Source organism: Leptosomus discolor, chromosome 1, assembly GCF_034619465.1.
Source record: "Leptosomus discolor isolate bLepDis1 chromosome 1, bLepDis1.hap2, whole genome shotgun sequence".
Taxonomy (NCBI): Eukaryota; Metazoa; Chordata; class Aves; order Leptosomiformes; family Leptosomidae; genus Leptosomus; species Leptosomus discolor.
Window position 1 is genome coordinate 47,811,259 of NC_141391.1, and position 72,089 is coordinate 47,883,347.

Below are 72,089 nucleotides of genomic sequence, written 5' to 3' on the forward strand. Positions count from 1 at the left end.
AAGGAAAGGAAAGGAAAGGAAAGGAAAGGAAAAAGAAGAGAGCTGCAGCTGCCTGTCCCTTACCGGTGGAGTTGGTAGACATGCTCTTCTTATTGCTTCCGAGCTGGAGTGTAGAGAGGGGTATTTGTGCTCAGGTAGGGTGGGATGCATGGCAAAATGCGGCTGTTTGCTGTTCATGGACATCATCTTGAAGGCTTGGCATGTAAATCCACAAACACTCCTAAAGTCGGGGGAAAAGTGCTCTCCGGGCGCTCTCCTCCCGCCGGGGGAAGCCGCGGACGGCGGCGGGTGGCGGTGGCGGAGCCGGTGGCGGCGGTGCCGCAGCGGACCCTGCCCCCGCCGCCGCCGCTGACGCGGTGGCCGGGGCTGGGATGGGTGGGTGGGTGAGCGGGCGGCGAGGCTCCCTCCGGCCCCCGCCGTCTCACTCCTCTGCCTGCCGCTGCCCGGCGCCGGGCGCGCTGCGCTGCGCTCTGCCCGCACCTGAGCCCCGCATCCCGTGGCTACCGCCGGGCGGGCTCTCGCGAGAGCGCGGCGGCTCCGGCTTTGACAGGCATCAGCTGTCTCCCCCCCTTCCTCCTCCTCCTCCTCCCCCTCCTCCTTTTCCTCCTCCTCCTCCTCCTCCTCCTCCTCCTTTTCCTCCCGCCGCCCCCAGTCCCTGCCTCCCCGCGCCTTGTTGCATCTCCCGCAGCCCTCGCCCGTCTCGCCGGGGCGGCGGCGGCGGGGCCGCTCTTATAGCGAGCGACACCGAGCACCGGGCGGCTGCGGCACCTGTGGCTGCCACACGTGCGCGCTGCGCGGCCGTCAGCGCGGCCCGGGGCGCCTCGACGGGGCGGGGATGGGCGGCGGGGCGCCGAGGCGGCGGGGCGCCCCCGGGGCGGGGCCGGCTGGGGTGCGGGCGGGAGCCCCTTCCCTGCCCTCGGAGAGGCGGCAGGAACCGGCCCAGCCCTCGGCACCGAAGCACAAAGGTGCGCTGCCCCCCGCCGCGGCCGACGGGAGCGGCGAGTCGGCGCTGAGGACCCTCACCGGGGAGAGGGGCGTCCTCCCACCGCACTCCGCTACTTTCGAGAATTACACACCGGCTCCTTGAGAAGAACCAGGGTGGCAGGCGGTTGTTTGAAGCACTCAGAGGCCATTAATTTCCGTATAATTTCGGTCCCCCCCCCCGCCCCGTGTCGATTTGGTGACAAGCATCGCTGTGTCCGGCGCGGCCGGTGACAGCCGCTCTGCCCGCCGGTAGCGTGTGCCCGTCGCGGGCAGCGCCGCCGGGCGAAGGTGTGCCTTCCTTCCCTCCCGGCTTCCCAGCCAGCCTTCCCTCCTCCGTGGGAAAACCCCACTTCCACCGGCGTGGTCTGAAGCAGAAAGCAATCATAAACAGAACATGTTTGTTTTCTTCTTTTCTTTATTTTTATTTCTTTTTTCTTTTCTTTCTCTCTCTTTCTTTCTTTCTTGCTCTCTTGCTCCCCCCCCCCCCCCCCCGTCTTTCTTCATCTCTTTCTCTTTTTCCTTTTTTTTTTATTCCTTCCTTTCTTTCTCTTTCTTCCTCTTTCTTTCTTTCTGTCTCTCTCCCTTTCTCTCTTTTCCTCTCTCTCTCTGCTTTTCTGCCTTTCTTTTTCTTTCTCTCTCTTCCTGCCCTTTCTCTCCTTTCCCCCTATTTGTTTTGCTACCCAGGTACTTTTTATCCAAGAAACGAGTCGATTCCATCTTACACAGCCTGGGGGGAAAAAAAAAAAAAAGGAAAAGTAGTCTGGATAAATTAATTTTTTTCTTTTTCTTTCATTCCTCCCTTCTCTCCTCTTTCTGTCTGTCTTTCTGTCTTTCTGCCTGACTTACTCTTCTCTCTTCTTTCTCTCTCTCCTGTGTTTTATTCTTTGGATACTCTTGCATTTGAATGAAACGGTTAAGGAGTGTCACTAGGGTTAATCACGCACAGTTGCTTTTATGACTGATTCGAGGTTACTGTCCCGTTTTAGAGCAGATTTTTTTTTTTTTTCTTTTAGCTGCTTATGAAGTTGGAGGCAAAACTGTCGGAGGAGTGAATCCGCCACGGTGCCTGCGGGGTTAGTGTGGATCCCTAGGGAACGGCCCCCAGTGAATCCTGTCCCCTGGGGCAAGCCGGAGCCGTCCCTCGGTGACCGACCAGATGCTACCTTGTTTGTTTCAGCAGGGCTGCAGGCAGGCAGGCAGCGGGGAGAGGCAGCGGGTGTTCGGATCAGGGACGTGACAGCCTCGCAGTGCATCGGAATTGCTCTGTTTCTCCTGAACGCCTCTTATTTATGCGCATAAACACAGCCGAAAGGGCACGCAGGCACACACACGCACACATAGCACACACCACAACCCCAGGTAAAGTCCACATTTGTCTTCATAAGCCCTTCCCCAGCTCCCCATCCAGCCCGGGAGGAAGGAGGGAACGACTGCCAATTACTCGTGCGAAGGGGAGCCAGGTCTCCATCCATTACCGCGTCCCCTGGGGTGGCAAATGCAACTTCATCTCTGAGGGGGGTGAACTTGAAACTGAAAGACACTGGTCTGAAGCTGGGTTGGTCTCTCCTTATTTATCGAAATCATTGCATCAGAATAGCCAAATCATACTTTATGTGGATTTCTTTTTTTTTTTTTTTTTTTTTTTTTTTTTTTTTTTTAAAGCCATATAACTTATTCTATCTATTTCTAAGCTACCATGCCTTGTTAAACAGAAAGCCTCCTGGGGAAGGGGTGGAGAGGAGGAGGAAAGTGGGAGAGACACTATCGCTCTTCGCCAAGTTGCTAAGAAGCGACCGGCTCCAGGAGAAAGGCCCGAGCATCCTGCCTTTCCCTGCCAGCAGCGAAAAGCCAGCCAGCGGCACACACCGCGGGGCTCCTCGGCCGATCCCAGCGTGGGAGGGGGGTGGAAAGCCGGGCTCCTTTCCTCGCCCGGTGGAGGGGGGCGAGGGATGCTGTTTCGCCTGGGATGCTTGTGCGTCTCTGCGCAGCCCCCGCTCGCCAGTACTCTGTCAGGCCAAGTTCATCAGGCTTCCCTAAGGAAAACGCTGAGAGCAAGGGAAAACTGTGCAAGCGGCGACAGAGGCTGCCGGGAGGATGGATTTCTAGGCTGAGCGGTGACCTGCCTTCCTTCCCACATGCCACCGGGCTTGCTTGGCCTCTGCGGCCGGGGTCTCTAACCTCCGGGCTGGCAGGGGCTGGAGCGTGTCCACACCAGTGCGGGCAGCCGGGCCCCGGCCCCAACGCACCAGTGGAGAGGGGACAGGCAGCTGGGGCAGGCGTCGGTGGGCGAGACCTTCGCCTCGGCCGGAGGAACATAAGCCCTCTCCAGCACTTTTAAAACGACCCCTTCTGCTCAGGTGCTTCTTTTTTTTTTTTTTTTTTTTTTTTTTTTTTTTCTTTTTCGGCCCAGAAAGGCAGCGAACTCAGCCAGCCTCCCACCTCTGCCCCGAGGTGGAGGACCCCTAGATGTTCTAAGGTTCTTCTGTTCCACCTCCCCGGTGCCTTCTGGAGGCAGGGGTGAGGGTGGGCACGTTGTCTCTGCAACTTGCGATGTGCATCCTGCTGGACTCTCCTCGGTTTGGCAAAGAGGGGGCGAAGTGGTCCCGCCCGGCTGGAGAGACCCCCTTTGCCAGGTGTTCCTCGCTCCTTCACTAAAATCACACCTGGGCGCCACGGCCGAGGCAGCCCGAGGGCCGGGGGTGACTGTGTGCCGGGGCGGGGGGCAACAGCCTCCGGAGCCCGGGGAGGGGTCGCAGCTGCCGGCTCACACCCGGTCCCTCCTGCTGCCCTCGGAGGCAGGAGCTGCTCTGGGGAGTCGCAGCCAACTTTTCCCTCTGTCTGACCTTTCAGCGGTGTGAAGAGGAATGGGGAGGAGAAGGAGAGGATTTTGTTTTCAGGCACCGTTTTGTCTGTCGTTTATCAAGCCCGAGAGGAAAAAACTTTCCTTCGCGGTCCTTGGGACACTCTTTTTTTTTTTTTTTTTTTTTTTTTTGAAGAGGGGAAGCACTAACTTTAAAGCAGTGTTTAAAATTACAATCACTCCTGATGCTGCTCTGACCGCAGCGATCTCTGTGCCTCAGTGTCCCCTCCCCGCTCCTGCTCCCTCTGTCCCACCGAGTGCGGGGGCTGCTGCCCGGGGGGTTCCCCAAGGCTCGCAGGGGACCAGCCCTTCTTGTCACCAGCCCCTCTTGTCACCAGCCCCCGGCGGGCCCGGCAGCCCCCCCATCTCCCCGCCACACGCAGCCGGCTCCCCGGGAAGATGGCTTGAGCCTGGCTCAGCATCGCACGGGCCTGGTAATAGATTTCATCTTAATGTTCGCTGTTATTTCTATTCCTCGTGGGTACGTCCAGCCTCATGAATACTGATGGCAGTAAACTCGCAGGCTTTGAGAAGGGAGTTCATTGGAGATACGACCATGCTGTAGCCCTACTTTTATGGCCCAAAATGCTCAATAAAGGAAAGGAGGCATATATATATATATAACGCATTTACTTGTCTCCCGTAGTTTTCTCCAGCTTCAAATGCAAGAAATAGGCAGATTTCCTTAATTGACTGAACGGCCTATCTCGAGAAAGTAATAAAGTAACCCCTTATTCCCACAGTGAAACGATTTATAAATTAATTACTGTAACCCATTGTATTTGATTTCTCTTTTCAGGATTCCCCAAAGATGAATATACTAAAGCTTGGGATATTAAGTATTAACGCCTGATCATAGTTTGCTAGTTTGTTATATATTCCGGCTAAAAAAATAAGACAAAAAACAAATGTTAATGTGAGTCTTATAGAACCGCTCACTCTAAGCCGTCTGGGCATTTTTATTTCACCAAACGTTAGCTTTACATTTTGGAATCGCGGTATTTGTCCTATCCTGAGTGTCAGTGAGAGCACTAAGGGAAAGCCTACAGTACATGTGTTATTTGGTGAAGTTCACAGAAAGTCAATATCCCATTTAGTGTAAAAGCTCTTTTCCCTTTAGATGATAAAAGTCAACCTCCAGAAGAAAAAACCCCACAACAACCAACCCTTTGGGTGAATGCACAAAAAGTATTTCCATGTCCTAATGAGGACTTTCCTTACATCAGCAAAGACCTGCTAATTACTGATGTACAAGCCGCAATAATTGCTTTTGCAGCCAAAGTGTAGAATGTTGTCATATTAAAAATTGAAACGCTTGATAGTGATTTAAGTCCCAAGGTAGTTCACAACGTCCCCTTTCGGGAAAGGAAGGAGACCGGAGGAGCTAGGCAGAGGTCCAGTGGAAAACACTGCAGGTCCTGTTGCCAGTAAAGTTTTTCGCTCTTTCTTTCAAGCGATGCGGAGGAATTAAGCAGCACACCGAGAAGCCCCTCCAGCAAAACACCTCCCAGACGATGCTCGCTTCCCACACCAGCTCCGTGGGCAAACCCGTTGCTGCTTTTCACCCGCGATAGCTCCCGTCCCAGGACGCCGAATTTCGATGGGGTAGCCGAAAACCGCTGCCTTCCTTCCCTCAGAAAGACCCGGAGAGGGGCTCGGAGGGGGCAGGGGGGCGGTCGTCAGCCAAGTCTCACCGCGCTCCGGAATGCGCTCGGCTGCCAAAACCGGGAGCGGAGCGCTCACCCCCCCGCCCCCGCGAATCAAAACACCTTCCGAGGGGCTGGGAAGTAGTTGCCTTGTCATGTAACACATTGCCCTGATTTATTATAAAATTTTAACGAAATCATGCATATTTTAACAGCCTTTAATCACTGCATGAAAATTTAATTCATGAACTGTAGCGCGTTTAAATAAATGAAGTGTTAATTCATTAGGATTAATTAATTTGTTAAAGGATTGTGTGCAAGGTTAAGGTGGAAGAAAAACTCTTCGTTAGTTTCGCGTCTTAATCACCAGGTTTTGTTAACAGTGAAGGGGGGGAAAAAACCAAACCCGTGACGAGGTTTTGCGCGGGGCGGGGGCGCCCGGGGAAGGGCAGCGCCGGCGGGGAGAAGGGGGGAAACCTCGGCCTCCCCCGGCCTTTTTGTCGCAGGTGGGGTCGGGCGGGCCGGCGGCGGTGCCCGGGCCGATTAATTAACGTCACCCTCGCCGAGCAGGTGGCGGCGGTGCCGGGAGCCCCGGGCGGACGGTGAGGGCGGCAGGCGCGTCCCCCCGGGCAGGGGGTGCGGACTCCGCTCCGCCGTCCTGCCGGCGGCTGGCACTCAGCGCGAACGTTTATCTCCCCAAAATCTGGAGAAAGCTCTAAGCCGGCGGGGGAAAAATTAATAATAATAATAAAAAAATCCCTGACGCTCTTTGCCAGTGAGGTCGGGATGGCCGCGGAGCCACCCAGCCCTGCGGCTGGTCCTCGCTGCTCCGGCCCTCAGGGGTGCTTCAAGGGGAGAGTGACCCGGGAAAGGGACAGGGACCTCTCATCCGTGCCTGGGCTTTGCCCGGCACGTTCTGCCGGCTTGAAAGCGGCACCCGATGACCTGACGAGCATCAGGTGCGAGCAGCAGCTGCCCGACGGATTTTGACACCGGTTTCCTCGAAAAACAGCAGCCAAGCAGCTTGTAAGAGCGTTAGAGAGGAGACAACACTTTCTACTGAGAAAAGCTGAAAAAACCCCAGGAATCCTAAACTTCATCTGTTTTTCAGCTCTGTTTCATTCTCCCCTGCTTATCTCTTGCTATGTTCATGACTGTCGAAGCACATGCAAGCTTTCCCCTGTGCCTGCTGTGCTTTTCCCTCCATCCTTCAGCTAATGAAGATGGCTTTCCAGTTAGAGAAAAGGGACGCTGAGGCGATGTTGGGCCACGAAGACAGGACAGACAGGCCACCTCTTTAGGCCAGGCCTAACAAGCTGGTGGCCTGTCACAGTGGTACCAAACTGCTGCAAGGGGCTAAGGTACAGGAAGGGCCAAGACCTGAATTAGTAGCCAGTGGGAGGTCCATAGGATAACCGTGAAGAGCCATATCACGCTTTTCCTCTCATGCACACCTGGGAGGGCAGAAAGGAGAAGCCTTGGTCTATCCACATGTCAAAAGCGGCAAGGAAGGAGTGTCGACTTCGCGGTTTATGAAACATTTACCATAACCACAGTACAAAGTCTACGTAAAGACTGCTATTCAACCTATGGCTGCTGGGAGTGAGGCAGGACTTTGACGCTATGCAAGAATTAGGATCAGACTTAGTTAACGCCTTTAAATGGCATTATTTGGTGTAGGAAACAGTTGTGAAATGAAGAAGGGGGAGGGAACGGAGATGTGAGTTGGCACATCTTGTATTGCGCATGCAAGCTATGCGTTGTCCCCCTTGCTCCCTGTTTAAAGATTTTTCAAAAAGAAACAATAAAGCACATTCTAAAACAGCCCAAGTCAGTATCTGGTGCTGGCAGGCAGAGCCACTCCAGTAGCCCTTATTCCGGGAAAGCAAGAGCAAGCAGAACAGGGTTCTCAAGAGGTCTTCAGATAATCATGGAGTAGGAACAGGTCACTTGCCTGACTGTGTGTAGGTAAAACTGCCAATAACCAAGGGAAAACCCAACCCTGACATTCTTGCTCTTAGGTTTAATCCAACAGATTCCACTGGCAATGAACTGAGGCTTGTGTTACCAATACTCCTGGAGAGTTCTCCCATGTTAAAACCTGCAAGTTGCCTGGTACTTAGTACAGTAAGTATTATTAGATAAAGTAAAAATTTTATGAGCTATTAAATATTATTAGACATCATAGATCTCATCTCTACATCACTTTGAAACATCTATTGTCTTAATCAAAATTGTAATAGTTAGGTTTTAGATCTTATGTATTCCCGTTCTACATTACTATATAACTAGGTAACTATCATAAAAAATTAACAGCATCGGACTCTCATTTAGGCCCTTTTATTCAGAGAGGGTGGTAAGTGCAGCAAGAGATTATGCAAGCACAGCATCGACAGGATGCATCCTGGACAACTGAAACCCCATGTATGGCCAATGATTTTGCAACTGAAGAAACCTGTCATTACATATAGCTTAAATTTTTGAGCTACCAATCACTCTGTCAAATTTTAAGCCAAAAGGAATACAATCTACCTTAGCCAAATCATTTGCAGAGTTTAAAGTGTGGTAGTAGTTTTAAATGTGTTTGATGAAAAAAAATCAAACCAAAACAACCCCCCAAAACGACAACCAAACCAAACCAAACCTCAGCCAAAAAACCCCAAGACCAAGATAGAAGAATTCAGATCTGTTTCAGTTCTACTACTTATGAAACAAAATGCTCTTTCTTACAGCGCTGGATGCAATCACAATCTGCTCGCTGTACCTGCAGCTGAGCTCCAAGGGTATGAGAGAGCTTGGAGATCAAGTAATTAGGGATAACTATGGAAATCCTCTTGCTACAATGCGGGCAGTTACAGCCCGGAGCCAGGAGGCTGTAGGTGACAATGTATGTGCTCCCACAACTTTTCCAAGGGAAAAGCCAGTACCCGGCCTGAAATGCTTTGCTCTCTGACTCTGCTTGAGAATAAGTTCTGAAGCTTATGACCTTGATCTTCAGCACTTTTTTTCACCTTAGGCTCGGCTCTTCTATCCATTCAAGTTGTACGACAGGTAAAATCAAAACACCCATATTGAAGAGCAAGCCCATAAGCAGTGCTCACGTCCAAAGGACTAGAAAGTAGCATGAGAAAAACACTAACATTTTCCTTTATTCTAGTTTGATTTCAGCTGTATCAGTTGTATCCATGTTTCCATCTCTGAAAATCATTTGTATATCAGAAGTGTATTGGAGTACGAAATGAAGCCCATAAACACACACTCCAAGCCCACAATGAAACAAAATGGCCTTAACGCTTACTTATTGCGTATTTGCGATAGCTTTTCAACACAAGGATGTTTTAAGAAAGTATTAAAGACTTATTTCGAGAAGCTCTTGCCTCTTCTCCCAAAGAGTTAAATCAAGGCAGCCTTTTTTATTAGTAAAACTAGTTAAATCAAGTAGCAGCTCATGCCCAGATGGTTTTGCCAGCTCCCTAATTTCAGAAAAATAGTTAAAATCAAATGACTAGATTCTTCTGTGAAGATTAGAATTCAGGTAGTATTCTGAAAGCAGTATTTGCAAGCACAATGCCATCCTGCCTGTCACCAGGAAAGGGTCCTTGCATGGATGGCTTGAATAATGAGAATAATGATCTTTTTGGTTAAAAAAAGTGCTGTTTCACAAAAAAGAAAAGTACCAGTTCAGAATGAACACCTGCACGAATGCATGCACACATTACAATGCGAAATGTAGTTCTTGTTCAAACCACTCATAGGACTTAACTTTACAAAAGACGAGCCAGTCTATTGAAATTTTCCAAGTGGCTCTCGCTCTTTCCAAAGGGACAAAAGGCAGCGTATGGATTTTTCATATCGCAGGTATTGACGAAGCAAGGACGTCTGTTTGAAAGAAATGCCATCAGAGGCCTATACAGAAAGAAAAACCCGCATCTTGCAATTAAATATGCCCTCAAAAAAACCCCTTAAACACAATAATGCAAAGAAACCAATTTTGCTCTGCTGCTTAATTAGGTCTCCTGCCTGTAGTAGGCCATCACATTGTGTTGACCTGTGCAATACTTTATGGAAGAGTCACCTCCAGAGAGGCCGAAAGCCATTTCCATCAACTGTATCGATGCTGACACTAGAATGGCAATACGTCTAACTAGGAGGAGGAAGGGAGATTTGATCTTTTTTCATGGATAAGCTGACATTTATGTTTCAAAAAACTCAGATATCTATTTTCCAAATTATGAAAACAAAAAGTTTCCCTGTTCTTTTTTTGCTAATTCAATATTTCAGGCAACATCAAGGATTACAGTGCTTATAACATGTTTTATTCAATTCACATAGAAAAGCATGCAGTATTAATGTAAAATGGTACAGTATTAATGTAAAATGTTCAGTGCACATTAGGTAAACAAGTCATTAGCATACAAACCCATTTTTATGGTCTATACAGGCATACTGAACACATTTAGAATAACAATGCTTTTGGGGAACTAAATTAAAAATTGTGCTTAACTTCAAAAAATACAAGCCATGTTTGCAGTGTTAAAGAGGAGATGTTTTCTCACTGAAGTGCTGTAACCCTCAAAAGAAAGAGGCTGCTACCTTACACCCACTAAAAACAAAGAGTTTCAGTACAGTACAGTGCTATGAAACAGTCCAAGCAGCAACATTTCCTCTGGGAGGCAGGTTTTATGGCAGAACTGACATTGTTTTATAGCAATTTCATGAATCCATAGGATATATAGCCAATAGCTGCCTTACACGCACAAAATGTCATCCTTAGGAATGGGAAACGTAACCTTTAAAACAAATTCTCACATAAATGACTGATTTTACAAGACCACTTAAAACTGTCCTGTCCAAGGGAGCCATCAGCTGTGCTCACAACAGGAAGATCATGTAACCTGAAAACTTAAAAAAACCCCCACCCAAAACCCCCAAGTAAACAAAATGCCCAGCCAAAGAAAAGAATCTGGAATGGTGCTTCCCTAGGAAAGAACTTGTAACAGGCAAGGGAACGTTCAGTTTTCACATAGTTGAAAAAGACAGGATCAGATTGCATGGAAGTCATTAAAAATTAAGTTCACCTGTAAATATTAAACATTTGCAGGTTGATGACTTTGAGTCATGTTCGAATTCCAAGCAGAGTCAGTTTTTGGTGGTTTTCGATGGACTAGCACTGGAAAGGCTGCTTTGAATTTTCCTCTTGGTCGACTGACCGACGTTTTTATTTTTCCTTTCAGCTATAAAGGAAGACACCCAAGGAGGATTAAGCTGATTGTGTAGGTCAGATGACATCTTTAAAAAGCAGGAACCGAACTTTTGTTCCTCAAACAACCTTTGTGAGTTACTGAACAGTAAACTCTGGGAAAAGTCTCTCTGAAATAAACAGTTTGGAGGTTTGATATCACTAGCCACTACGTTTTGGCCTGTAAACAATGGAAAGCGGTCATTCATATCCAGCTCAGATGGGGAGAGGATGGAAAACATAGCAGGTTTCCAGCCAGCTCTGTCAACTGCTAGATTGCTCGTCTCTGGACACTTCATACTCTCTTCCTCATTCATCTCTTCCAGTTTCTTCTCAGTTTCATTCAGAAGCTTAGAGCCCTCTGTTGACTTTGAAGAATTATCAAGATCAGAGGACTTGAAATTATAGCATGGACTTTTGCTGTTGTCCGATTCGGACATCATTGAGTCCAACTCAGAAATTTTATCGAGGTAGGCAGCATCCATAGATGCCTCGCTGGAGGTTCTTGTGCGATTCATTTCCGAAGTGCAGAGAGTATGTAACCTTTTAGGTATGCAAGAACTTGTTTTATCACTGGACTTTGCTGACGTCTCATCTGACTGACAAGCTACTGAATTTTGTTCTGATTCATCAAAATCTATGTTCTCAGCAAAATTTGTTGGGCAGGGTCCCCAAAAACCTGATTTTCCTGCAGTAAAACAGTTTAGCTTCTTTTCGCTATTACAGCTGCTTGTGCTGTGTTCTGGAGAATCTTTGCTGCAATCACCTGAAGTGTCACAAAACTCTTCGAATTTCAGTTTTCTCAAGAATGTTGATGGTTTCCTTGCATTTTCTTTTCCATCAGGAGTGTTCAACTGAAGGCGACTGAGAGACAGAAAAGGAGTGCAGGGTGGTGGAAGATCATAAAGTTCTTCATCCTTATATGAGGTACCTTCCTCAATTTTACTCCACTGCTCTTCTAAGCAGGCATCCATATTTGTAGTGTTTTCATCCAGGAGAACCCTATGACATCCTGGAAATAGTTCTTTCTTTGGGGCACACTGGGTATTTGAGCCATTTGAACCATCCTGACTAGAAGAGCTTAAACAAGTTCCACCACTTGTCAGCTGTTCAAGACTGTCAGGACTTTGACTGGTAGTCAAAGCTTTTTTCTCCTCAACTTGGGCTTTCAGACATGTTGTATCTTCACTGCTCTCAGCTCCTTTAGCATCTGTGGAAAGCGCTCTCTCACTAACAGCACTCGCTGTCTGGGTTCCTTCACCTGCATTTTTCAGTTGTAAAAGCTGACACTCCATTTCTTCTATGTATTTATCGCTTCTTTCCAGTGCCTTTTTTAGGCGGTTCATTTCACGTTCACTTTGTTCTACTTTGGACTGAAGTGCGGCTACTGTAAACCTACCAAACCTGCAAGAAGTAAAAAAGAAAGAAAATATTAAGCTGGAAAAAGACATTTTTGTGGTGCTTTGTGAGCTCACTTCAAGAAAGAACAAAGCTATTAAACATTGTGTTAATTTGAAAACAAAAAGTTAGAACTTTTCTCCGCTAGTTATGAAAAAGAAATAATCATCATATATAATGTACAGGTGGAGGTGAATACCTGAAAAGCCAAAATTAAACTATTAGTGGTAGTAAGGCAATAACAAGCAGATTACCCTTCCAGGGGCTGGTTCTATCAATTCAACTCAAATATGCATGAAGAATTATCCCCTAAAACAATGGCAAAGATTTATGATAACATTTGAACAGTGGTCCACATCTTGAAATATTTACATTCAATCATTTTCCTACAGTACAGCAGTGTTTTGCAATACGTTTCTTACACAATGTCACCTTGTCAAATACAAAATGCCAATATGAAATTCAGAAATTGCAATAGTCCTTTGAGGTGGTTTAAATACTTATATAGACCATTTCAATTATGTTCCTGTTAGATATACAGCTTTTCCTTGGCCACTGTGTGGATGTTATGCCCACTTATTTGAGAACAACTTGGTTTTTTGAGCTTTAAAACAGGAACAACCTACTGTCTTCCTCGACTCCGACACAAAAAAAACCTGCCACTGGTGGTTTGTGGAAGCTGCGTGTTCATGGGGCTTCCAGCCCGAGCACATTTTCAACTGCCAAGATAAGGACTTGCCTTCCCCTCACCCTCCACCAGCTTTCAAGACTGACCTTTCCCAGAGGGCAGGTGAAGGTTTCAGCTATCTGCCCTGACTAATTCTAACCTGTCACTGACAGGTGGGCACCAGGGAATTCCCTGCTCCATTCAAGGCTTTCAATTTACAGAAAGAAAAAACAATTAAAGTTCTGGTATTATTAGGAAGGAGGGAAGGACCTGCAGCCACCCTACAACTCTGACACGTAAGGTTTTCTGTCACAAAGAAATGACAATTCTGTATGTGGGCTTACACTAACCTCCGCTTGCCATCTTGCAGCTCCGTATTGCAGCACAAGTTTATATTCGCTCTTCTAGCGCAAACACTGCCTGGAATTTCCACCCTCTTTCTTTGTGCGTCTGTCCCTCCTTTAGCATCTTTCAGAGTCACAGGGCATTCCCATTCCACTTTCCCCACTCCATCCCCTCAGCCCTTCGCAAAATGCTCCCACTGCAACCCTCTTAGACCAGCGAGGTCTGAAAGTGGTCTATCTGCAGCCTGCTACTATGCTGGCAAAACATCCGTGAATCTACACACGCATTTCCAGCAAAGAACTGAGCTGTATTTTGTTCCTTCAGTTCCTGAGCCCAAGGCAGTAGGAAAACTGCTCTGTGCTGACGACTGCAATACAGTTAACTGGGCAGTCGTGGAAAGGAGTAAGGAGCATCACAAGTCCCATAAAAGTTGAGCGCGAGCAAACGGATCTACTGACATATTTCACCACTCAACCACTTCTGCATATTTAAAGGACTTTGAAGATTTTGGTGTAGATGGTTCACTGATGGGGAAGATTCACAACACAGTCTGAGTCAGTTCTTTCACAGAACTGCTTACTCAGTTTTGGTATGTGCCACTCACTGCTTTGTAGGCACGAAATGGCAAGGTAGTAGTTTCACATTTAGAATAGGAGTGTTCACTTAGTAAGATTTTTTTTTTTTCCCCTAAAATAAGATGGCTGGATTGGTACTCTATTGAGCAAGGACCCCTCCACCTCCACATTACCTCTACCTAATTACCTTTGTCTTCATAAAAATGAAGACAGACTATTTTTCATTTGTTTACTTTATGCAACGATTGTTGCAGTTTCTCCATTTCTGGTTGCATGCAAGAGGGAAATTGGAGAAAAGGTGCACAAGACTTCCTCCCTCTCTCCTATAAAACTAGATAAAAGCAGAATCACAGGGAGCTCAGGCATGTTTCAATTATATTACCAGGCGAAGTGGGTTACAATGAAATAAGCATCCTCATATACAACACATTTTGGCTTATCCTCTCCTTCAGTAAAAGGAACTCAGATTTTGGTTTAAAATACCAAAGGAGCTGCTGTAGCCCAGCAGGGCCCAAGCAAGACTCTTCCTGCTTCTTAAGGTGATCCAAAAATATTTATTTTGCCTTTCTCTAACAGATCTGTTCACACAGCCTTACAGGAGCAAACCCTACACTGCTTAATAAAGGATATAAAAATGATGCAAAAATAAAATTCAGCTTAATAGCCAAGTCAGAGATGGGGGAAAACGCTTATGTAAAATAAGCAAGATTTTCTGAGGTCTGCTGTAATAGACATTTTGACATAAAAATTAAACATGTTTACATTTATATGCATACCTGGCAATTCCTTTTTAATGGAAGAACGGTGCAATATGTTTATTTAATGCAAATAGCATTAGTGACAGCCTAAGATTTGCTTATGAGGAAGAAGCACTGTATTCTCAAGTGCAACTTTTATAACAAGTGTCCTCAGGTTAAAAAAAAATACCGTATGCTGTTCAAAGCCAAATAGCATCACTAATATGTTAATTGTTGTAGAGGGATGTGCTTGGGAATTTTGGTTTTCAGAAATGGAACATATGATACGCTGCCCACAAACATTTACCTCTGCAGTTAAGAACCAGAACAGTAGCTGCTTTCTGTTCCTGCTTTGAGACTTGCATGCATTTATATCCTAAATTTTCAAGGACATGGATTTTTATGACAGCCATATTACAATCCACATATTTAAACAAATTTCTCCAGACAGAGAACGACATAGGTGTTTTAGGGACTGATCTGGTGGGTCAGCAAACAGTTTAAAAGACATGCATACTTTAGTTAAAGAAGCCAGAATCCTCCCCATCTCCCCAAACCAAACCACTTTCCTAAGTGATTTCCTCTTCTTCTCCCTTCAGATGCACAGTGAGCTGTGCCATAGACAAAAAGTTACAGTCTGATGATAATAATAATCTAATGCAGTACAGTTGCATGAAAACAAATTAAAGTTTAGCCTGACACTCTAGATATTTTTCCTAAAGTATCTGAACCATTTCACACTTGGTAAGAAGCTGACACATTTTTCAGCAGAAGTTAAGGTATTTGGTACATGTGGTAAAGAGCACTTTTCATATCCTCATGCATGGACAAAGTCTCTTCAGTGTTAGGGTCTTGTTCTCTAGTTGTACCACTGAATGAGTTTTGTGTCTCACACTATTTGTTTCAAGTGCATCCTTCCTATAGAAAACTGAAAGCCCAGAGAAACTAGTGGTCACATTTTAGTGACATTTTAGATGGCCTAGGGTCTTTTAAATGACTGCTGGCCTCCAGTTATCACTCTGGAAGGATACAGGTGTCCTATAGGTCCTGTACCACAGCTGCTAGCCCCAGGCAGGTGTACTGGATATGTTGCAGTGTCTGAGGTGACAGTGGATGTCTAGATGAGCACTTTAACCCTGTATTTCAGGACCTTTCCTCAGTCAGAGTCCTTCTTCTTGTCCCAGCATGATTCTAACTTGACATCAACCAGAAAGCTGCAGTCGGCTCTCACCTACACTGAGCCAGAGGAACTAACTTTATAGCTATAATGTTTCGAGTAACCCTCTTTCACATTATTCCACAACTGCTCCCTCAGTTATGTTTGAGTACTCCTGAAGATGTCCACTTCAAAACTGTTTGGGAAGTTTAATAGCCTCTCATTGCAAGAGAACAAATCTTTATTTGTTTCTTTTCTTATCTATCAGTTCTGCAAATTTAGCTTTAAGGTTTTCTTTTCACACATCAGTGACTGTAGCAGATCTGTCTCGTTGAGCCCTTAACTCACACCACCTCCAGTTAAAACCACACAACCTCATACAAACATTTCTCTTTGTGGACAGTAAGCAGCAGCAGGAAATAGCTTTCCTGTATAACCATTTACAGAAGACTGGTGCTGCAAGGATGCCATGAAAGACAACCCTCCAGTTCTAATCACCCGATGGCCCAGGCTTGGGACTGCTCTGCAGCTCAGATACCTGAGCATGATCCATCTGCCAAGGGGAACAAAGGGTGAGAAGTGGGAAATGACCATGTACAGTCAGGGGTTGTCACAGTTTGAGATCAAAGCAATGCCAGAATGCACAACCAGTCCCATCATTTAGATACACGTTTTTCACTTGGGTTCTGCAGTTAGATGGGAAGAAAGAGGTAGGAAATCCAAGAACAACACAGCTGAATGCCCTACTAGTTTCTACAGCCCTTCTGTGATATTATGTACCAGATGCAGCTGGACGAGAACAGGTTCTGCAATCATCCCCTACATCAACATCTTAACAATATCCAGGGTTATATACAATTGCCTTAAAAGCGTGTCGTATTTGTATAGGCATGTTTTAAGAAGAAAAAACAGTTACTGTCAGATGAGGGCCCTTTCCTAGCAAGCAAAAAAAAAAAAAAAAAAAAAAAAAGGAAGAAAAGAAATATTCAAGAAATATACCTCCAGCATGCTGCTCTATTTAAGAGCTGAAGCCAGAAAAAAATGAAGTCCTGGGCATAACAAACTTGGAGGAACAGGGGACTCCTGGACACACTTAAAAACAAACACAGAATTTACAGAAAGTGGAAGAAAGGGCAGGTAGACTGGGAAGAATACAAAGAAGTTGTCTGAGCAGCCAGGGATCAGGGAAGGAAAGCTAAAGCCCAGATAGAATTAAATATGGCTAGGGACATCAAGGGCAACAAGAAAAACTTTTATGGGTACGTCAGTGATAAAAGGAAGACTAGGGAAGCTGTGCACCCTCTCCAGAAGGAAATAGGAGAACTGGTCGCAAGGGACAAGGCTGAGGTTCTCAATGACTTCTTTGTCTCAGTCTTCACCAGCAAGGGCTCTAGCTGCACTGTCCAAGTTGCAGAAGCTGAAGATGGGGACTGGGAGAAGGAAGACCCACCCACTGTAAGTGAAGAGCAGGTTTGTGACTATCTAAAGAACCTGAAGGTGTACGAGTCCAGGGGACCTGATGAGATCCATCCACGGGTCCCGAGAGAACTAGCAGACCAAGTTGCTAGGCCACTTTCCATCGTATTTGAGAAGTCATGGCAGTCTGGTGAAGCGCCCACTGACTGGAAAAAGGGGAAACATCACCCGCATATTCAAAAAGAAAAAAAAAAAAAGGAAGACCCAGGCAACTACAGGCCTGTTAGTCTCACCTCTGTGCCTGGCCAGATCATGGAGCAGATTCTCCTGAAGGCTCTGCTATGGCATATGGAAAATGTGGAGGTGATTGGTGGCAACCAACATGGGTTCACCAAGGGAAAATCCTGCCTGAAGAATCTGGTGGCCTTTTATGATGAAGTAACAGCATCAATTGATAAGGGAAGAGCAACTGATGTCATCTACCTGGACTTCTGCAAAGCTTTTGAAACTGTCTGCATCACATCCTGGTCTCCAAATTAGAGAGACATGGATGTGACAGATGGACCATTCGGTAGATAAGAAATTGACTGAAAGCTCTCACTCAAAAGAGTTGCGATCAATGGCTCGATGTCTGAATAGAGACCAGTGACAAGTGGTGTTCCTCAGGGATCAGTACTGGGACCGGTGCTATTTAACATTTTTGTTGATGACAGGGACAGTGGCATCAAGTGCACCCTCAGCAAGTTGGCTGACGACATCAAGTTGTGTGGTGAGGTTGACACGCTGGAGGGAAGGGATGCCATCCAGAGGGACCTTCACACACTTGAGAGGTAGGCCCAGGCCAACCTCATGACGTTTAACAAGGCCAAGTGTAAGGTCCTGCACCTGGGTCAAGGCAATCCCAAGCACAGATACAGGCTGGGCAATGAGTGGATTGAGAGCTGTCCAGGGGAGAAGGACTTGGGTGTGCTGCTGGATGACAGGATGAACATGAGCCAACAGTGTGCGCTTGCAGCCCAAAAAGCCAAACATATCCTGGGCTGCATCAAAATATGTGCGGCCAGCAGGTCGAGGGAGGTGATTCTGCCCCTCTACTCTGCCCTTGTGAGACCCCGCCTGGAGTATTGCATCCAGCTCTGGAGCCCCCAACACAAGAAAGACATGGAGCCACTGGAGTGAGTCCAGAGAAGGGCTACCAAGATGGTCAGAGGGTTCCACAAGGACAGGCTGAGAGAGTTGGGCTTGTTCAGCCTGGAGAAGAGAAGGCTCCAGGGAGACTATAGGGGCCTTCCAGTACCTGAAGGGGGTCTACAAGAAGGCTGGGGAGGGACTTTTTACAAGGGCCTGCAGTGATAGGATGAGGGGTAATGGCTGGAAGCTGGGAGAGGGTAGGTTTACACTAAATACAAGGAATAAGTTCTTCATCCTGAGGGTAGTGAGACACTGGAACAGGTTGCCTAAGGAAGTTGTGGATGCTCCATCCCTGGAAGGGTTCAAGACCAGGCTGGATGGAGCCTTGAGCAACCTGGTCTAGTGGGAGATGTCCCTGCCATGGCAGGGGCGTTGGAACCAGATGGTCTTAGAGGCCCCTTCCAACCCAAATCATTCTATGATTCTATGAACTACTGCTTTTCATTCTGCAGACCAGGCTGGCTGACAAAAGAAAGCGTACAATGGCTCCTTCTTGAAGCAAACAGTAGAAACACTTGCTATAACTTGTTATTTTACAAGCTTAGAAAATTAGCTATTTTCCATATAAACAAATACTGGGCAGTAATTCCCCTCTATTGCACAGTTCACAGAGTACAAACCAATCTGAAGACAAACGGCCATCCTTATGAAATCTCTCTTGAGCATCAGGGAAAAATCACTTTCTTCAAATCACATGAGTAAGGCTAAGCTTTATTGTTTGAGAGATGATGGTAGAGCAGCAGGATTTGAACAGAACAGCCAAGGTACATTCTTTGAAAAGAGCTTCTCCTTTCACTTAGGGAACTGGGTGAATTTAGACAAATGTGCAAAGCCTATCCAAGCATTTTAACATCTTTCAGTGAAGCAGCACTAGTCTTTCATGTAGGAAAGTGTCGCGGTTTGAGCCTACCCAGCCAGCAACAAAACACCCCGCAGCCCCTCGCTCACCCCTACCCCATCCCCTGCAACCAAAAGGCTCCAGGGTCAAGACAAAGGACAGGGAGGGCTCACTCATCAGTTACGCTCACGGGCAAAAGACAGACTCGACTTGGGGATAACAACATCAACTTCATGAACAACCACCACCATCAAGGATAATGAGAAATACAACCAGGTCTTAAATACAACGCACCTTCCTCCCCCCCTCCCATCTTCCCAGGCTCAGCTCTGCTCCCTCTTCCCCCTCAGCAGCGCAGGGGGCAGGGAATGGGGGTTACAGTCCGTCCGGCACAAGGTGTCTCTGCTGCTCCTTCCTCCTCAGGGAGAGGGGCCCTCACAGCACTCTCCTGCCCCACCGCGGGGTCCCTCTCCCGGCAGACAGCCCTCCACCCACTGCTCCAACGGGAGTCCTTCCCGCGGGGCCGCAGCTCCCCAGAACCGCCCCAGCGCGGGTCCCTCCCGGGGCTGCCGCCCTCCCACCGACGGGCGGCTCCAGCGCGGGCTGCCTCGGAGTCACGGCTGTTTCGGGCCCGGTCCCTGCTCCTCCGGCCTGGGGCCCTCCGCGGGCTGCAGGCCAACCTCTGGGCCACCGCTGGGCTCCAGGGGCTGCAGGGGCTCAGCCGCCACCCCACCATGGGCCACAGGGGAACCTCTGCTCCAGCACACCTCCCCCTCTCCTTCCTCACTGACCTGGGTGTCCACAGGGCTGTTCCTCTGACATCCCCCTCCTCTCCTCTGCTTACCAACAAAGAAACACGAACAAAGAACTTGATCAACAGGTTCTTTCACTCTTAGAGTTATTTGCAGAGGTGCTGACTGGCCTAGCCTTGGCCAGAGGCAGGTCCGAAATTGGAGCTGGGGGAGCTTCTCTAAGCCACTTACAGAAGCTACTCTGTAGCCCCCTCCCCTGCTACCAAAACATCGACAGACACCAAACCACTACAGAAAGCTAGATTATACCCAAAGTTGGTGAACAGCATAAACCAGATTACTTCAGAATTAAAAAAAAAAAAAAAAAAAAAAGATACAAAACACCAGAAAACTAAGGAGTGAGATCTGAACATCCTTACCCATCTGCTTAAGGTTTAGATCTTCACACCTGGAGTGGATGCTTCCTCAGGACTTAATGCTATGACTCAAGAACTCTAAGTTGTTTTGAAGGCTACTAAATAGCATTTTTTCCTATTTACTTTCAAGGCCACACTGCAGCTGGGCTTTGAAGATGGCTACTCCTCTGGGATAGCAAGCTTGTGGGAAGTTGAGAAAGAAGCCCAGTTTTCTATCAAGGAAGATAGGAGTGTTCTTACCCTCTGCACCCTGGACACAGGTTACTAGAAGCCTGTTTGTAGGCTCAGTGAAATGTAGACTGAATTAAATAAACTAGCATAAGCAGAAATATTTGATTTACATAAAAATTGAATGTTGTATAGAACGACCTAAAATGTCAACAGCCTTAGATTTCAATGTGCAGGTACCTGAAGTCACAAATCTAGACAAGATAAACAGTAAAACTTGAGAGGAGAAAAAAAAACCCAAACAACCAAAACAACAACAATAAAACAACTCAGAAAACCAGAGAAAAGAGATAATGCAACAATTTTCTGCATGTTACAGATAGTTTTTCAGACTGGGATTTTAACTGACAGAAGAAATTAAATATTTAGGGAAAAAACTCCTCGGAAGCCTAGAAGTCTAGTTCAAGCTAATTTGAATCTAACCATTCATAAAATACACTATACCCTGGAGTAGATGGACTTGCTAGTTATTTTCCTTCAGGTAAAAAGGAAACATCCCTTTGCCAAAAATGCTTTTAGATCCACTATGCCTTGCCAATAGACCTAACAGTTTTCTATTTTAAAGTAGAGCTGGAAGTAATAGGGCTTTATCATTCTGCAAAACTTAAGTTTTAGAAGTTTTCCTGTTCTGTATCAGGAAAATGTAAGTCACTGAAAATCTCTCAAATGAAAGAGCAAGCAACAGCCACTAAACAATCAGTCTGATTTGCCCAAGAAATGGGAGACTAACACACGTCTTTGGTAAGAATCAGAGCAAGAAACTTACCTCTAACTTGCTTTTCATACCTATGTCCCAACCATATGATGGTATGGTATTCTGGTGAAGGTCTACTCTCAAAAATGTTTCAGGAGATTAAAAAAACCCCAAAACCTAATCGATCAGGATCACCAATTAAAAAAATTATGTAAAAATCCCTGACATGGCTGCAATGTCAATTTTATTCACATATATGACATTTTCCAGCAGGTTTTAATGGATACAAACAAAGAAAAAACAACTCAAGACTACGATAAAAAGAAAGTTTTCTTTTACTGACACCTGAAGAAGAATAATTATATTTTTCCTGTGATGTCAGAGGTAGAATCTGTGTTACAAAGTGATCATTCACCTGCCATCAGTGTTTCCTTTGCTATAAAGCAAAGCCTACTAAAATAATTCTGGTTGCGATATTTAGCCCCAGTGGCGATACTTAGCCCCAGTGGCATTATGCACAAAATGAACTACATTTAGGATAAGGGGACAGAATACTGACAAATCCTTTCAAAAATAATTTGATACAAGGTTTAGTTAGTTACCTAGCCTGTTGTTTAAGCCTGAATCCATACCTGACAACCTGAAGCTAAGAAATAAGTGACAAGTGAAACAATGGTGGTATCTCTTTTAAATTGCACGAGAGCGCCATTCAGAAACTTTTCCCAAAAGCTATCTTCTGAACCATTTGGAATGAAGTACACTGAAAGAGCTGTACTGGCAAATCTGTGTGTACCTGCACAGAAAAGTTTAATTATAGTGACATTGTCAGGCTCTGATGCTTATGTCTTCAATTCTGATTTCATAACCAAGGTAAGAAAACAATTATTGCAATCCCTGTTCAATGTGTGAAGCCTAGCTGAAAGACCTTTCCGATACTATCAAAGTTTGCCTCAGAACTGCAAGAACATTTAAAAAATGTCTTGATGTTAGGTCTGGTCTAAGTATCAGCCAGACTAATGACTACAAGGAAGGGTATGTGAAAGTTAACTTATAAAATCTGCTAACAACACTAAGATGGGAGAGACTTCCTACCACCTGAAGGACATGACTGGAATTCAAAAGAATTGTTTTAGGTTTGACATATGCATCAAACCATCAGCCTGAAGAAAGACAATAAATGGGTAAAGTCCCACACTTTGGAAGGGGACATTAGTGGCACAAATGCAAAATGAGGTAGGAAAGTAACTTTATAAGTAGCTATTTAGCAGAACTGGTACTGGCCATTTGTGCTAGATGTACCAGGAAAAAGGAAGCAACAAAAAGGGTATTGCAAGGTATTGATATAAGATGCTGTAACAAGACACAAGACAGTTTTTATGCTCTACTTAGTGCTACAGAGGCTTCATTTGGAATCTAGTAAACAGTTTTAAGAATTACTGTTTCAGAAAACTACAGACACTGGAGAGCCCTGAGAGTACAGCAAAACCAAGTAAATCGAAGTTTACTTTTTGTCTTAAGTCATACTTATCTAGAAGAATTGGACAAATCCAGTCTAGAAGACATGACTAGGACTGAATGGGTACAGGTAGGGGGAATCAAAATTCCTAAGTTTAAGGTGCAGAAGAGTTTCTTCCAAGATAAATTTTCCTTTGCATATACTTAAGTTCTTGTAGTACACCACCAGCCTCAAAGTAAAAACAAAGTTGAAGATCACAAAAGCAGGGTATAGACACGTGATTGTCTACAGCCCTGAAGTGTTTGAACTGTTCCTGGCCCAGTTTAAGCCTGATTTAACCCATTTGCTCAATTCCCCTAAGCAGTTGTAGAGTTAGCATGGGCCAAACATCATTCCCAACAAGCAGGCAGGATGTGACTATTTGTTCTGGAGATTAAAAAAAAAAAAAAAAGTTTAATAGTAGAGATACAGACATGCTCATCTAGCTGGCATCTGGGTTGCAAAACAAACCTTGACACTGTCCAATTTCTAATAACTTTTGGCTGTATCTGTGCTTCTAAAGAAGAAAGTGACTGGCTATTGTTTTAGGCCACACTGACAAAAGATGGGAAAATAATCAGCTTGCAACAAAGACACCTGCCCCTCTGATATCTAACCTTTCTGACCAACAGGATGATAAAGCAAGCACAAGCTAGAAGGAATGGAAATTCCAGGCACTGGGGAGTTGTACCTGTCATCAGTAAAGTAAAAATCAAGTTTGATGATCTGGTATCTTCTAGGTCTTCTTTTCTGGGCTTTATTTAATTACATCTACCTACTTTTCACGTTTGCCAACCTTGCCAACTCACTCTCAAACCTTATGGGAAAAGACATTCCATGCCATTAAAGCCCTCTCTATTGCCAAGACCTTAAACAGGGCTCTATCTCCTTTATTAGGGGACTTCAGGGCAGAATGTACTTTTACACACTTAACAGCATAGCACAAGGATCATGCATCTTCTTTCCTGTGGCCTTGAATGACAAGTAGTCTGGCAAGCAAGCTCTCTATAAGGATGAATTTCATCTTCCAGCAAGTGGGTTGTGAACTAGAACAAAATCGAGAGAGCTCTCTTCTGCCATTATACAGGTGCTCCCCAACCCCCTTCCTCAAAAGCATGGTATAAACCTTTGGCCAGTGCTGCTCTTCGCGGTAGAAAGCCAATGAAAGAAAGGAACACAACTTTAAAAATACGAGCGCATTGCTTCACCAGGTACTTCCAAGGAGAGTACCTTGGCACACAGCTGTAATCAGTATGGCAAAGTCTCTACTTTTTGAGGTCATTGTTCTGGGCACTTTAACTGTTTAAGACAGAGTATTAACACAGGTGTGAGTTCTGGGAACAATGTTCTCATGATGCAGAGGCTTGATTCTACATATCTCGCCCAGACACAAAGCTATCAGGGACTTTCCTTGAATAGGGAGCCTAAGTCCACAGAACAAACCCTGAAGGCAGCAAAAGGAAGAACAAAACAAAACCCAACACAAACAGCCAGAACATCTGCACTCAGTAACAGACCTTCTGCTTTGACCATATACCAGTTTTAGAAATTTCCCAATAACAAAAATAACTTTACTGTAGAATACAACTAATACAGTCCTTCAATACTGGCCAGATAACACAAGGAATAGCACTTGTAGTCACATCATATTCCTTCACTGTAGACTTGCTGCTATTCTTTTCAGTTGCATTTGTCACCCAAGTCTATGAGGGTAAAAGTTCCAAAGTCCACCTGGACACACATATGCAACACCATGTACACCACCGCAACTTTAACCTAAAGTCCTACAACAGTTAAACAGTCTATAAATAAAATATGGAAGCTTTTAAAATATTCACATACTTTTGGGGTGATCTACTATCAACTTCAGCTTTTAGTCGCAAATTCTCTCTTAAAAGGCTATTGTTTTCCATGCTCAGTTTCTTATTTGCCTAAGGAAAAGAAAAGGAAAAAAAAAATAAGTATACAGTAAACGAGAAATTACTTCTAATATTTATAGGACAAGCTGTTTCTCCTTTTTAAAGAGACAGAACTAGAAATGTGAAGGCAGGAAACAGCCTTCAGACAGGGACACCACTTAAAAATCACCATGGGAAATGGCTTGCAAAACTGAATAGCGAACAGACATTTTTTATTTATATTCCCAAAATACATTGCAAGTGTCCTATCTAGGGAAATAAAGACAGCTATGTTAGTTAGCACAGAAAGTCATTAAGGAGATGTACTAATGGCAATTCCATGTTTTTTTTCCACATGACTAAATACGTTAAGTACATTAACATTACAATGTGCAGGTATCAGCAAAACTAATGTTGAACAGCTTCCCCCATTCCAAATTAGAGTAAGATTGCTTTGGTTTTTTTGGCTTGTTTTTAAAGGATAGTTATCCTGTGGATCTAAATCCATTGTGACAAGCTATTTGCAGTCTTTCTTCACTTTCTTCCAGTGCGTTGTGATTAGGACTCCTGATTCACAATCCTTCTCACTCCTTGAATTGAGGTCAATTCCTTCTTCTCAGTTCAGCATACATCCTTGTTAACAAGATACTTCATAAAAAGAGAAGTTTTCCTGCCACTGTGTTTCAGAACAATGAGTGCCACTAGCCTAACAAGGAGAAAATATTCTTTGTACTTCATAGTCTGCTCAATCTCTGTATGCTGAAAACAGCACCACCAGTCCAGGACTTGTAATTCATAGCCTCAATTAGATGATCCTTCCACTGCATAATAAAAGTATGATCTACAGTTAGATCTGAAGAAGGAGCTATGCAACTGGGCTCAGGAGTGAAATGTACTTTTTCAGAAGCATCAAACAGTGCAAGAAGAGAGGCAGAAAACTCTAAATGCTTATACAAATATCCCCAGCAACCTCTCCAGGTGAGGTTAAGACAGTGCAGGGGTAGCAGAAAAAAAAAAAACAAACAAAAAACCAAACAACCATCCCACCTCCCAACACCACAATAGTCCTAGGGCAGAAAAAGTAAAGAGAGAACTTTGGTAAAGAAGGAATGGTAAAGGTGAGCCCAGGGCTTGGGTGTCAAGTGCCAACTATTTGGTATTGAAAAAATAAAATCACAAAAAACTATTCTGAAGCAATGAGTAAGAATCCAGGACACCTCCGTTCCAAAGGAGCATTAAAGCATTTGACAACGAGACCAAGACCTTTCTTTTCAGCGACACAGTTGCCCCAGCCGCACAATCAAATAGGAAACTGCATGGCTTGCACAGAGTCGATAGGTAGGACACCCGCATGGCAAGGCAGGACTGAACCTCTTTGGTGTCCTTCTTCCAAACTCCTCTACCCTCCAAGTCAGTAATCTGCAAGGGATCCCCACTTGCAGCACAACATCTAGATTAATGAGTTCATGTAACTGCATTATTAATGAGTGTACTTCGTCTAGTATTTCTACTATTTGGTTTGGATCACCACTTCCATACTCGTTACGACTCCACTTAAAGTAATAATGCCTACTTTTGGAGCCTCTGCTCTAGGACATTAAAGGATAAAGGTGGCTGCTATTTCCTGGCTCATTCTGGTTTTAAAAAGTGATGACAACCACATTTTTCTGAGGGACCTTGTCTCTCTGGGAAGCGATGGGTGGCTGAAGCTCCTGAGTCAGGTACTTTAGGGGATAAGAAGATTGTTCATTTCAGACTAAGTGTACATGGGAAAGAGGTCTTGCTGTTCAGACTGGGGTTGGTTAGTGCACACTCAGAAGTGAAACAAGGTCTAAAAGAATAGACGAGTGACTTCAGGTACTTCTGGAATTGAGGAGCTGTTGAGCAGGGAACAGAAAGGGTGTTTGACTCTATGATCTTAAAGGTCTTTTCCAACCTAAATGATTCTATGATCACAGTTTAAGACTTAGTCCCTAAAACCCATCTAAACCTCTATTTGTATCTATCCCTTAACCAAATTCAGAAACTCCAAAAACCTTAAAACTCTTTTCTTGCTAAGGCTGAAGTTATACTGAACCCCACTCCTGCCCCCCTCAGTCCCTGCTATATCCTTCTTTTTACTTAACTAGGAAAAAACTTAAAAACCTTAGTCACCACAAAAACCAGGAGGCAGTACAGTTTAACTTTATGGAAAAAAAAAAAAAATTTAGGCAGACAAGAACTCCTTGCTGCGAATCCCATTTTGCCAACTGCAAGTGACTCTGAAGCTCCTGGGATCTTCTTAGGAGGGCAGAAGATGTGTCCCAGACTGTAAAGCTGAAGTCAGAGTCCAGCTAAACTATTGAAAAAGCTGATTTTGGAAACTCAAGTTTATTCCTTTAAATGTTTATCACACAGTCTAATCAGGGCCAGAATTTGCTTTAGACTACACAGAGGCAAATCTAGAAGTGTCCCATTAACAACAGAACGGCAGGACAGTATAATGTGGGCCTCTGAGTCTGTAGCACGGGAAAACTGTATTAATGCTTACAAAGGGAAAAAAAACGTTCTAAACACACCACACTTCAGTTTTGCAGGAGACAACCCAGGCTTGCTAATAGAAGAAATAAAGACAACATTTTGAATAAATCCAAGTCCAGTTCTTTCCATCTTGCTTTTCAAATTAATCTTGAAATTTCAATCTTCTTCAATGTTTGAGGTGATCCTTCTTGTGCCCACAGGTAGATTCTGCAAGATATTTTTATTTAGATGTATTTTCACATGACTATATCCTGCATCCCTCCTTCTGCAGTATCAGGTTTTCTTTTATATTACATTGAAGATGTACAAAAAAGCCGCAGGTTTCCAGTAAAGGATCTTCTGGTCATAAAATGCTGACACTTGTCTATTTTTGGTCAAAGGGTCAAGTTACTCTGTCTCAGCAAATTGCACCAAAAATATCGGCTAGGAGGGAGGGCAATAGTGCAAAATCTACCTCAGCCAACTGTACTGTGTTTGGCCACTGAATGTTGTAAAATAGATATATTATATAGATTATTGCAAGCCTGAAAAATCTGGTCATCAATACTCGTGACAAGTGCTACTATAATCCAATTATCCAGTCATAGAGTGACAGAGGAGTTGAAGAAGAGTCACATACAAGACTCACTAGAACAAGCAATAACATCTGACACTTGCAAAGACTATATGGAAATACTATGATACACCAACAGCCACCGGAATTCAATTTTTTCCTCTTTCTTCTGGATCTATGAAGTACCCAGAGGTCATGCTAGCTCTCACTCCTGTTTAACTGATACGAAACAGTTAGACTACAAGATAGCTGAAGAAATGTATTTATTACCTCCTTTAGCTTTTCCACATTATCCATCACTTTTTCATATATATCATTGGCAGCTTTCAGCTTTTTGCTCCATTCCTCTGGGGTTTCTGGGCCACTATTACTTGCTTCATTTGCTGACTGGCTAGTTTCCTCATTTTGGCAAGACAAAGCTGATGCCGTAGGATCCAGAAGAGATTTCAGCTGTGTCTGTAAACTGAGATTTTTCCCTCTCAGATCTTCCACTTCTTTTTGCAGGGATTCTATTTCATCCTAAAGGTGTCAGAAATTCACAGGAATTAAAATAATGTGTGAGATTAATTAAATAATCCTGGCAAGTTCCCGCAGCACTTTAGAAACATGGGTTCTGGCAAGCCCAGATGCATGCCTTCACTTACACATATATCTAAGTATGCTTATGTATTGTGCTCTAGGCAGGATTTTAATCAACCTGCACATTCAAGCACAGTGAAGGCTTTAGCGAAGGGAATCCCTTGACTACATAAAGGACCCTGAACAAATTGGCGGGCAGACCAAAAGCTTCAAAGCATTCAGCAACATGAATCTATTATTAGGGCACTCTGTGGGAGGATTTCCTGTATCAAGAGTGTTCTTAAGGTCGTCCTCTGCTGACTCATTTGCCGTTATATGAGAATGTTTCTTTCATATCATTCTGAAACATCACATGTTCAGATGCTGAAACTCTCAAGATTCGAACTGGACAGACGCTGCCTGGAAGAGGCTGCTCCAGCTACACAAAAGTAGCAACATCTCAGGAAAGACTCTCAAAATGCAAAGAACAAAGCTCTTAGCTGTATCAGTCTGAAGCCACAGAGAAGGAAAAAACCTTCAAAAGCCTGTTGTTAAAAGGATAAGAGAAATGATTTATCCTGAAAACATGTCTTCTACACTGTTCACCAACTTAAATACTTGAGTTGCTCAAGGTCAGATTACTAAAGGAGGCCATATATGGCATTTACATAAATCCAAGGCATATTTGCATGAATAATCAAGTGCTTTTTCCCCCAGCAGGAGAATAACCATTTTAAATTTAGTTTTTGCAAGAGATTTATGTTATCCTATGCCTAACTGTGCGATTTTGCAGTTGATTCAATAGAAAGGCAGGAAAACTCCTTTTCCTGACTCCTCCTTTCACAGAGGATGAAAGAATCTGAGCTACAGGCAAGCTTGTCATAAAAGACAGCCCTTACTTCCCCAGTGTTAAGGATATATACAGTGTCCGTTTCCTTTCTCCCATTCTCCTCCCTAAGACAGGTTTCCTTGAAAAATATGTGATGTCTTCACAGGGCTGCTACTAAGGAAACAACAGCTGAGAAAATAAACTAAGCATATTCCTTATTAACCTGTTTTCACCTTGTTCCTAAGATAATATTTTTCCAGCAGGAGAGCAGAGATAAACTTTCAAGCATTTACTCACTTCCAGAAAACAATAAAGCAATAATGATAAAAATTAACCTAAGCCAGAAGGTTACAGTGGGCAGTATTCTTTAAGAAGGGATTTAGTCTCCCTGAGCAACAGGGAATTACTTCAGAAAATGTTTGCATTTGTATCGAAGACAAAACAAAAAGCCCTCAACACCCAACATGCATAAAGAAAATCCTCCCATACCACCTGGGGTGGAATTCCCACAAAACTATAAAATTGGCTGTACTTGGCTACCTGTAGAATAGAAAGAATATCACCACGACTTCAGTGGGACCACTTCAAGCACCAGCAAATGCTCTCTCGTAACCTTAGCAAGAAGGTGGGATTTTAATGCAGCTGAGTTTCACGTAGATCCAGTCTAAATCTTTACTCAAATTAAAAACAACGGGACTCAAAACAAAATGCAGTCGAATGCAGTAATTTAACAGTTGCAGTTCATCTGGAAAGTCACAACACCCCCCATATCCTTACCTCATATTCCTTGTGGAGCAATTCAAGCCTTGTTTTACGTAGGTGTTTTCTGACTGTCGGACTAAATATAGGATCACTTTCACTCGTTCCTCCTAAAGCAGCACAGGATGAAAGAAACACTGCTATTGTTTCTTTTTCAGCCAATTCAATACTAGTAATCCACCTTATAGTGATTTCCATATTACCAACTACAAATACAGCTAACACCGGACCAATCTACTACCATGGCAGATGTAAAGTCCTTTCATTTTCACAACATGTTAAAAAAAAAAAAAAAAAGAGTATCTATTACTGATGTCTAGAAATGAAAATCCCGCCTCACAGCAGGAAGACAACTTTTGAATTTTTCAGCTTTGTATTTTCCTTGACAGAACCCTATCTTATTTAAGGCCACACTATTAAAACAGAGCTAAGCAGGGGTGGGCAGGGAGGGTGGGAAGAATCCAGCATACATTTAATTAGTACAAGATAGTACAAGTTTCTAAAGTGAGATTGTTCAGATACATTCTTCTCTCAGATCCAAATAGCAGAGCTGACATTTTATGTCAAATAAAGATCATGGTATTTCCTAGCTCTGGGGAAGTTTGGATCCTCAATCAGGTGTTGTAACTTTGTCTTATTTCTGTGCTAAGAGACATTTTCTTAAAAATAAAGCAAAAGGGAAGAAATGGTGAACAAAACAAACCAACCAATCAAAAGATAGAAGACCACATACTCATTCAAGATTCTAGATTTAAGTACAGTATTTCTCAGCTAAATGCTATTCTCTTATTAGGTCAACAGGTTGCAATGCATAGGTAGAGTAGTTCAGGCAAGATGCATTTTTTTTTTCATGTAAAGGCACCATCCAACCAAGCTTTAAAAAACAATCATTAGAGCCTGGGGTACTTGCTGCCTTTGAATGATCTAGCCATTAATATACACATCATCTTTGGAATTTTTAACTTGTAGATATTATATATGCTTCTGGAAAGACTGAAAGTCAGATCTTCCTTAGACACTGGTAAAAAAACCACAGAGCAAAAAAATATCCAGACATCTTTAGACTCAAAAGAATTTCCTCCAGCAGTAAATATCAGAAAGTTATTTCAAAGCCTAAAGTTGTCCTTACCTATAATTTCCTTGCAAGGATTTTCAGGTGTGATGGGAATCCTGCAAGCTGGGCACTGATTATTGTTCTTCAGCCACACTTCAATACAAATGGAACAGAAGACATGGTTGTTGACACAGATGACCGGGTGACGGACCTTTTATTATTAAGGAGGGACGAGGGGAAAGAAAAGAAAACAAACAGAAAGACACTATGAATACTTTAAAATTCTTTCAGGTAACAGACTATGAAAATACACTACCCTATCTCTCAGTGCAAGCCTGGTCTTTCAGGAAAGAGATAGTGTCATTTCAAAGGGCTAGCTACGAGTTACCTCTTGACTCACAACACCAAATGCCCCTATTATTGAAGGCACCACAGCTGTAACCATTTTTGCAAAATTAAGGTCCTTGATTCCAAGAGCTCACTAGCAGATAGTGTGGCAGGCACCTTTCCTTCACCCCACAACCTCCAAGAACTGCAAAGCCGGGCATTCCGGTGAAATGCATTTGCCTCCCTACATAGGAGACTAAAAGACTCGCATTAACTGATTTCCAAAAGTGAGGAAATGAGGGACTGCTCTTGGCAACAACCAACATTTTGCCTTGGAAAAGGTGTCACTGAAAGGGGATAGTGTTACAGATTAACTCAAACCTGCACTCTAATCAGCTTCATGGAAATCAGCTTTAAAAAGGATAAGGGCCAAAACCACAGAGCAGAAACATGAACCAGCAATCACTAATTCAAGCCTCCTGCTAGATATGCATTGCTACTAAATAAGTCATTACCCAGGAACGGGGCAGCTAACTGAAGGATTAAATATTCCAATCAGACACAGATCCTTTCAATAAGTTTTCCTTCTCCTTCCAAAACAGCCGGGTAAACACACTTTGAGAAAATATTAATGACAATGCATTATTCTCTCTTAACTACAAACCCTGTTTGAAACTAAGTGTGCATAGAGGGACCAAACACGATATGGAAGAAAAAGACTTTCCCCTATATCTATGCCTTACTGCAGCTTCTCTTACAGCTTACTATAATACACACTCTCAAATCTCTTAACATTAGTATCTGTGTTAGGGGTCTTAGAAATAATTACTTGGTTTTTGTCCACACCTGTCTTTGCCCAAGAAATGTGTTTTGAGACACAGAAGTGTCAGTATCTATTACTTTAGATTATACTGTGTTGCACTTAAAACCCAAGTTCAAGAGAATCTTTTCAACTTTAAAAGAAGTCCTCATAATCCCCCAGATCTTCCTCTTTCATTCTGTTAGTAAAGTAATCAAACTAGAAAGAAAAACCAAAACATTGTCAGGGAGGAGGCGGCAACTGGAAAGGACAGCCCATAACCACTTGGTAAAACAGATTAGAGGTGTCCTGTAGTAATCATACCCATATAGGCAGAGTTGCACAAGTGAAAAACCAAGGGATTCACCACTGAAATATACATGGACCTGAAATAATCTGTCAGCTTCTTCTCCAATTTACTATTTATGTCTCTGTGACATTACAGGATTCACAATATTTTTAAAACCTCCAATATAAGTGTCCTGGGAGCCAAAGGATTTATCTATAGACAAACAGAAACTCGAGTTGCTGAAGGTGTGAACAGAGACAGACTAAGCAATTTCGCTAAGTGTCTGCACACTTTCACCTCTAATTACAGAGGCTTTTTTGTGATTAATGCAAGCATTAACACACCAATGCTTTGGAAATGTTTAAATATTACAATGTCAATTATTTTTTAAAAATATTCTTGTTATTTACTGCTTTTCTTTACCAGAAAAAGAGTTTTCTCCAGCTTTCTCACCAGCAGCTGGAAGAAAAAAAAAACAACCAACTTTTTCTCTAGCCATACTTCTTTCTTACTCAGAATAGTTACATGGATGGCGATGATAGGATATGGAGCAGAATAGCATAAAATAATCCAAACAGGAAAAGACATTTCAGGAGTGCAGGTCTTTCCCCTGGGGAGCAAGAGACCCTCAGTTACCCCAAACCTGACATGGAAGCACACTTCTTGCAAGTGAATGATTACTCCATATCTCTAGCAAAATAGTAAGTCATATTTATCACTCTCCAGGGTACAATGCTTTTGATTTACACACCTTTACAAGTTTCATTTCAGGGTTGAGGTTTATACTTTTGTTGGCTCAGGATCCACACAAAGCAATCCACGCAACAACAGCAGAAGCTGCTATTGATATGTCACACAATGGCTGGGGGTGCCACTGCCTTTCCCTGAGTCCGTGAGCCATCAACCGTGACAAGCCCGGGGGGTGGGGGATCGCAACATACTCATTACTAAAAAGCATTTCACTTGAATTACAACACAGTTTCGGTTCCTTAATCGACTGTAAGTGTCTAGAAAGACTGCAGCTTATTTGAGTAGGCTTGATCATCCAGGTGATTTTCAGCTATTTCCTCATTCCCCACCCCCCACCCCCCCGACGCGAATCCTACGCAGATCAAAATCAAATCCTGTACACATCTATGTCACTTTGAAGGCACTTACGGACCCTCCAGCAGCATTAACGGAGCAGCAGGCACACAGAAGAGCAGGTACACTGATACCAGTGAAAGAATCCCCAGACATCCTAGGGGGTTTCAACACACACAGAATTGTGTGCCCGAGCCCAAGCAAACTGTCAACACCAAAACCAACAGGAGAGACCTTCAGTCATTCTAGGATGAGTAAACCTAACAGCCCGATGCAGATGGCTTTTGATCTGTTCACTAATTAGGAATCAGATACGTTAGAAGATAGTACAGACTGTGTTAAAAGAACATTCAGGTAACAAACATGAAATTTATCCAAGCAATTAACTCTTACTATAAATGGTTATTTGCACATCTTGCCAATATACTTTATGACACTGTTCACACCAACAAAATGGGCTAGCGTTCCCCCCCACCAAGATTTCTGCTTCATTAAAAAAAAATGAGTGGTCGACATTATTGGATGAGTTTCTCTTCAATATCTCTTTTTATCCCTTTATCATTATGCACAGTGAATACTTTCCCTTTTGCAGTCAGTCCTTCGCAAATTTTGCAGAGATAGCAAGAGGTACATTCCTATTGTCGTGTGGGCCTTCTACTCAATTTGAAGCCTATGCTACAAACCACAGAAGTATGAGAATATGTCAACCTTTCATGACACTTTCAGCTCCCTTCTACAAGACAGGACAAAACTGGTAACATTTCTCCCTTAATTTAAACTAAGCAACTTTTTCTCCCTCTAACCTTACTCTTGAAAAGAGCTTTTTCTAGTGAAATTTTTCAATGAGGTTCCAAGCTAGAGACAAAGATATGGCTAAAAAAAAGGACAGCCAAGGCCGTCAACTTTGGCAAAATTTGAACTGCTTCATGCATCTAAAAAGGAAATTCAAATATCTTTATTACAGGTATCACCAGTAGATTCACTTATATAATGTCAATATATTACCTCAGTACAAAATACCACATAAGAAGAGTGTGGAAATCTCTTCCAGTACAAACTCAGGAACAGCAATTCCTGACCAACCTCAGGAAAAAAGTGGAAGTATGAAACAGTGGGTTGAAATAACCCATGGCTTTATAGCAAAATATGAATGAATACCTAATGAATCTATCAAATGTTCAGATTAGAAAGTCACTAGGATCAGATTCAAATAGCAAATACATTTTCAGTTTGATTCGTCTCCTCTTTTTTCAAGAGTATCCACTCTGCATTACATACACAGTCAATTTGTGTTCTCCATTTTCATTAAACATAAACAGAAAAGGAGAGGTAACAGGATCACAGCCCAAGGAGACTTGCTCAGCTTCCACAGAAAAATCAAGAAATTAGTAAACATGGTTGCTAAAAGCATCACTCTCTGTTCAAGTTAAGAGAGTTGAGAAAAGAGAGATGTACGACTACTTTCACTACCAGCGCTACACCTGCTTTATACATCAAAAGTGCCTATTCTTTTGTTATCGCTCCAGCTGAAAAGGTCTTGGGGTAAAGGCCACATGAGGTAGAAAGCAACCGGACAGTAAATACCAGAGTACAAACATAAAAGGCTATTTCTTCCCCTGTAATTAATGACGTGCTGTAAGAGTTTTGTTTTGTTTTGGAGAGCAAGGAAACAAGAAAAAAAATGAGTAGTGGGGAATGAGTGAAGAATTCGAGAAGCAATTAATGACAGCTATGAAATTAGCTCTGGGGCTTTTAGAGAAGACGAGCAAGAGCTCTCTGCTTCCCGAGGGAGAAGAGAAAGGGATTGAGGCAGGGTCGGAAAGAGGAAACGGAAACTTCTCCTCCAGACTGCTTCAGTTTTGCTCAGCACTTTTAAAATCCACTTTTAAATACATCCCCCTCTTTGTTTCACTTGTCCTCTACGACCCAGCACCACGCTCCAATACAAACACACCTATTATTTTAAAACAGATCATCGTACTGATACTGGCATCAAAACCCCACCAAAACCTTCAACCTGGGAGCCACGCACCCACGTTTCACCGCGGGGGAGAGCTCGGGGACGGGGGCCCCGGTCCCCTCTAACAGCCCCGGGAGAGCCCCACCGGGGTGGCGCACGGCTCCCACCATCCCTACGGCGACAACACACCTCGCCCGCAGCCGGGAATGACCCCCCGGTGGGACGCGATCCTCGCCTCGGAAAAGGGACCCCACCACCCCAACTTTCTTCCCAGCGAGGAGCCGCAGCGCCTTCAAAGAGACAAACCCATCGGGGGCAGGGCCTGCGGGCCACAGCGGGCCACCCCGCGCAGCCGCCGGCCGGAGCGGAGCGGGCCGGGCCGGGCCGGGCCGGAACGGGCCGGGCTCCCCCCCCCGCCGTACCCACCACCGGGCCGCCGCCGGGGTGGGGGCGTGAAAGGGCAGCGGCGGCGCTGTTACCTTCCCCAGGCAGATGTGGCAGGTGATGGGCAGCGTGAGGGACAGCGTGACACTCGGCCCATGCTGCGCCATCGCGGAGGCGGCGGCGCGGCGCGGCCCGGTCCCGCCAGCACGGAAGTCCCACAGGCGGGCGGGCAGTAACGGCGGCGGCAGCAGCGGCGGCCCCCCGCCAGCCCCGCTACGGCAAGCCGGCGAGGCCAAGCCGCCGCCCGGCGGAGGGAAGGCGGTGCGCGCTTTTGCGGTGCGCTCCCCTGGAGGGCGGGCGGGAGCCGCGGCCCCGCACGGCTCTGCCCCATGCCGGGTGGCTGCTGCCCCCCTCGCCCTCCCCCCGCGCCGCTGGCCCCCACCGCAGAGGCCCGGCCTCGGGGCAGGTGGGGCTCGCTGTGCACCGGGGCAAGGCCGGGCCAGGCATCGCCGTCCCGCGACCTCGAGGAGGTGGCTTGGGGGACCCGCGGCGTTTTTGGCCTAGGCACGGCCTTCTCGAGGGGAAGCAGCGCCGTAGGGAGCACTTGGTAAAGGGCCCTTGCAGGGGGGAGGCCTAGGCCGTTACAAGGGCTCTCCTTTCCCCTTATAAACATAGCCCTCACTCAGGTTTCATCGAGCTGGCTTAAATAAACTGGCCTGGTTTTTTAATCCTGTTAATTCCCCTGAGTCTTCCTCTGAGCTTTCCCCCATGTCCCTTTTTTTTTCCTACTCCAGAATACGATACAGCAAATGGGAACATGTTCCAGCAGAAAATCCGGGGGCACAGGCCCCCCTTCCCACTGGCTGTAGCAGCCCGTACCCGGCCACGGTCTCATGCCTGGCATCGCCCCTTGACTCCCACGCTGCCCTCCTGCTGCGCAGGCTGCTCGGCCGAAACTTCTTGGCCCAAAGCGTTGCCTGTTGGCTCAGGTGGGATTTTCGCAGCCCACGCGCCTGCAGCTTCGAAGGTCACAAGGAAACGAGGACTGTGATAAGCCCCCAGCCCCTGTGAGTGCTGTGCATGGTGGCACTTGCCTAACGATGCCGGATGGGAGATTCTGACCTGATCCATGGAAACCGAGGGGCCAAATCCACGGACGAAAACTTGTGCCTGCCACCCAGCTAGCACTGACAACTCTCCAAATTGCGGAGCCTTGGTGCTGCGCTTTACGGGCTGCTGGAGAACAGCTGGGAAGCGGTGCTGGCGGGACGGGAGGCTCCTAGGAGTCTGCTCACTTGACCTCAGTCCCCGGATTCCTGTAGTTTCTTGTAAATGTGCCGCAGCATGCTGAAAATTATAGACCTGAGTGATTTAACATTGCACCACATGATAAATGCTTAGAATGCTGAGCAGCTAATTCAAACAAGCGTAAAGTTGTGGATGCAATGATTAACAAGGAAAGTATCTTAGGCTGACATAGCAGAGTTGCACGGATGAATTTCAATTTGATATAGGTAAGCCGCTGCAAATAAAGCGAGCAAACTAATCTGTGGTGACATTCCAGCGTAGACAAGGCCTGGTGGCTTTGATGGTAACGTATCCTTGGGTGGGAAAGGACAGGTTTGAATAAGGTGTGCTTGATAAAAATTGAGTATTCATGTGTTAAAACACACCACTTTTTGGTAAACTTCTGAAAAAATTATTTAATATCAAGTAAAAAAAGAACTAATTAGCAACATAATGGACATACCGTTAATCATCATAAGCTGGAGTGAGTGTACATCCACTGTGAGATGCTTTTAGTCCCAGCATGATTGCCCTGCTGCTTAGGTAGGTAGGTACTCAGAGAATTTTCGCAAGAGAGATGTAAAATTCTTGGGTTTTGAGCTTTAAAGAGAACCACTGGAGCCTGAAATATGTTGAGTGAGTTTATCGTTCAGCCAGCGAACTGCACAGGAATGCAGTCAATCCCTGTTATTTATCTTTCTTAGCTTTATATTGATTTTTATTGAAAAAAATGTGAATAGACAATACAAAGAGCAGAAAGGGTAAATGCATGAAAGAGAAATCAAAAATTTTACACTTGACATGTGAAACTCTTTTAAATGAATCTGGGATAAAGCAGGAACCCTTTCAAAGGCATGACTTCCACTGCTTCAAAAAAGTGTACGTAACTGGAGAGTGACCTGTTAGAGAACAAGCTCTGCTGGGATGAATATATTTTCTCTCCACCAAAAATAGCTTGTAAAGGAACTTATTTTTTTGAATAAGCTGCTAAAAGCAATATGTTTTCATGTAAGGAGGTTAAACTTATTTGTTTAGCAGATTTCTGCTGAAGTTGGATGCCTAGTCAGTGAATGAATACTTCAAAAATTATTTGTGATCTAGTAGCGCCTGAGGTTCAGTTGAAATTTATGGGATGATGTTACCAACTCTTCAGGGGCATGGAAAATATTTAATTCTGTAGTGCTGAGAGAGATAGAGAGACCGCAGAGAGCGAGGAGAAGGGAGCTGGAGGGGTAACAATCTGCTGCAGCTGAGGGGAGCTGAGAAATATAATGTGACTGGAGCAGGCAACAGATGTTTAAAAGGTCCAGGGTACCTCCACCATAGTCGTGTAGCATGGAGGGTGCTTTTGCAGTAGGGCCAGAGCCAGGATGAAAGAGATAAAAAACTTCCTGGAATGCCTGGCATGCCTCTCCAGAGGCACTGGGGTGTAAGGATCGAACAGGCAGAGATGGGTGTCTGGCCACTGCTGTTAGTAAATCCACAGAGAAAGGATGGTTAAAAGGATGGGTTAAAAGTCAAGAACCTAACCATGAGTGATCTCCCAGGATTAGGACTTTATTTGTGAAATGCTTCAGCCACTTCATTACCTGCTCTTGAAATCTCAGAAACCTTGAGATGAATAATAGTGAAAATATGAAACATTATCTGTCATAAAAATGAAAAGTTCTTTGATGAGAGCTTGAAAGGAAGCAATATGGGATGAGATAAACTGGTCAGAGTAAACTGAGTAAACTCAGCAAACTGAGCCAATTAAGTCTTTTCAACTTGCGAGTTATATTGTTTGATTCATAAAGCCAAATAAAGTCACCATATTTTTGGCTTAAAGTGTATAAGTTACCTGTATGCTAGATCTGTGTATGTTTCCCATCAGCCCTTTATCCAGAGAGAGCAAGGAGCAGGTGAGGGTGTGAAGAGGGAAATTTGTGTCTTCCTGCCTGATTAGGCCAGCTGATAAGCGTAAGTAACTGATGCAGTTGTATTGTTTCTAATAATTTGGGTACGTTTGGATAGGTGGCTTTGTGCCATGAAAACCTAACTTGAAGATCATTGTTTACACCTTCACAAATAGATACAAAACACTGATTTTTTTTTTTTTTTCTTTTTCTTGTTCTGCTGAGGTAGAAATGACTGGAAGCTGCTAGGTGGTGCCAAGCCAGGCTATTCACTCTTAGCATCTACTTCTGCAACAGTGAAGTTTGTTCCAGTTTGCCTTGAAGTTTCGTCTTTGAGAAACAAGGCTGGATCTTCATCTTTTAAGAAGAGTTTCCCAGGCGGTTGTACGTGATTTGGGGGAATATAGAGTGAAATTTGCCTAAAACCAAGAGTAAAGAAGCGTGAGATTCTGAGTGCCTAAATTCAAACCTGTGGCCCTTAAAACATATGACTTTCAGAAGGGGTAAAAATAGGTCCCCCCTGCCAGGATTTTACTGTTGACGAGCCCTGCAGAGTGATGGCCTCACTGGCTCGTGTTGTGAGGCACCAACTTGGGGATTCACCAGCTGTCTGATCACTTCTTGATGCCATTCAGAGGCCATTCAACAGAAATACGTAGCTATCAGTACCCCCTGTCTATGCCGCCTGAGCACTGTAGCCTGCTCTTGCTACTTGTTCTTTGGGAGCTCCTGTGTGGCTTTCATTTTAAAATGAAGGTGAGTTTCAGCTCTCTCTTTAAAACAACGTTTTGGGTTTTGACTGTGGAAAAACGTTGAACAACAAGAAGGGAAATAAAATGAATGGTAGAGGCCAGAAGGTAAATCTCTGGCTGTCTGGTAAGTGAGCTGGGGGCAAAGTAAGAGCGTAGCTTTCACGATTTAATAGTGGTTGAGATTGATAGTGTTGTGTAAGCTTGTGCAGTTAGTCTTCTTCACATGAAATAGTAAAAGATGACAGATCGCTTTTAGAGGTGCAGTTTTAGTTTTGAGTTTAACTGCTGTAACTTTATCTCCTCCTAAGGTAGAACATACCACTCCCAGGCTCTGTGGTCCACAAAGGAATTCAAAGTGACTAGCTCAAACCTAGACATCTTACTTTTAGGCATCCAAAGTTCAGTGAGAAAAACACCATTCTTTATGACCTTTTTTAGATTTTTTTGATCTTGCCCTTCTGATACTTTCCATTTTCCTTGCCATGTGTCAGCAAGGAGCCAAACAAGTAAACAGAAATGCTGGGTTATACCTGAAGTCAGCACAGCTTGCCTACCTAGGACATTAGGCTATGCCCCTTTTTGTTTTTGAGGGTCATGCAAGAGGCTGATTTCCCATCAGTCCCTTTTTCAGATGAATATTTTATCCGAACAAACTGAACTGTACTAGAATGACATCTGAGGGCAGGAAGAAGCTCCAGAAGTGTTATGTTGTTCAGGCACTCTCTAACCCACCTGTAATGGTATGTCTCAGCCTAAGGATGTCTCCATGGGCTTTTCAGGAGACTGTCTGGGGGAAGGCTGGTTGCAATGAGCCACGGATGTACCAGGAGGTGTCCTGCCCATCAAGAGGTATGGATAAACAGGATGTGTTTTGTGTTCTGTGCATATTTTATTTGCTACTATATACAGAGCCTTTGTGAAATAGGCAATATAACACAGAAGAGGGTGAACTTTAGCTGCTTTTTATGCATAGATGATCTCGCTCTAAGCCTTCCATCTGCAGAGATTTAACTGACTTCAGGAGAACAGTGCTTCTATCTAGCCATGCAGGGAACATCTTCAAGCTTCGGCCATTATTCTGCAAGTTTTGGCTGCTGCTTAACTTCTGACGTTCTTCCTTACAGCAGAGTTTGAACCATGGAGTATGTTACTGACAAAATACACACATGGGTGCAATAGGCCTTGATTTAAACTGTAATTATGACAGCCTTTCAGTACCTTATGTTTCTTGCTAGAATCTGAGCTGAGGATCTGTCCACCAGGATGTTGCAAGCAACAAGGCAAAGCACTGCAACACACCAAGAAAGTCTGAAAAAGTTAGATCATAGAGATCATGGACTTTCTTTTCCTTTTTTTTTTTTTTTTTTGGAAGCGAGGGGAGGCTGGAATTAACAGTGTAAAATCTTAATGAGTAGATTGTGCTGAGCAGTGTGGTTCACCTCCCTTATTCTCCCAGTCTCAAATGTTTGCTAGCCTATCAGAGCATTCCTTAAAACCAAAGATTTATAATGAAAAGTCAGCCCTAATTGAATTTCTTTATTAAGAACACCATCAAACAGATACAGAACACCTTACACCACCTTGTTTAAATTAGATTCATTTTTCTGATTAATTATTAAAAGGAAAGTTTAAAAAATCATAAAATCTTAAGTGCTATTAAAAATTGATTAGGAATGCATTTTTTCATTGACCCAGTTTGTATTTTTTTTATTTTTTATTTTTTTTTTTGTCAAAGCTAATACATTTGAGTAGCTGCCTCAGACAGAAGTTTGTAATCATTTGGTCATCAGTCAATTAATCACAGCTTCATAAATATTGATCTCAAATTACATTTATTCTTCATTCTTGAAAGATAGTTTTTTATTAATTTAGGCTCACTCACATACATTGTGGTTTACACTGAAATTATTTTTAAAAGTTCTATTAAAATTTAATTTGAGCAGCAGCCAACAGTGCAGTCACTGCACGTTGTGCCACCTTTCGGCAGGTTTATCACCTCCTTCTGGAAGGTCCTGAATACCCACAGCTCGTACCGTAGGGCTTGCTGACTGGCATCTGTCACCTATAAAACCTCTTTAGCTGGAAGTTGCAGGCCACTTTGTGCCAGGCAGAGGCAGAAGGAGTAATTTGAGAGTAAGTGTGGATTTTTCTGAGGGGAGAAAAGGGCTCTGGTGTTTCCTGTCCCACCCTCAGTGTCTGTGTCCTGATTCCTGGTAGTCTGTCACAGATGGTGGTGCCTTCCTGATGGCCGTACAGAGCTCTGGCTGCTCTTTGGCCTTTCCCAAGCGTCAGAGAAGCTGTGTGAAGGGATGTGTTTGTGGATGCACATGTTGAATGTCCCCAGCCCTGCTGCAGTCCCTGTCATGGAGGATGGTGAGGATACCTGGGAGTGCTCTTGCAGGGCCTGCTACAGCATCTCTTATGCCTGGGAGTAAACCCAATGCTTTTGCAAGAGTTGTATTTGTAAACAAACTCTAAGGATTTTTGAAGAGAGATGCTGTAAGGAAAGGTCTGGCCTCTTTGGTCTCAGGCATCTGGAGAGGCCACAGTCTTCCTCATAGCATATACACCACACCTGAAGCAGTACTGAAGCAATGCAAGGGTTTTTTATTAACATTCTTGGTTCAATTGCAGCTAATAATCGTGACAATTAAATATCTTCTTTTTTTTTTTCTCGTTTATGCTTGCTGCTGTAGTTTAAGAAATACAGATGTGGATTCATCCTGACTCTTCAGCTGTGTGCTTTTACCCCAGGCCAGGAAGATCTGAATAGCAGACTTGCTACAGCTTCTGCAGTACATTTGGGTTCTCTGTCCTATTCTCTGGTAAAAAAGCATGTTAAAATAAGTCACTGTTCTTTAAAATCTCCCGTGACTGAGGACTTTGGAGTAACGGGATCATGTAGCAACTGTTATCTTTTACATCTCTGAAGAATCCCATGCCTCAGCTTTAATGTCTGAAATCAGAACTGGTTGCCCATTGTGGTCGCTCCAAAACTTTTTATTCTGACACAGCTCTTCTGAGGGGCTCTGAAATACAGCTTCACATCATGGGCAACAGAGCATCCTGGTGTGTTCCTCAGCATCCGTATGAAGTCATGCAAACCCCTGCCAGCGTTCCTTATTTTTGCTGACATTGGATGTGTGTAATATGGAGGATAGATCTTTTTTGTGACTATCCATTTATCTAAGATTGAAAAAAAAAGATTTCATTTTCAGAGTCCTATTCCCCAATTAATGTATACTACTCACTTACCATATGTTCCGCTGAAATGTAACATCTTCGTATACATTTCGCATATCTACAGCACTAATTTTTCCTGTAAAAAATGAAAAGACACTAGAGCAAGTTCTCAGACCCCTTCCTTTAAATCTGTCATTCACAGTACTTTTCTGCCCTTTTAGGAAGTCATCCTGTAAGGATTGTGTCAGAGACTACGTGTGCAGAGGGCATACAAATAACCCATTTGTTCTACAAATAGCTGTGATGATTTAAGATCTTTCCACCTCTGAGATGTTTGCTACCTTGTTCTTGTCTGTTTGCTGCAAAGTCAAACTAATTTTTAGCTTTCGTTGTCCATAGGCTGTCAAGGTGCTGGAAATAATTTGTTTGGTTTGCATTGTGGCAAATCAAAAAGGATGTTGTCTGCTACAGGGACAGTTGTTTCCAGCAGAGAAGTGTTAGCAAGCGTACGTAAAGGGGGATGTGTTAAGTTACTCCGGTTACATCCTTAAAAAGATACCTGTCTGTTCTCTGTATGTTGTATGATCAGAAGTGGATTCAGAGTCCAGTTGCAGCTGACATCTTCAAACAGGAGGGATGCTGAGGAGATCTAGTAAATACACCACCCTCTGAGCATTTCTTTGCAATAGTGTGGCAATGGGAACCAGCTGTCTGTTTATCCAGTGATTTGACAGGTGCTAGTGTGAATGTGAGCAGTGTGTTTTGTACCGAGCTTGGTAATCCTGGACAGTCTTTCCTGGCAGAAAAGAAGAAAAAGAAAAGCTGCAAAGCAGTAGAGAGAGATGACTGTAACAGTGCCTCAGCTCTTCCTGGCTTTTTGCGGCAGACACCTGCAAAATGGCCCAATTGGAGTTTTCCCACTGGAGTATTGTGTCACTAACTCGCTGCTCAACAACTTCAGCACTTCTGAGAATGAATCTGGTAGCTGAATATGAGCTACTAGTTTATGGAAATGAATCTTTCTTTCTTTTTTTTTTTTTTTTAAATTTAAATTCAGCCTCTCCCTAAACATGCAGAGTTCTTTTAGTTCAGAATATGCAAAGCTGTGTATTTTGATGAAATTGTGTCAACTTCATAATAATGTAAGAGAAAAATAATGTCTTTCCTGTGAGCATATGCAGTAGATACTTCTGTCTTTCTAAATTTTGCATTAATTGCATTAAAAGTTGAGTTGACTTATTAAGTTCAGCTGATCTTTGAAAGGCTTTCTAATGGATTTCTTGTTAAAAATGTGAAAAAGTGTTGTTTTGCATTTTGTTAATATATGTTATAGAATCATAGAATGTTAGGGGTTGGAAGGGACCTCTGGAGATCATCTAGTCCAACTCCCCTGACAGAGCAGGATCACCTAAAGCAGGTTACACAGGACAGCATCCAGGTGGGTTTTGAATGTCTCCCAAGGACAGAGACTCCACAACCTCTCTGGGCAGCCTGTTCCAATGCTCTGCCACCCTCAAAGTAAACAAGTTCATCCTCATGTTTAGGTGGAACCTCCTATGTTCAAGTTTGTGCCCGTTACCTCTTGTTGTGTCACTGGACACCAATGAAAAAAGACTGGCCCCATCCTCCTGACAACCACCCTTTATTTATAAGCATTGATAAGATCCCCCCCTCGTTCTTCTCTTCTCTTCTCTAGGCTAGGTTCTCCAGACCCAAGTCCCTCAGTTTCTCTTCACAAGAGAGATGTTCTCATCCCCTACTCATCTTTGTAGCCCTTTGTTGTACCCTTTCCAGTAGCTCCCTGTCCTTCTTGAATCAGGGAGCCCAGAACTGGACATAGGACTCCAGTTGAGGCCTCAGCAGGGCAGAGTAGAGGGGGAGGAGAACCTCCCTCAACCTGCTGGCCACACTCTTCTTGATACACCGCAGGATGTCATTGGCCTTCTTGGCCACAAGGGCACATTGCTGGCTCATGGTCAACTTACTGTCCACCAGGACTCCCAGGTCTTTTTTCCACAGAGCTGCTTTCCAGCAGGTCAGCCCCTAACCTGTACTGGTGTATGAGGTTATTCCTCCCTAGGTGCAGGACCTTACATTTGCCCTTGTTGAACTTCATAAGGTTACTCTCTGCCCAACTCTCCAGCTTGTCCAGGTCTCACTGACTGGCAGCACAGCCTTTTGGCATGTCAGCCATCCTCCCAGTTTTGCATTGTCAGCAAACTTGCTGAGGGTGCACTCCATCCCTTCATCCAGGTGGTTGATGAATATATTGAATAAGACTGGACCCAGTACTGACCACTGGGGAACACTACTTGTTACAGACCTCCAACTAGATTCTGTGCCTCTGGCCACAACCGTCTTAGCTCTGTCTTTCAGCCAGTTTCCAACCCACCCCACTGTTCGTTCATCTAACCCACACTTCCTAAGCTTGCCTATGAGGATTCCGTGTGAGATGGTGTCGAAAGCCTTGCTGAAGTCAAGGTAGACAATGTCCACTGCTCTCCCTTCATCTACCCATCTGGTCGTGCCCTCGTAGAAGGCTATCAGGTTGGTCAGGCATGATTTTCCCTTGGTGAATCCATGTTGACTACTTCTGATAACCTTCTTTTCCTCCACATGTTTTGAAATGACCCCCAGTATGAGCTGTTACATCACCTTTCCAGGGATGGAGGTGAGGCTGACTAGTCTGTAGTTTCCTGGGTCATCCTTCTTGCCCTTTTTGAAGACTAGAGTGACACTGGCTTTCCTCCAGTCCTCAGGCACCTCTCCTGTTCTCCAGTATGTTTCAAAGATGATGGCTTGGCAATGACTTCTGCCAGCTTCCTCAGCACTTGCAGGTGCATCCCATCAGGACCCATGGACTTGGGGATATCCAGTTTATTTAATTGATCTCTAACTTGATCTTCCTCGATCAAGGGAAAGTCTTTCTTCCTCCAGACTTTCTGTTACCTCCAAAGTCTGGGACTCCTGAGGGCTGGCCTGAGTAGTAAAGACTGAAGCAAGGAAGTCATTAGGTAACTCTGCCTTCTCTGCATCCTCCATCACCATGACACCTGCCTCATTCAATGGCAGGTTCACATTTTCTCTGGTTTTCCTTTTGCCTCCGATATACTTGAAGAAACTCTTCCTGTTAACCTTGACATCCCCTGCCAGGTTTAACTTGAAGGAGGCCTTGGCTTTCCTCGTTTCATCCTGGCATGCGCTGACAGCATTCTTGTAATCTTCCCAAGTGGTCAGTCCCTTCTTCCACGTACTGTAAACTTCCTTCTTCCACTTGAGCTTTTTCAGAAGCTCCCTGCTCAACCAAGCAGGTCTCCTGCCTGATTTATTGCTCTTACGTATACACCAATCCTGAGCTTGGAGGAAGTGGTACTTGAATATCAACCAGCTCTCTTGAGCCCCCTCGCCTTCCAGAGCCCTGGCCCATGGGATTTCTCTAAGCAGTTTCTTGAAGAGGTCAAAGTTAGCCCTCTTGAAGTGCAAGGTTGCAGTCCTACTTGTTGTTTTGTGCCTAGTACCCACGATCCTGAACTCTATCTTCTCATGATCACTACAGCCAAGGCTGCCCCCAACCTTAGTATCCTCCACCAGACCTTCTTTGTTTGTCAGTACTAGGCCCAGTAGTACACCTCTCCTTGTTGGCTCCTTCACCACCTGAGTCAAAAACTTATCATCAGTACACTGGAGGAACCTCCTGGACTGTGTATGCTTGGCTGTGTGGCCTTCCTAGCATATATAACCAAGGCCTGTGATTGTGAGGCTACTTTCAGCGGTGTGTAGAAGGCCTCATCAACTTCTCCATCCTGATCAGGTGGCCTGTAATAAACACCCACAACAGTGTTTCTCACATTAGCCTGCCCTTTAATCTTTACCCACAAGCTCTCCACTTGCTCTTCATCTGCCCCCAGGGAGAGCTCAATACATTCCAGTTGCTCTCGCACATAAAGAGCAACTCCACCACCTCGCCTTGCTGGCCTGTCTTTCCTGAGAAGGACATAGCCATCCATGACAGCATTCTAGTCATGTGAGCTATCCCACCATGTCTCACTGTAGTGCCTCTGTCTAAGATTTACCTCATCGTGCTGTGCTTTGTAGTGGTAGCTAGAAAGGTGTTGATAACACAATGGTGTTTTGACTGCTGCTGAGCAGGGCTCATACAGCATCAAGGCTGTCTCTCCAACATTTCCCCAATTGGTTGGGGGTGGGAAGAATCCTGGGAGGGGATATAGCCTGGACAGCTGACCCAAACCCACCAAAAGGATATTCCATATCATATGACGTCTACTCGGCAATATAAGCTAGGGGAAAAGAGGAGGAAATAAGTTGGAGGTGCATTCATTTTACGTTTAGTTTTTCTCCAATGCCTGTAAAGGCACCCTAGGGTGAGTAGACCAGACATTATATATGGGTCTTACGACAGATGAGGTGAATCCCAAATTTTGTATTGGGAAGCTGGGATGAAGAAACTTAGAATCATAGAATCATTAGGTTGGAATAGACCCCTAAGATCATCAAGTCCAACCGTTGACCTAATACCATCATGCCCCCTAAACCATGTCTACAAGTGCTACATCAACATGTTTCTTGAACACCTCCAGGAATGGTGACTCCACCACTTCCCTGGGCAGCCTGTTCCAATGTTAGACTGCTCTTTCGGTAAAGAAATTTTTCCTAATGTCCAATCTAAACCTTCCCTGGTGCAATTTTCTTGTCCTACCACTAGCCACTTGAGAGAAGAGACTGACCCCCACCTCACTGCAACCTCCTTTTGGGTAGTTGTAGAGAGCAATAAGGTCTCCCCTCAGCCTCTTCTTCTCCAGAATAAACAATCCCAGTTCCCTTAGCTGCTTCTCATAAGACCTTCTTCTTCTCCAGGCCCTTCACCAGCTTTGTTGCCCTTCTCTGGACACACTCCAACACCTCAATGTCTTTCTTGTAGTGAGGAGCCCAAAACTGCACACAGTATTTGAGATGTGGCCTCACCAGTGCAGAGTACAGAGGGACGATCACTTCCCTACTCCTGCTGACCACACTATTTCTGATACAGACCAGGAGGCTGTTGGCCTTCTTGGCCACCTGGGCACACTACTGGCTCATGTTCAGCTGGCTGTTGACCAGCACCCCCAGGTCCTTTTCTGCCTGGCAGTTTTCCAGCCACTCATCCCCAAGCCTGTAGCGCTGCACGGGGTTATTGTGACCCAAGTGCAGGACCCGGCACGTGGACTTGTTAAACCTCATACAATTGGCCTTGGTCCATCGATCCAGCCCGTCTAGATGCCTCTGCAGAGCCTTCCTACCCTCGAGCAGATCAACACTCCCACCCAACCACCCAATTCAATATGGTTGGCAAAAAGGGCAACTCTGATGAGTGACTAAATGCCTTGATTTCAGTGACATTTCCTGCTTAAGAAAGACATGAACCTGCTCGAGCGGGTGCATAGGAGGGCCAAGAAGATGATCGGGGGCCGGAGCACCTCCCCTGTGAGGACAGGCTGAGAGAGTTGGGGTTGTTCAGCCTGTAGAAGAGAAGGTTCCAGGGAGACCTTGTCCTGGGTTTGGCTAGGATAGGGTTAATTTTCACAAGAAGCTGCGAGCGGGCACAGCTGGGACAGCCAAACCGAACTAGGGAAGGTGTATTGGATACCATGCTGATGTCATGTGGTGTGCCATTGAGTTCCGTGTCACTTGCTGTATATATTATATCATTAGTATTGTTGTTACCGTTGTTTCTTCTCTCCTTGTGTCGATCCATTAAATTGTTCTTACCTCAGTCCATGAGGTTTTACCTTTTTCTCCCGGTTCTCCTCCCCACCCCGATGCTGGAGGGAGGGGTGAGCAAGTGGCCTTGTGCTGCCTGTTCCTGGCTGGGCCTAAACCACTACACCATACTTAAAGGGGGCCTATGGGAAAGATGGGGACGGACTGTTATCAGGTGGTGCAGTGGTAGGGTGAGGGGTAACAGTTTCAAACTGAAAGAGGGGAGATTTAGATTAGATATTAGGAAGAAATTCTTTACTGTGAGGGTGGTGAGACACTGGCACAGGTTGCCCAGAGAAGCCGTGGCTGCGCCCTCCCTGGAAGTGTTCAAGGTCAGGTTGGATGGGGCTTTGAGCAACCTGGTCTAGTGGAAGGTGTCCCTGCCCATGGCAGGGGGGTTGGAACGAGATGATCTTTGAGGTCCCTTCCACACAGACTGTTCTATGATTCTATAATCATATCCTAGGTGCAGTGGGTTTTAGATCCAGGTGTTTATCTTCTGGGGAGAGACTAAGCCAGACTTGCTTGCAAACCTGCTTTTCCTGAAAGCCAGAGTCTTGCTTACTCATAAATCTATAAGTGAACCATTCTGCCAGATATATGGCCCAATAGCTTTCCTTGCTACAAAATGTCTTTTTGGAAAGGATTGCACTCTAACAATAAAATTTGTCTTTTGGAACTTTTTTTGTACATAGTTTATTTATTTATTTTTTCTTTTCTCAAGTATTTTCTGTTATCCAAAAAGAGAGTTTTGGTAACTTTAAAGAGGATAATAAAGTCAGTTGATGAATACATACATTTGTTGAGAGCGCTTGTAGGAAAGCTGGACTACTATATCATTTGTGCTGAAATATATGGGTAATTAATTTGCTAAGTGCAATCAGGAAGAATCAAGGACTATTTATGGCTGGCCTCGGCTTTGGTTTACATGTTAAATCTCATTGTAGAAATTCAAGTAAAAACTTTGATCTTAAAACGTTCTCCTGAAAAAATCCCAAATTTCACTGGAATTGAAGACTAAGGAGGCAGCCTGCAGTGTCTATGCTTGAAGACTTCTGTGCCCAGAGCTGTTACCAACTTCAGTGGCAATTTTGCCTGAGTACAAAGAGGAGAACTGGAACCTAGTGTAGGAGCAGAGGCAATGTTGCAGCTTCACCTGAAAATGAAGCTTATAAGGGCCGTGAAATGTTGTGGGTGTTTTTTTTTCTCTCTCTTTTTTTTTTTTTTTTTTCCTTCCCCCTGTAATAGGCTACAGGTATTTAGATTCAAATTGGACACCTTTAAACTGGAAGGAGAACTGTACTCACACTGATAACTTAATAGCACATCTAAATGTCTTTTAAAAGACTTCAATTTACCTATTAAGACCAAATACACTATCTGTTAATTTGACAGAATATCCATGTTCCCTGAACTTAGGGCTATAAAAATTGTTCATCTGCTCAGTCACAGGCCATTTAATTTTGGATGCATCATTGCCAGTTGGTTACAGTAATTAGCATTCTCTGTATTGTAGCAGCTTCCCTGAAGCTATGCTAAGTAGGGTTACACTTCTGTGTGGAAAAATAAGCAGCCTTGTGCAAATGAGCCTGGCCACCCATCTTGGAGACAGAAGCCCTAGCTATAGCATCTTGGCTCAGGGTGCCCTATATGCCCACCTGCAGATCTTATTTACTGGTTATTAATGACATGAAGCATAGGCAGCTGTGAAAGGCACAGCATGGCAGCTTAAAACCTCTGTTCCAAACTATTCTCCTAGCCTTGTAATTTCTGAGTGACACCTGATTTAATTTTTTTTTTTTTTTTTTACATCTTCCCCTTTATACTCTTTTAATGAAGTTATTGGACAGAAATGAATTTTCTGGATGTAAATTGAGTATATATGTATTTATATATAAACCTGTGGACTGAGGCACAGCTTTTGCTAATGCAGTTACTTGCCACTTAAAATACAGGGGTTCTCAAACAAAAATGTTTTAAAATCCTTCTTTATTATGAATGTATGCTGCAGATGTTTTGGTTGGGTATGTTTTTCCATATAGCCTAATGGGTAAAGTAGTATTTTTATTGTATTTTTAATAGAAGCACTGACTGCCAGTGCTGGAATATGAGTAGTGCTGGAATTGTTCTTTTGTAAAGGCTAGAATAAACAGCACAATAGCTAAAACCATAAATAAATTAAAGAGAGGCCAAGATTTTTTGCCAGTTGTTCTGCAGCCTACGCAAATTTTCTTGTTGTGTGTTGAATGTCTGCGCTTCCTTTTTGTTTCCTGGGAAACAAGTGAGAGGTTGTATGCACTGCAAGACATACAGTAAGAATAATTCTTCCCATTTAATCCACTCTGATTTTTACTTCTTAATATACTGGAAGGTAACTAATATTTAATACCATGAAATGTATCTGTGCATGTTTAATGATTCAATTAATCAGAGAGAAACCTTCTTTATAATTAAATATGGATGGGCTATAGTCTTTTCTTCTCATTGACTGATGCTGCTGAGAATAAGGGATAAGAATAATTTTATACTATTATTCTGTGTGCCTTTTATTAGAACGCTGAACTGTTTGGGTGAGTAAAATCAACGATAAATGTACATTTTTTCTTAGAGTTATGCACTCTGCAGTTTCTGTATTCCATAAAAGTCTAACCATATGAATTTAGATACCAGTCCTACAAAGACTTACACATGTGTTTAAGCATCAGAGAAGTTCAACTGATGCTAATGTGATTACTCACATTAAGTTTAAAGCCTGTGCTTGAACCTTTATAGGTCTGGCTTTTTCAATTTCTGGAAGAGGCCCAATGTGAGCTTGGGAGAGGTCATATATGCTTGCTCTGTAAGTCCCAATTTGGTTGTGATTTGCAGCCATAGCTCATTTCTTTATAAGCAGCAATTTTATTAATCTGGTCATGAACCTTTCTTGGCTTGGTTACCTAAAGAAAGGTTACAAACCATCACTACAACTTATTTTTGTACAGCTCCACACAAAGGTATAGGCTACAAAAAAGCCAACTCTCTTCAATACAGTATGCAGATGGGGTGCATATGTTGGCAAATTAATAAAATAAAGTAATGATGTACATGCAGGCAGATTTAAATATGGAAATGGAGATTTCCTGCTTCTTGACTTCGTATAAATTGTTGAATATATTTGTTTAATGATTTATACAGAGCCTCAAGCCATAGCAACTAGGTGCTGTTTACAAAAGTTAAAACATAGATTGCATGCACAACCTACAATGGGCTTCATTAAATGACCACTTTTGCTGCCAAGGATAGCCTATATTAATAGTCATGTTGTGAGACCATACCTATCTGTTGAAATGCCTTTTCATATCTGCTTACCTATCTATGAGCGGATACAGTTACTATGATATGCTGTTGTACACACAGTACTGTTACGTTGTAAATGATGTGTTACTTCTAATTTAAATATTTTAAAATGACCATGCTTTTAAATGTTTTAAAATGGCCATGCTTTGTGTGCACACAACTGAATATACCTAAGTACTTGGAAATGAATACTTAGGGTTGGCTGTGTTTCCACAGGGTATTTGTATATTAAATCCGTATGGGCTGGTGAACTGAGATAGCAATACCAAGTTTGATTGACTGACCTTTCCACTGAAGGCACAAAACCTTCCATTTTCAGGTTTTTCACTGCTCAAATTTCATATAGTCATATTTTTCAAAATATGTTGAAAATGAAAGGATATTTTTCATTATCATTGTAAGAGGGAAATAATTTGCAAAAAAATATGTGGTGGGTTGACCCTGGCTGGATGCCAAGTGCCCACCAAAGCTGCCCTATCACTCCCCCTCCTCAACTGGACAGGGGAGAGAAAAAACACAACAGGCTCATGGGTCGAGATAAGGAGAGGGAAATCACTCAGCATTTACAGTCATGGGCAAAACAGACTTGACTTGGGGAAAAATGTGATTTATTACTGATCAACTCAGAGAAGAGTAATGAGAAATAAACCCAAATCTTAAAACACCTTCCCCACACCCCTCCCTTCTTTCCCAGGCTTAACTTTATTCCCAAATTCTCTACCTCCTCCCTCAAGCGGCGCAGGGGAACAGGGAATGAGGGTTGTGGTCAGTTCATCACACTGTTGTTTCTGCTGCTCCTTCCTCCTCAGGGGGAGGACGCCTCACACACTTCCCCTGCTCCAATGTGGGGTCACTCTCACAGGAGATATTCCTCCATGACTTCTCCAGCTTGAGTCCTTCCCACGGGCTGCAGTTCATGAACTGCTCCAGCGTGGGTCTCCTTCATGGTGTTCAGTCCTTCAGGAACGAACTGCTCCACCATGGGCCCCCACCCATGGGGTCACTAGCAGCAAACTTGCTCCAGTGTGGGCTCCTTTGTCTCCACGGGCCACACGTCCTGCCAGGAGCCTGCTCCAGTGCAGACTTCCCACAGGGTCACAGCTTCCCTCAGGCATCTACCTACTCGGGCATGGGGTCCTCCACAGGGTGTAGGCAGTCATCTGCTCCACCACCCATGGGCTGCAGGGGACAGCCTGCGTCACTGTGGTCTTCACCACAGGTTGCAGGGGAATCACCACTCTGGCACCTGGAGCACCTCCTCCCACTCCCTCTTCACTGACCTTGGTGTCTGCAGAATTGTTTCTCTCACATATTCTCACTCCTTGTTTCTTGCTGCAATTACTGCTGCACAGTAACTTTTTCTCTTTCTTAAATATCACAGAGGTGCTACCACCATTGCTGATTGACTTGGCCTTGGCCAGCAGCTGGTCCATCTTAGAGCCAGCTGTCATTAGCTGTATCGGACATAGGGGAAACTTCTAGTAGCTTCTCACAGAAGCCACCCTTGTTGTCCTCAAAACAGATTCTTTACCCAGTGTGTAATAAGCCAATTCCACACACTCAGGGGAGATATTATTTTTATTTGGGCCAGGGTGCACAGTGGAATCAATCCACAAATCAAGCACACCTGGGCACACCTGTTGGTCACATTCATGTTCCAAAACATACATAATTCATCATCTGGCTACTACATATTCAAAACTAATTTGCATTATGCTGAATCATGGTCGGGGATTGATGTGTGCATGATTGGGCATCTCATATAGTCTCTAGTCATTGTTTGGGGGTTCACTCCTCAAATTGATTGTGTATGGTCAAGAGTCTTTTAAGGACACTGTGGGTATGGTCCAGCCTATCATATTCCCAACAATTTGCTCTTATCTTGGGATATCTTCCAGAACTTCATCAACTCCTTTCTTCCTTCTCTTTGTTTCTTGCTTTGGTCCTTGATCAGGGGGTTGTGGTTTGATGGACACGATAAACTGTACCTACTTTTTAGGCATAGTCAGCCAAGCCTCTGTCACCTGTATACTAACAGTACGTGGTTTAAATGTTCAAGCTAAATTTCTGTAACCAAGCTAAATCCCTTTAACCATATCCTTGCATGCAAGCTAAGTTTCCAACACAACACTGTAACCCCCTCCTACCAAAACCTTGCCATGCCAACCCCTTACAAAATCAAATGCCAAATTTCCTCTTAAAAACATGTTACATTTACAATGGGTAATAAGGGACCAGGAGATGCCTAGTCTGAAGAATAAAGACATGATTATACTATTTCTATAGCGCTTCAGTCAAGAAAGGCCAATTAATTTGTTTTTAGGATGACCTTAAGCTGGAAAAATGTGTTTTGCTCAGTTAGGGCCCAGGTATTTCATGCAGAGCTCATGTTTATTTACAGAATCACAGAATCACAGAATGGTAGGGATTGGAAGTGACCTCTGGAGATCAGCTAGTCCAACCCCCCTGCCAAAGCAGGTTCACCTAGAGCAGGTTACACAGGATTGTGTCCAGGCGGGTTTTGAGTATCTCCAGAGAAGGAGACTCTACAACCTCTCTGGACAGCCTGTTCCAGTGGTCTGCCACCTCAGAGTAAAGTTTTTCATCATGTTAAGGCAGAACTTCCTGTGCTCCAGTTTGTGCCCGTTGCCCCTTGTCCTGTCACTGGGCACTGCTGAAAAAAGCCCGGCCTCCTCCTCTTGACACCTGCCCTTTAGGTATTTATATGCATTGATAAGATCTTCTGTCAGTCTTCTCTTCTCCATGCTAAAGAGCACCAGGTCTCGAAGCCTTTCCTAAGAGAGATGCTCCAGTCCCCTCATCATCTTTGTAGCCCTTCACTGGAATCTCTACAGTAGTTCCCTGTCTCACTTGAACCAGGGAGCCCAGAACTGAACACAGGACTCCTGATGTGGCCTCACCAGGGCAGAGGGGGAGGATAACCTCCTCAACCTGCTGGCCATACTCTTTTTAATGCACCCCAGGATATTTGCCTTCTTGACCACAAGGGCACATTTCTGGCTCATGGTCAACTTGCTGTCCACCAGGTCTCGCTGAACGCAGCACAGCCTTCTGGTGTATCAGCCACTCCTCCCAGTTTTGTTTCATCAGCAAACTTGCTGAGGGTACACCCTGTCCCTTCATCCAGGTCATTGATGAATATGTTGAACAAGATCAGATTCAGTACAGATCCCTGGGGAACACCGCTAGCTACAGGCCTCCAACTGGACTCAGCGCTGCTGATCACAACCCTCTGAGCTGTGTCCTTCAGCCAGTTCTCAATCCACCTCACTGTCCACTCGTCTGTCCTACACTTCCTAAGCTTCCCTATGAGGATGTGGTGGGAGGCAGTGTCAAAAGTCTTGCTGAAGTTGAAATACTTCTGTTGGGACCTTAGAAACTATGGACAAAATCCTGAAATCCACGGGGATATCACTGGGACTATGTTTTCTTTCTTAGGTACAGTAGCATGCTGCACTGAGGTGTTTGTTAAGAAGGTGATATTCAGTAAAAAGAAAACCAATAACCTTTTTCGGATAAATGACTCAGTCAGTATGTAAATAGGAACTGATGCCATTTATGTAGGCTGTCTATCAAATTTAGAACATTTTGGTGCCTCAGTATATATGTTTTAGAGATCAGTGCTCAAGGCTTAAAGCATCCCTTCATTGCTGATGTTCCATTTTCTTTAATTGGAGCCAACAACTGAAATAATGTTGTGTCATTAGAGAGTGAAAGGCTGTTGAAGGTGAGCAAATGTGCCATAGGCGAGGAAGCCAACAACTACATCTATCCTGAAGAAAGTTCTTCTGTCAGCCCTTATCTATACAAACTGCAGGATGATATATGGTGTGAGTTTTATCGGGATGTGTTCAGTGTAGATGCAGATTCAGCAGGTACCAAAACCTAAAATAAGCTATGCAGGTCATTTCCAAGTGAATGACAATGACGGGTTTGGACCACCCAAGCAGTCACACATTGGGAAAGAGTTTAAGTCAAGGTATTTTAAGGGAACTCACTATTTTAGAGAGTTGTAAGCAACATTATTTGCAGTACGTCTGAAACTCTGAAACTTCTGTTGTGAATCCATCTTGGGTAGCTCTTCTTCCGTGGTTATATATCATTGCATGATTTTAAAGTATGTTACCTCATCACACTGCAGGGTGAGAAACATGTGAAATGTTCCCTTGAAAAGCCAAAGTTCTTCTCTTAAAATGCCCATTTCTAGCACGAGCAGTTTGGGAAAAGAAGCTTAAAACCGTAACATTTTATGTACAAAAAAGTTAATCACTTTAAGATGAATTTTGCACACTTGACTCATGGACATTTGCAATTGTGGGTAGAACTCCAGTGTTGGTGAGAACAAATTTTTTTTAAAGGTGAGTTTAACATGACTGACTATTGCCTATTTGGAATGTTACACTTAGTCATGGATATTGGTTGCATACAGGAGACAAATATTCCTAAAAACATAGTTATTATTTGGTTGTGCAGGTTAATTTTGCCATATATTGTGACATAGGGTATACAAACATCTCTTGTTCATGAGTATGAAAAGTGTGAATAGTAATCAAGATGATTTCTTGTTGGGTCTCAACGTCAGGATATCTCACAACTGAAGTTTTCTGAAAAAAAAAAAAATTGAGTTGAGGGTAATTGGGTACAGTGGAGAGATGAAAAAAATAGAGATCTAATATCAGATAACATTGACTGTGAGATTGTGAAAGAAGCCTAACTACTAAGTTCCATTTTAATCTAGACTGGGCAAAGCACTAAAAATACCCAGTAGGGAATGATAGTGTGTTGGTAGAGAGATGGGAGACATGATCCAACACACTTCATCTTCTTTCTGTAACTCCATATACTCAGGAGTATAAGGTATTCTTTATATGCAGATGCCACATGTGGTACAGACTATATTGAATAAATAATGGAGTCACGTTTTGGGGCTTTTGTCCTATCTGGAATCTTAAAATGTTTTACACTGAGCTAATGTGTAATCACTGATATATAACCACTCTTGTATCAACAGCTGCTGGCATCATTCTCACAGCAACACATATTTTTTATTAATTTATCTCTTTAGATTTATTGCATTTATCCATTATTCCTGGCACTGAAGAATACATAAGCAAATGCATGAAACACAAATCCATTAGAAAAATAGGTTTGGGGTTTTTTATTTTTTACCCTCAAACAAGTCTTTGAGGAAAGCAGATACTCCATGGTCCCTTCTATTCAATAAACAATATGAACATACAGATACTGTAGAAAAAGTAACCACAAGAATTTTCATTGTGTATTAGAGTACATACATTCCTGCTCAGCATTGGCAGCAACATCATTACCTACCCACTCACAAATATCTGTCCCAGGAAAAACCTGAATGATTCTTCTCAGGCCAACAGAGAGGATGACCAGGTGTGCAAGAGAAATGGGAGGATGGATAAGGAGAGAAGGAAGAGTTGCAGTGGAAAGTTTCCCTCACTTGACATTTCTAGTCCAGAACCTTCATTTCCAAACAAAAAACGTGGAGAGGTAGGAAGGATATGTCATGAGCCTTGGCCTCTTAGATGACAGTAACTATTGCATGTAGGACTTGGCACTCTCCTCAGCAGCATTGTTCGTTCATCTCAGTGAACGTTCATATAGGAACGTTCATCCCCTGATCATGCAGACTAGGGAGTAGTTTGGATCCAACCGCATCCTGCCCAGGCAGCAGTCTGGGTTGCCTTATATTGAACTCAAAGTAATAATAGCAGCATAAAAACATATGAGGTGGCTGCATGCAGTGGCCGAGTGCTCCCAGTGTGTAGTTGAGATATGACCAGAACACGTCCCTGGACCTTAATAATAGGCAATGCTATTCTTGATACTGATTTCTTGCTGTAAGTTCTGGCTTAAGCAGTGTAAGGCAAACGACCTGAGCATGCTTTTTTCTGTGACATCAACTCCCTTATGCTACTTGCTGTCTTTGCACACTGCTTTGTAAGGGGTTCTAAAGCATGGAAATTGAAATTGAAAACCACACAGCACTTACACTTTCTCTTGTAGTTCATGAACCTCAGTGGCCGTCTTTCAGATCTGGCATTTTCCCAGTAGCAGATCTTCACACAGGTTTTGAACTTGATGCTTCAGCCGTTAAGCCTAGGCTTTGAATTTTGGATTTCTGGATTAACGAGCTGTGTATCATAGATATTAATTTCTGCCTAGATTGTCACATGGTTGCTCAAGTCTCTTTCTGGATGTGACTCTGTAGCCATAGTTCCCTAATCTTTGCTCCACCATAGGAGTGCTGTTCCATACACCAAGAGAACAGCCCTAGTTTGAATTCATGGCTTCTGTAAACTTGGGTGTTTCGATCAGCCTTCTGTGCAGTAGAAATTTTTTTAAAATGACTTGCCTAGGAGCAGCCACTCTTTTAGTTGTATCTGTCAGACAAGGAAGTAAGTTGCCCCCCCCATCCCCCCCTTTCCAAATCTGAGATTTTTCTTATTTTTGAATTATGGTTCTGTGAGTTGCATTCTTATGTTTCTTGTTTGGATGGACTTACATTTTTATTTCTGTGCAATGTTATTAGTTTTAGCCCTCCAGTGAATGACATTTCCATCACTAGCTTCTCCCCTCTCTTTGTCTCTACAGAAGTAAATTAGACTTGCCCCCAAGAGCTTTCTGAGACAGAGGTAATCTCCTGGTGTATTTCAAAGTGAGATGCTTGCATCTGATGGAAGGCTTTAGTTGTGACACTGAAACAAATAGTGAATAAATATGCTTTTAGGTTTGTGAGTGGATGTCAAGGAAAGCAACTAAGAAGCAAAATGACCCGCCTTGGCACTGTCCCTTTTACTTCCACTGGGAGACAGGGAATCAGAGAGGGAAGAGTGGGTAGCAGAAAAGAAAGCTGAGCCTCTGTAAAGACTTGCATCTGTGTTAACAGCTTGCCAAGGAAAACTGATGCTTGTGCATTAATCTGAATTATCACAGTCAGTTTTCCTTTTGTAACCAGCTCAGTCACAGCATCATGATCTTTTTCTTGAACAGGAAGTGAATTGAGCACAGCATGGTGACAGCACTGGGAAACCTAGAGAAGGAGAGAATAAAATTAACTGATACTAGACAATTCAGAAACAGAAAAGACTCTGAGACCTGACACAACTTTCTTTTCATGTAGTTGTTAACATCATAATTCTGCTTTCTTCAATATCCCAAGTTCTTCTCTTTTTTCCAGACAAAATTCTCTGCATCTTTTGAGTGTCTCTGTTATGTCAGTTTTTCCTAGCAATTTATACTTATTTTCCTCTTTGTGGAGGGGGTTTCTTTTAAAGGCCTATCAGTAACTTTCTAACTTTAAAATAATAGCTTTATTTTTAAGCCCATTTACTAATTTTAAAAGCCCATCCTATTGCTTATCATGCTTCATAACACTCTTAGAAACATCTGATTTAACCATCTGTAGACATTTTTCCTCATAGTGTTGTAAGTGATACTTCTTACATCATGTTCATGTACAGAAATAAACTGGTCGGGACTGAATCAAAACTCATTAAAATCCAATTATTCTTTTGGGTTGTGGATCAGACTTTCAGGGAATTGTAGTCTGTCAGTTTTCACTCTTCCCTCCCTCTGTCTTTGTTTCATACCCTTGACAGAAGTGCAACATACCATGACAAGGGGTCCACCGAGTTTATGCTGCATTCAGTATTTCAGATGTTGCTCGACAATTTTCTTACATAAGACCTTCTGGTTTTCATTTATTTGAAAATCTCTAGTATCATAGGGCAATATTTTGTTTTCCTTTTGCAGTCAGTCATTCAGTCATTCCTCCATACTCCAAAACAAATCCTGTTTTCCTAGTCATGTCCCTGAATGGTGTGTTGTGTTCAGCACATATTCCCTTGATGGTTTAGCAGTTCCTCGGCTCTGGGATAAACATCATAACAGAGATTTGGAGGGTCTTCATAATCATCTAAAGGTTTGTGAGAGGACAAAAGAATATTTGACAGCGCAGAGACTGAAGACATTAATTATGTTTTGTTTTGTTTTGTGGTTTTTTTTTCATCTGCCAAGCACTCAGTGGTTGGTCCAGATCTCTTTCCAAAATAACATAGGGAACAAAGCTTTTACCTTTCCAGGAAGTATGCATAGTTGTCTACTATCTCCTTTCTAAGGAAATGTGGGAAGTTAGTTATCCCTGGAGCAGCAACTAGATTTGTTGGGTAATTATGTTGCATGGCTGAGTTTAGGTGCCTAAGGCCCATTGCGTGAGAAAAGTAACAGATTCCCGATTCTTTCTCACTCAGTGGAGGGTAGAAATACTTATTCCGACTTTCAGAAATGTTTGTTTTCATTTTGTCTTTCTGTTTGGGGGAATGCTCTGATATCCTATTCTTTCCTTAGGTGGACACCCACCATAAACTTCTTCAGCGTCAGATCTGTGGTAGCTGCTGTTGCATACCCAATCCCATGTGCATGGGAGACCTGAGGAGTAGGTTCCCTTCATCGCAGGGCTGTTGGGTAACTCTTGGTTGCATACATACATGTTTTGCTTTGCTTTTGCTTTTGTCGGTATCCTGAGGTATTGTGCTGACAGCTGACCTCCCCCTGCAGGGGTGAGCAAGCTTCTCAGCAGCATCTGCAGTTGGAACAGTTTGTGTTGGTTGCAAATATTTTCTGCTGACATGAGCCAAGGGAGTTTGGAAAGCACAGGAAAGTACTTGCAAACTGAGCACATAACACAGGTGGTTGGGATTTTGCAGGGATATGGAGCTGTGTTTTTAAAGGCACTTGGCACATCTCATGCCTAGAGGGATTTTTCCAAACCAACTTGAAGTAACAGAAACAGGCCATTCATTTTATCTAACATCGGTTTCCTAATCAGCAGAGAGACAAGAACTTCCAAATTTCATCCCATGCCAAAATAGGTGCCTAAGGTAAATGAGTTAGACCAATCTCTCTCATCCCACTGGGTGAAGAAATTAAGAGAAGATTAATTTGCAAAAAGCCCACTTGTATGCCTACAGTCAAGACAAAAACAGTGAATCATGTAACTGTGTAATTTGGAGATTATGGGAGGGCTCTAGTTGTTAAAATACATTTTCTGCTAGACAGCGGGGTTGTTTTTTTGTTTCTAATGACCTTGGTCTCCTGTCCTACTCATATTGCTTATCAACTAAAATACTTACACCCATGCCTAGTGTCTCTGGGAAGATCGAGTTGAAGGAAAATGCAAATTCAGGTAAGTCCAAATTGTATGTTCTTTCTGGGTTGGATTCATGAAATTGTTTCAGTCATCAAGCAACCACATTTTTTAAGCTAGCATATACTCCTGTTACATTTTATGAAAAATAATTTTGTTTTTTTATGTCACAAAGACATTTCATATCAAACATTATTTATTTGTAAGTGTTTGAACCAGAAAATAAAGTATAAATGTTCACAGATGTCTGTAACCCAGTTATAAACCACTTTTTTTGAACTACTTACAGTAGCTCTGCAGGGTGGTAGCTATTTTTATGCATTTATGGTGGTCTCACTAACCTGAACACTTTCCATATATTTATTTCAAATACAAGCGAAATGTATTCATGCTACATCTATACTGGTAAATAGCATCGGAAATCTTTCTGTCCATGGTTTTGGCCCATGCTGAATACTGCTTTCCCAAACTGCTCCTGGGGACAGTTTATGAAGGGCACTGCTGATTCCCAGTGGGCAGCTTGGTTAAGGCCACCCTGTTGCAGACAGTAGAAGGGTTTGAGTTTAATTGCTCTTATCTGGGCTGTGCAGTGCAGGTTGACCACCGTGCCAGGGAATGCACTAGGGAATGGTTGATTTACTGATGGAGCTGCGTTAACAAGCAGTAAGGGGTAACACAAGCAAGGAAATGGAGAAAGCATACCACCCCAAAGTTATATTCATTCTTATAAGAACATGGATGAATCTGGTAGCAAGGTAATATACCTAACTCTGACACAGTGACAGTAATCAGGCTTCTTACTCATTCCATGGCAAGAAGTGGGATTTATTTGTTCATTTTGATTGGGGTGTCCTATTACATAAGTTGAAATGCAGAAAGACAGTTTAGACACCTGTACCCAAAGCTGCTCTACATGAAAACTTCTCCTAAGTATTAGGGCTTTGGACTCCAAAAGCCCTTTCCTTCTGGAGAGCCACGTTCTTCAGTTCCAGTAATTTTGTGAGGAGACATTGTTCAAGTCTGTCTAAATAGGCTTTGGCCGTGATTCCTTCTTTCTCTTACATCCACATGGAATATTCTCTATGCTGTTTAATCTTGGCCCAGTAGTTTCAATATGTATTTTATTTTGTTTTGATTTTCTCCTCATTTTAAATTCTCCAGCATCTTCAATTAAGCTCCACTTGGCTGACAGACTTAAAAGAATGATCTCATTCATGTGCCAGACAGACAGGGTCTCTCCCAAGTCCACCTACTGTAAGTAATGACTTCCACTTTCAGACAACAAATCGAACTCTTTAACTTGCTATGGTACATATCCTTCAAGAGCAATTACTGAGCTAAACATGTTCTTGTTCCTTCAGGGTAGCTTGAAGAAAGGAGGCAAAGGAGATGAAAACTGATTTTGGAGAAGAAAAAGAATACATATTTATGTACACACACATATGTAGGTGAAAAGTACTTCTAAATTAACAGGCTTGTTTTTATTAATTGCATAAAGAAAAGCTCTGTGTGTGGCCGTGGGGAGTGGAAAGCAAGGAGGAAGATGGTGACTACATTGAAACTTCACCTGCTGCTGGCCCTGTCTCTGGGTCTCTTCCGTGCTTGTGTCTGCAGAGCCTGAAGCAGCTCTCTTCTGATCTGTTAGCTTTCCACAGCCATTTTCACTCCGCTTGCATACAGGTTTGTGGTCACACAAATCTGCTCTATCCAAAAGGCATTAGATAAAGAAATGTATGACTCTCTTTGGTGGATGCTATACTTGGAACTCATTCAGACAGGATGATTAAGACTTTCGATTTGGGTACTGGTTTAGTATCAAAGATTTTCCACGTTGAGTAAACTGTAAAATTCATGGGTTATTGTAAGATGAAATACCATGCATTTGAGGGATAATATGTTTTCTAGCAGCAAAGGAAAATAAAATGAAATCTTGTTTTAGTGTTAATTAGGGTTAAAATTGTAAATAACCCTTTGTCCTACTTTGACAACACTGTTTTGAAAACCCAGAACTGTTACGCACACACTTTTTCTTTCTTTACAGAAGACTGCTTTTATTTTTTTGAGAATCTATAAACGTGGGACTTGTTTTGAGCTCTGTGATGCTCATGTTCCTCTTACTTACATCTGTTTGAATGAAATCAGAAGAAAGGCCTTGGGTTCTTGGGCTCAAATTGAGTTTGAAACCGAAGAGCAAAAGCATGTATTTGGTCTTTGATCTTACGCATGCGTCTTCCAAACGCCTTTTCCATTGACTGCATTATTTGATTTAAAGTCATGCTTTTTTTTTTTTACTTGGAAAATTCACTGAGCCAATTGCATGGCTTTCACAGTGATGGGTGTTTACTTCCCAATTAGTCCCACTGAGCCAGCAAGACTATTTGCCTGAGAGCCCTCATCGCTGTGAAAAAAACCCCAACCATCCAACACAAAACAATGAGGATCACAATCTGGCCCTTTGCAATTAGCACAACACTGTCAGGGTTTCACTTTCCTGCTTAAATCCTGTAATGAGCAGCCATCGGAAGAGGAGGTAAATAAAGCTGTCATGCATATTGACAGTAACACAATATCACTGCTCATTTTTTCCCCCCAAAGTTAGAATTGCAGAATTAGTGTGGCATATGATGTTCTCCCCTCTCCAGCAAAACACATACCAGCTGCAGTCTTTTAAAGTCTCCTATCATTTTGTTAGCACAATGACTGCCTACGTGAGCAAAAAAACATGGAAACTGCATCCTACCACAGTTGACAAGATTTTTTATTTTCATGATTACTTCTCTGCCTTTTTTTATTTTGCCTGCAGGCAAAGGTTGGCATACATGTCAAGAGAACATTCTCCAGCTGGGGCCTGCAGTATAGAGAATTGTATACTCCAGAGGGCTCATGGGACCTTAGGCAGATTATTATGGTAATATTGGAGACTGCTGTCCTTTCCCTCCCACAGCTGGGCCGCCTCTCTCATTGTAAGTATTGAAGCAATATGTTTTGCAAATTATACATTGGGAACAACAGGGACCCGGGAAAGTGAGGGAGAAAGAGAAACATGGCAAAATGTTGCCTTTAATATGATATTTTTCTTGTTCATCAAGCAAAAATAAATTAAAGCTTTAATTTTTTTTAATTAAATGAGGATCATATATTGGGAAAAAACAGCTATAATAGTAAAAAACTTAATATTGATTTTATTGAGTGAGAGTTTTAAGAAAATATGGTTTATTATAGGGAAATTTCACACAGTAACCTGATGCAAGAGAACCAGAGTAAGATTACATAATAGCTTTTATTACAGATTTCAAAAATCCTTTTGAGTACAATGAAGCTGGATTAACAAAAACTGCACAAAAAAATATCATTTTAATTAGTGCTAATGTGATCTCGTCATGGTCCAGCTGTTTCACACAGGATGAAAATCTGTGTTGCTTTATTAGCAATTCACCCTCCAAAATGATGTCACTTCTGATTTTTAACATTTCTTATTGACGTATATTTTAATAAAATAGCCAAATGAATTGGTGAGTACTGGTGTAAGGAAACTGAGGGGTTTTTTGCTTGCTTGTTTTTAAATGAAGAGAGAACAAATATGTTTTAAAAGCGTTACTGGTAGGTACAGAAACATTTCATTTTTGGACCTTTTTCAGAAACATTAGCATAAAAGTATGATTGTGATTTGTATGGTAGTGTTTTAAAGGTGACTTTATAAAACTAAGAAGGAAAGTAAATAATACTGACTTGGTAACAAGTTGAAATGATGGCTTACATGGGCCAGATACTTCTCCTTAAAGACTTGCTTTTATCTGCTTTTTAGTAACTGTGGGCTTCAAATCACAGTCTTTAACCAATATTCCACTATTCTGTTAGCCAACAGTCATTTTAAATTTAGATCTCCATTCATTTTTGACAGGACTGTTTCACAACTCAATTCCATTTGGAGCTAAACTTCAATTTTAATCTAAATTAATTTCAAGTTACTGAAACTTACTGCTTCATATACATGAAACTGTAGTATATTGCCTTAGACACCTGCCTGAATTCTACATTAAAAATAAGCAAATGTAGAAAATCTCAGTGCTCACAACTCAATTTTCTCCTCCATTATTTTTATATGCTTTAATACAGTGGAGACCTCTCGCATGTACCATTGTAGAAAAGGACATTTATTTTTAATAGCTTTATTCCTTTTCCCTATGTTACTTAAAAGATTTCATTATGCACTATTGGTGCTGTGCTAATATATTTATCAGCTCTCTAATTTAGCTCAGACTTTGCTAATGTATTCTAGGATGATGACCAGTGCTTGTGTTTTTTCTTAAACTTTGTATGGTTTCTTTTCTGATCCTTAGACAGTGATTTTATAATAAACATTTAGTACAGGGAAATAGTTTGCAATCTGGTGGCAACTGTTGTAAGTTAAAGTGGGATTCATCTATACCATACGGTGGGTTTTTAACTATCATTTTCAATTATAATAATGGAAGAGGTAACTCAAGAAAACAACACAAGAACTGTATTTATTGCACTATATTGGTTGATTGCTTTGTAGAGTCTTAAAAAAACCTTGATGATACCATGACAGTATCTCTCTCCATTTCTCCTCTGTGGTCTGTAACAGCATTAGAGAAGCCACTCTGTAAAGAGGAAAGAGCCCCCAAATAACAATGAGCTGGTTCCCTGTGTCACCATGAAACCAGACATTTGCTACCCCTGAGCTGACAAAGACTTGTATTCACAATATTTGATGCAAGATTGCACGCAGCAGAATGAGGTGAAAAGGAAACATTAAGGGTAAAGGGCATTGTTTTGCGGGATACAGAAGCCAATGCTGCAGTGCATTTTCTCTTTGGTTCTCCTGAAGGTCTGAGGACTCCCAGTCCTAAGCTACCTTCCTCCTTTCCTTCCTTTTCCTACTCTGAATTCCTCCTTCCAGGCACCACATATTGGGTTTTGTAGTTCTGAATTATGATAACTCATTGTTTGAGGTAGACTGCCCCTTTAAGTTGCAGCATTCCCTATTTTCATCATTATCCTGGTGTCAGGTAGTTTTGCCTCATATTCTTGAGGTTCCTCAGCTGCTTTCAACAACTGCTCTTGCTTTTAGCTTTGCTAATGACAAACCGCATTTTCCAACCCAGCATGCACAGTTTGCCTAATACTTACCATCCTAACACAGAAATTTTTCTGCATTTGTCACATGTAGGCAAAGTGTGACATTTAGAAAGACAATCCAATCTCTCTGGCTTGTTCCTATCTTGTCTACAATGAAAATTCCCAGTGGAATGAAGAATTGAAGAAATGCTGCATTTCTCCCTTGGGGCTAGTGACTACAGCAATATCTACACTGCCTGATGAATCTGCCTTAGGGAATGATCCTTAGCCCATGGGAAAAGTGATGCACACTTACTTCTTCACATTTTTCAGTGTAGCAGGACAGTGCAGGGTTGAGGGAGTCAACCTTGGATCAGTTTGCTCTGCATTGTCTTTTAGCAGTGGTCCCCTCAGTGAACTAACCCCCCCCCCCCCGACTCCACTTGATTTCTGTTTTGAAGGGCGTTAGTGGTTCATTCCTAAAGAGGTCTGAGTAGCAAAGTAGCATTTTGCCCTGTGGGTGCTCAGAGGACTCAAGACCCTGTAGTGAATGTGGGAGGTCAGTTATCTGGCTGTGTAGGTGTGCTGTAATACTTCAGCGTTTTCTCCTGTGAATTTGTGACAGCAAAAGAGAGACTAGCAGAGGAATCTTCCAGGCAGTGGTACTATTTGTGAGTCCCCACACCAGCTACACTGCCTCGATATGAAGTGTATCAGTGGGTGACACTGGTAAATGTCATGTCAGGTTTCTTTTCTTAGCAGGTGAGAAGGACTTTGCTCCTGAGATGTGTTGGGTCTTGCCAGCTTGTGGCCCTGGGAACTTTCTGTTTACAAGCAGCCTTATCAAAGTAAGAGAATGCTGATAAGTAAGATATCCATGCACTATCAGAGTGTATTTATGCTGATAAAGTTCTTGATGCATATTTTTTCCCAAAACTGGACTTTGGTATTGTTCTGATATTTTTGAAGGAGGGCTTGCCTCCATCCTGCTAAAGCATGAAATGTCACAGGGGGTCCATGTCCACTTTTGTAATACAGGGGTTAGAGCAAGGATTGTTTCTATCTTTCCTCAGCTGGAAAACTGATTTGAAAGGCTTTGTAGACTTGGTGTCCATTGTCAGACAGTTATCACAGGAAAGGACTTTGAATATGCATGCGGGTCTGCTCTTGAAGATCTTAATGAGGCAGACAGAGTGGGTGTGATTCAGGTTCAGATACTAATAAATAGGTCTTGATTCCTTTTTCCTAAATATAGTGTTTAGGGACATTTGAAAAGCCCTGGGCAACCTAACTGTCCTGCTTGGCCTCCCACCACTGGTCCAGAAGGGTTCAGGTTTCCCACAGGTCTCAAGTCAGATCTGCCAAATGACATCCAGGTATCTCAGATATCCTGCACCATCTCAAATGGCACCAAAGGCCTATGTTAAGGCACTAATTGAGACCCTGCATTTGGGGATAGGATTAATCTTCAAAGTGGACACCTAAATGTGAGTTGTATGCTGAGCTGTGAGGTAGATGTTAAGCCAGTTTTAGCCAATGGACACTAGTGAGTTAATACAGTCAGTGAAGACTGCAGAGTTACCTAGCTCACTCTAACCTACACATAGTCAGCTAATAGCTCTCTAGGTTCCACAGGGGTGGATTTGGGTGGACTATGATGACAGCTTAGGCACTTAGGGTGGGATACAGTGAGATATCCTAGAGTATGCCACCTGGCCTAAATATGGGAACTGAGTTCTGTGAAGTCTGGTGTCATATCTGGTCAGGCCTGTGCTGGTGTCTTAAATGGCCCTATGTACTTTTGCTCGAGCAATTAAATCCTGCCCCTTAGACATACTCTTACAGATATCTTTATTTATTCTGGAGCTGATACCCACCCTCTTGACTTTACCTCTGCTCATTTTTTTGGTGTCCTTCCTGGCATCTGGAGCTTTTGCACTTGTGGCTTTTACAGCATGCTAGCTACAGTATTTTGTCTATATTCTCTTACAGCTCCAGCAGATCCAGTGCTGGGTTTTTTTTTTTGGTTTTGTACTCTTCTTACAAATTTATGGTCATAGACCATTTAGCTCTTATCAACTGAAAACAAGGAATTCTTCATGTGACCAACAGTAGCCACCTCTGACTTGCAGTGTTTCAGCTAATTTGGAGGAAAGTTTTGATATCTTCGCTTTCTCTTGAAAAGTAAATCTATCAGATAAATAGGTGAAAGGGTATATGGAAGAAAATTGTTCTTTGATCTTGTTTTTCTCTGTTTTGTGATGATTGTTTTTCAGCTTTCCTAGTGAAAGAGTGAAAGACAGCATTTTGCGAATCTGTCCTTTCAAAAATATACCCTTAAGCCTACTTAAAATTGATTTTTCCACTGCATGATATGGGTGATAGACAACAACTGTACACAAACAACGCATGGCCTGTGAGAAGCAAGCATTTCTGAGTAAATTACCAAATGATTATTAAGCACACTTGTTGGATACAATACAAGGGACTTTGATATTGTCAAGGGTTACAGTAAAAAGGCAAAACAGAAATAATTACTTTAAGGATGATATTAAACTATGTTGGGGAGTGAAGGAAATTCTGCAAATTTCAGCAGACCCCATGATTTAAACATATTGAGAAATTAGTTGGTGTGTAACTCTTCCCTTTGTCAAAGTGTCAGGTCTTAACCAATATAAAAGGAGAAATCCCTCTGCATAATATCAAAGTCCTGATTGTTTTTCCATCCGGGATTTAAGTGGTGAAACCCTGACTCTTTTGAGGTGAACAAGATCTTTCATGTATTTGGCTCAGACACAAAGCTTGGTGAATCCTCTGGAGAAGTTCACTAGGCAGTGAAGGATACGCATCCCTTTCTGCTAGTGGTATCCAAGCATGTTCAGTATTTGTTGCAGCCACCTTCTCCCTTGAATCCCTTTGTCTTTAGAGGCAACCAGGTCCTGGCCTGCCTGGTATTATGGGGAAGACTGATAATACACTGTAGCTTGCCTACATATTGAAGGGTGAGTGTTAGCACAGATGTGTCAGACATGGTCCTAAAAATGAGTGACATAAATGTCAAGAAGTTTCATTGTTGCTGACACATGTTCAACCTCCAGTCTTCTTGCATACATGAACGTAGATAAATCTTCCTTTCAGTAGGCTTTCTTTACAAGGGGTGGATGGTTTAGCCTCCATTCCTCTATTTTATTTTATGACTTCAAATAACATGCTGGTATTAGTTTTGTACTGTACTATTTTCCTTACGTTCTCCAGGTTTTGGTGGGGAATACATACTTTTTTTTTACTGTGATATTTTTATTCTTCTACAGCTGAAGTACCATGGAGTGACTCTGTGCCTCTGAGCTTTTAATCTCGTATGAAATTAAAGGTATCCAACTTATTAGCATGTGAGAAGCTGGAGGTACACAAAAGCTTCGACAGCAGATGCTGAGGTGTCATTGTCATAAAAATTTGAAGGGACACTGTATCTAACTTCTGTGAGCTGTTACATATTGTGTTCATCAGTTCATTAAGAAGGCACAGGAGCCAATGTATAATGGACAGTTATGGCAGAACCATTTGTTCTGCAACAGGATTGCTTTTACTGTCCACATTAGCTTTGCAATAAATTTATTTTTATTTCCAAGTTCTCTTCCACTCAAATAAAGGTAATAGAGAACTTGAAAGTTGTTCTCCCGCAGGTAGTTTTCATTAGTACCAGTAAGGAACTTCTTCCATTGTCAGGTGGATATTTCCTCTGAAATCTGCTTCTTTAGTTCCCAAATTTTGTGAAGATCTCTCTAAGAAAACTTTGATCACCTTCTTCTCATACAATTCCCAGTCTTACTCATTTAGAATAACAATATTAGACTGGGGATGCTCTTGCTTGCATTGAAGGTAAGTTATTGGGATCTAAGGTGTGTTATGCAGTTAAATTTATTAGCAGTATTTCTTACATGTTTCTGGATATTGTGATGAGATTTCCAGCTATTTTTACATGCATAGTTGTTCCGACAGAAAGGGTGGGTAGGGTTCATCTGAACTGACTGTAGGGGAAAAAAATCTTTAAAATCTTACTCAGAGTTTAAGTCTTAATTTAGAAAAAACAACCAAACAGCATCTGAAACTCAGTTAATGATTGTTGCCTTCTGGTAGGATGGGGCTTCACACTTCTTGCCTTGCAGTCCCTAATGAAGGGGTTGATCATTTTTCTGTTTGCTTATGCTGGTTTATTTGATTAATTATATTTAAAATGCAGATCTGGAAGCTGTTGTTACCCTTCTGCATATTGAAAGTGAATACTAGTAGCCTATCTTCTTCAATCAATAGTCTATATTAAGGATTTCACCAACAAATATGAAGACATAGTAAATTAAAGAAAATGCTGCTGTTGGTAATTTGCTTAAATTTGTTGCATATAGATTGGAGCCTCCACTGGAATACATATGAGGGATTTTCAGTATCGTGAAAAGGCTGGAAACTGCTGCTTTAGAAAACCACATGCTCTAGAAATTAATCTTTAAATTAAAGACAGGCCCATCTGTGTGCACCACTAAATTGGAATTGGGAGATATAACTCAAGGGTAGGGCTCATGATACTCCTTCTCAAAAGTGTAAAATTCACTTGTTTCCACATTGTGAAAACAATATTTTGAACATTAAGGGAAAAAAGTGCTTTGTTCTGTTGAAAGTTGAAAACTTTACAAGGTAGTAAATAAAATAGAAGTCAAAATACTGTGTTTGGAGACTTTACTAACTTGAACATTCCAGCTGCCTTATTTTAAATAATATTTGGGATAAAATATATGCTAATTCTAATAAACTTATCCATAGGAAAATACTTATAATTGCATTAGTAGATAAATAAGTGAATGGTCACTTACTATAAATCTTGTATTCCTGGACAATGTAATGCAAATTTCCAAAGTCAGTTCATCTCAATCACCTTGGACATCTACTTTAGTAAGGAAAGAATATCATTTGAAGGTGCCTGTATTTCTCCAATGGTAACAGACCAGAGCCTGGGAAAGCAATTTAGACTAAATACCTGTTTTAGGTGAGATTAATTCTAGTCTATTGCTTGAAGGGCTCAAGTTGGTCATCTATAGATAGGTGCCTTAGGCCATCGTAAATACTCTAAAGTATCTCAAACATGTACATGGGGCTGGCAGATAGGACACAGGAGTTATGGGAGACCTGTGACCTTCTGTAGTAGTAGCAGAAGTGCAGGAAGGATGCTCAAATGGCTTTAGATGCCTATGGAAGGTAACTGAATCAAACCAAAGGATCATCTCCATTTTAATAATGTAAACTGATGACTGGCCATCCCCTGAAGTCCTGAACAAACAGAGGTACTTTCTGAAATTCTGAGACTGCCAGTATTGTGGCTCACTGCGTGCTTTCTGTCATGCAATAAAACAGATTATATAGTTAGCCTTCATATAGGTGATTCTAAACGTATTAGTAAGTGCCATCCGCGTATTCCATGTCACCCTGTTCTTGTGCCAGCAGCAATGACTCTAACATCTGCATTCAGTCTTATGGGCAGTGTCTCTTACCTGACAATCTGCGACCTAACCACCACAACAGTATGGTATAACAACACTACAACTCATCTGTAAGGCTGTGAAGCATGTCTGAGTAAGCACTTCTTTAGAAAATTAAATCCATCAGAGAACAGGTCTTGTTAAAGATTCTGACGTGGTCTTTAACACAATTTTACTGATGCTGGATCTGAGCAAATGATGCTTTATGAGCGGTGCTCATCATGAACTTGTTTCTTCTGGGAAGAATCTAAAACTGCTTCATGTCAGCCTGCCTTGTAGTTGCAGAAGAAAGTGAATCCTTGTGTTTTCTGCTTCTGAGGTTTGGAGGTCTTAGAGGCAAGCTGAGAAGCAACTTACACAGTGCAGCTGCCAGCAATACTGCAGAAATCACAAACAGAGACATAGGATCTTTGTCATGGATAA

The 72,089-nt window shown here is 43.0% G+C and overlaps 2 protein-coding genes across 5 annotated transcripts in view; both read right to left on the minus strand.

The window, feature by feature from the left end:
- The window catches only part of POU4F1 (POU class 4 homeobox 1), a 2,205-nt gene extending 2,019 nt beyond the window's left edge, over nt 1-186 (minus strand). For all 4 annotated transcript variants that reach the window (XM_086482015.1, XM_086482016.1, XM_086482014.1 and 1 more), the window contains exon 1: nt 64-186. In XM_086482015.1, the coding sequence (XP_086338141.1) occupies nt 64-186 (123 nt within the window). The remainder of the gene's footprint in view (nt 1-63) is intronic.
- Nucleotides 187-10,629: 10,443 nt separating this feature from the next.
- Nucleotides 10,630-35,817, minus strand: OBI1 (ORC ubiquitin ligase 1). Its single transcript, XM_086482017.1, has 6 exons — nt 35,746-35,817; nt 30,884-31,019; nt 29,773-29,864; nt 27,879-28,127; nt 24,480-24,568; nt 10,630-12,133 (listed from the first exon to the last, which is right to left on the minus strand). The coding sequence occupies exons 1-6, from the start codon at nt 35,815-35,817 to the stop codon at nt 10,630-10,632; spliced, it is 2,142 nt and encodes a 713-aa protein (XP_086338143.1).
- Nucleotides 35,818-72,089: the final 36,272 nt, after the last annotated feature.

Bases quoted from the DNA above. Each gene is read 5' to 3' on its own strand.
- OBI1 (XM_086482017.1), bottom strand. From the start codon at position 35,817: ATGGCGCAGCATGGGCCGAGTGTCACGCTGTCCCTCACGCTGCCCATC. The intron at 31,020-35,745 runs GTAACAGCGCCG...TAATAATAAAAG, and splicing joins GCCACATCTGCCTGGGGAAG to GTCCGTCACCCGGTCATCTG. The intron at 28,128-29,772 runs GTAAGGATATGG...TGACACCTTTAG, and splicing joins TGCTCCACAAGGAATATGAG to GATGAAATAGAATCCCTGCA.